Source organism: Pithys albifrons, chromosome 3, assembly GCF_047495875.1.
Source record: "Pithys albifrons albifrons isolate INPA30051 chromosome 3, PitAlb_v1, whole genome shotgun sequence".
Lineage (NCBI taxonomy): Eukaryota > Metazoa > Chordata > Aves > Passeriformes > Thamnophilidae > Pithys > Pithys albifrons.
The window spans coordinates 5,180,795-5,252,883 of NC_092460.1; the positions used below are offsets into that span (position 1 = coordinate 5,180,795).

The following is a 72,089-nucleotide window of genomic DNA, read 5'->3' on the forward strand; positions in this document are numbered from 1 at the left end:
ACAATACTTCCATAAGATGCCCACACTCCTGTTTCCCTTATATCAGTATACACTGTTATATAGCAGCAATTATTCAGCTTTTTTCCATCATATCATAACAAATCTTTCTCCATTTCTGCTATAATGCTCAAGAGGCTTTCAAATATTTGTCTAGAAAGGTCCCCTGTAGCAGGGATGGATCGTTCCAGGCCAGAGGACACTAGAGACCTGTTTCACCTGCCTCTCCAAATGCATCAAACTGAGACTTTAAAAGGTCAAATCATTCTATGGAACACTATATATCAATGTCTTGAGAATCTCTTGGGTTTAAGATACTTTCCACCCAAATGACAGGTCAATGCAGAACAGCAGGTAGAGATGTCAGGGAGAACATGGCCCATGATTGACAAAACATACCACAGCATGGGAGGATTTTCTGCTTAAGGTCAGGATATACAAAGGCATACATAGCTTGTATGTTACAAACCCTGGGCTTTAATTTTACTGGGACCCCTGGTACAAGAGAAAATGGCCAAGGCATTTCTCTACTGCATTCAGAGACCCTATCCCAACTTGGAAGGGGCTTTCACCCAGGGTCTTACTACCTTTCTCTCCCAGCTCCACAATATCATCATCTCAACTTTGTTTCACACTTGACCTTCATCATCTTCTCCCAGCAGTATCTCCATCATCACTTTGTCTCATGGACACCAAGTAACCTCCCTCCTGTACTCTTGGACAATGAAAGACATTCAGTCTTTCTTTACTGTTCAGTGGAAATAGAGAGCATTCTTGATCTCACTGGTTTGGGCTTTCTCCACAGTATTAGTGACCTCTATGCTAACCTGCCTTTGCAATCCTTTCCAAGTTTTTATTCCATCCTCCAGTCTACACATATTCCTAGACTTTTCACTGACCTACAGTGGCAGTGAGTGGAGAAATGAAATAAAACCCCATACTTCCTCTTGTAGGACACAGAATTATTGAAAAATTATCTGGAGTGTCTACAAGGCAAAGTGATGGCGACTAAAATCCTGTCTTTGTACTGCTCTGAGCCTCTGCAGCATATAGATCATTTGTCAGTGCCAGTTTGAGGTAGTCTCTATAAACAGCCTGTTTTGCATTTGAAGCCCTCACAGGACATGATGGTTCAGCTAAAAAACCATGCATTTTACATGCAATCACCAGGATAATTTGGCTGTATATCGTGTTTCCACAACTTAATATTCTACCTACAGATACATGATCAAGAAGAGATTCCTTAACTTTGACAGGGCACATCACATTATACTCACTTTATTATTGGAAATGATCACCCCAGGGTGCAAAAGGAAGCAAAGACATGGTTCCATCATACTTTTTTTTTTTTTTAATAAACCACATTTACTGCAGTGTTGGGTATTCCAAAGCTACAGAGCGCCACTTGCCAGTGGCCAAGTGGCTACATTTTACCTGGATTGTGCAAGAAAAAAGTAACTACCTAATTTAATGCTGAGCTGTGTAAAATTCACACTGGAAAATTCAGCTTTTAGGCACACAGTTCACATCCTCCAGTAAAAAGTCAACAGTAAGGTAATTAAATATTATAAATGCTGTACCCATGGATGTAACCAAAAACTGTCCTGACTATGGCTACACATCCTTCCTTGGATCCTGGGCAGGATGCAGTACTGGACTCCTGACCTAACATCAAGGAAGCTTCAACAGTTTTGATGCTTGCTAGGACCAACAATGAGCTTTTTCTTCTGTTTTCATGGTTATAACAACCTATTAAACTCTCCTATTCTCCAACTCTGTGAAGACTTGACTGCACTCCCAGTTGAGCAGACCAGAAAAACATTCTCTTGGATCTCAACAAGCACTTGATACAGTACATTTATCTGGGAACTGATTGATATCACATCTATTTTGGCATTACGATTTTTATTTTTAATCCTCCATTTAAATGCCCTGTTTCACACTCTGGAAGGAAAAGGAACATGGGATGGCCCATAGATGTTTAGTAGCTATAAAATAAAGCCTATAAAATGAAAGTGAAATGAATTATCAAACCATAAACTAAAGTTAGGTATTTGAAATGGGCCAGGGCTTTAAAAATTCAATTACAGTTTAAACAGAAACAAGTTTACTCAATATTTTAATAACCTTCTCACATAATGTTTTTTTTTCTTCCTTTGCAAAGCCTGCCATTACTGAGAATGCATGGCAAGCTTGTCTTCCCTCTAACTACTTTAAGATTGATTAGGAAACAGAAATATTGATGCATTTATTCAAAATAATTAAATGAAGCAAAAAATAGCACACAGGAACATGTCTGAGTAGGAAACAGAAGTTGATCAAGATTGAGGAAGGTTGCATTTAATACTCCTGAACTTAAAACATTGGAAACATTAATTGAATGTCAGCAATGGACAATACTCAGAATAGGAAAGTTATATATTGTTTTCTTAACTCCCTGGTGGGATATTTCCTGAGGTTCAGGTTCAGTAACTTCTGTGGGTTTGCATGCCACCAACACTCAGGGTCCCCACAGGGCAGGTTGCACTTCAGTCAGTTAAAAGGTATTAAGGTATGAAACCTGATTTAAAGTCAGGTTTGTGTTTGCTTGGTTTTGTCAAACTAGTAGTGCCATGCTGTGGAGGATACATACATGTGGAGGATACATACATACATGTGGAGGATACAGTGGGCTGCCTTCAGGCAGTGAAGGCTTCTTGCACACCTGGGTGCTGAGCCTAGACTCAGTCCTAGCTCCTGCTGCTTTCAGGGAGAGGTTAAGTGAGAAAAATCCTTAAGGACAAGACTTTAGGAGCTGTTATCTCACACAACAGCAGCTTTCAGTGCTGTGGTCTTAGAGGGGCTTTTTCTCATCCCTTTTACTTTCTTTGAGGGACATCAGGATTTTGACAAATTCTCTAGCAAAAACAGTGAGGGCATGCCAGATGAACTAGAAATTTTTCTCTCTAGTTTATTTTGGAAAGAACCTGTATCTTCATTTTAAACAGTCCTTCTGAAACACACAGTAGCATCAGGTCCAAGTTGCAATCAGAGAGGTCTAGACTGCTCTGTGTGGAACCCAGCTAATTTTATTAGGACCCACTAGTCGCTCCACAGCCTGCCCTGACAAATGCAGCTGAAGAATCAGCACTCCTGACAAATTGAAAGCATTGCAGATGCAACAAGATGGAAATATAGTCAAGTGTTTCTGGGAGAAAGAGAAACTGCAATTGAAAATACATAATTCTAAAAGCTGCTTCTAAGAGAAATGTAACAAAGATCTTAAAATATGTTTCCCCCCCGTGGTTGCAATTATTTCCAAAGTACCCTGCTTAAAATAGGTTTTCAAAGCATGCAAGACTAATCTTTGCAATTTGGAGAGGTAAGTAGGCACTTACCATGGAATTCACAATTAGCTAAAGATGGTTGAAGAACCTCAGTCATGTTGGCACAGAAGATTTAAAAAAAAAAGAAAGAAAAAATGTTTTTTCTTGCAAGAATGACATATGATGGGAGAGTAGAGGAAGATAATTGTCATAACAAAGGGAATATGTTATTATTTATTGGCCACACTTAAGCAATGGGATCCTGGATTATAGGATCTGGTGACACATGCTGCTTGAAATTTTGTAAATATTGTTTAAAAAGTAAGATAACTCAGTTATTCTGCATCTACTTCAAAACCAACACTTTCAAAATTCAGTTCTGGGAAGCAGATCCACCTTTTTTTTTTTTGACCCATATGAAAAGATTAAACATCTGAGCACCCTAAAATCTTGTTCTCTTTAGGCTTCACCCTACCTACTAACATTAGAACTATATTGCTGGTAATTATGGCAAGACAATTTTTAAGCCAACTAAGAACCTTAACTTTGTAGTGCCTGCAGAGTATGAGGCAGTCCAAGCTGTCCCTGCCCCATGCTGCTGTCGTACCCACCCAGCCCTTGTGCTGTCCCCAGCAGGGACCACTCAGCCCTGTGGCAGTGGAGGTGAGGATGGATTTCACCCTCCTGAGCTGGGAAGGGTCACAACACTCAGCTCCCCACTAGCTCAGACCTTTTCTTTGTCAAAGTGACAGCTGTAAATAGACTTTTAGCATCTAATTTCTACATCCTTCAGTATCTTAATTTATATTTACCCAAAAAACCTGACACATTTATCTGATTTGTTGCTATTAATTTCCTGGTTGCCTTTCTATTTTGCTCCCCCTCTCACAGATTCACTGGGTTATGAACTGCAGTAATAACATTACCAAATCAATTTTTCCTTTTTGAAAAGCTTTTGATATTTTATTATCACTCCAATAGTACTGGGTTGCTGATTAGCCCCCTTCTTCATTACCCTACCCAGCTCTAAAAGTGCATGCAAACAGAAAGGGGGGGGAGGTGGGAAAAAAAAATCCCTCAGCAATAAGTTGGCTGATTCTGGCAGCAAGACAAATCTGGCACCACACAGCAGGCAGGCAGAGAGTGCACTGCTCATCCTTTCGGTTTGTCGGTGTATGGGAATGCTGGACATCCACACACAGCGAGGGATCCGGCCGAAGGCGCTCCTCAGTGACTGAGCCCTGCTGCTCCCCCTCGGCTGGAAGGTACAGGTAAAAATAGAGAAATGTTTTACCTAAACTGGAGTCAGTGAAATATAAAGCAGGCAGGAGAAGCCTGGACAGCCTAATCTTATTCCTATCAGGCAGTGGAAGTAAACCACAGTGCACAGGCTGAGTGTACACAATGCCCTCAGGTACTGTATTGTTTGTGTTTGTTCTCGTTACAGCAAAGAGATTGTTGCAAAGGCAGTAAAGATTTTTTCGGGGTACATTTTGTTCAAGTTGCCTTTATAAATATTTATTATTATTTACATAATTATACCTTTCTGACAGCAGGCTTTACAGCAACTTTGAACCACAATAAACAGGCAGTCTGGGTGCCTCCTTTTTATCCAGAATATATCTATTCTATGTTCCATGTTTATCTATTACCACCATGTTATGAGCTTATAATTCATTTCATAATGTAATTTATAGTTACATTACAAAAGCATCCCTCTACAGACAGCAACTATGTAATATTGATAAAGCATTTAAGAGGAGGACATAAATTTAAAGGCTCAGGTATTATATAGTATCAATAATCTGCAGGGAAAAAAAAAGTGTCTGTGTAACTAAGCACAATTTATTATGTCAGGAGCCTAAACAGAGAACATCTTTCTCTGTCAAACTTTCCTTAAAAGAACTTGACATCCCAAAATTCTTTTCTCTCCCACAGATGTCAGAAGACAAGACAGACAAGGTAAAAATCAAACCAGCACAAAGTTTTGAACATGAGAAGCAAAATATTTCTTGGCTGAAGAAAGGTAAGTTAAGTTTCATTGAGTTATTAGTTACTGGTTTGTGTTCAGAGATATTTCTCATTTATGAATTTATTTTTGAAAGAAAAATGCACAAAAACACCTTATGGGTTTAAATATGAGCAGAAATTTCTACCATACAACCTCCATAGTTTGACTTCTACGTAACTTGGACATACTATTCCTTACGCTACTGAAAGGCCTAAATTCCCAAATTTTAAAGTAACCTGAACAATCATTTTTATGATAGTCTTGTATTCCTGGGAAATTTTTATTTGACCTGAACCATAAGCCAGCAAAGAGCATGTATCATCATCATCCAAATTCAGATGAAAAATTTTTAATTTCTTAAACTATTACTGAATTGGATTCATATTAATTTGGTTTTCTCAAAAACAAGTAAAGAGTCTTTGGATTTGGCTGTGCGTTATTGTAGAATAAAGTAGCATCAGTTGTCAGCGGTTTGTATAAACAGAAATATAGACTCAAAAGTGGAAAAGTCATAAAGGACATGTATGGGGATCTTTCCAGTTTTAAAAGTTGAAAAATAACAGGTATTAAGTAAATAATCTGCAACAAATACTGGTATTTCAAATACTACCTTTATTTGTTAAGCTATTTTAGAAGAAAAAGACAAAATTGTAAAGATGTTCTTACTGTATATCCCTGTGCATATACAGATGGAAGATTCTTAGGACATTTTCTTGATGAAAAAATTAATTTGCCAAGTTAGTACATAGCTTATTATGTGCTTATGTATGTTTGTTGGTTATAGCTGAATCACTTTATTGTATTTCATACAGACAAGCAGAATTTGAATTACATAGAATCCCAAAGCAGACACTCAAGATGAACGAGATAGAAATTAAACATCCATGATCAGGAGCGAATTACAGATCTTAATGAGAACAGTTACATTCTAATCCTAACAACAAGTGACCTCATATTATATAATGCTATGGGTGAAAGGCTCATTTTTAGTCACTGTTATGTCATATGTAGAATGTGTATCACTATTTTAAGCTCATGTAGTTAATTGTACATTAGATCTAGCGGCAAGAGTGTTTGCAGTAAGGTGGGCCTGAATTAATGTCCCTGTCTTGCAGCATTTCTGCAGAATGAAAGTCTTTCACTCAAGCAGATCTGACTGACCAGCATGCAGATTTAGTTGGCTGGACACCCAAAATCCTCTGCTTGCAAAGGGTCATGTAACTTGAGTGAAAACTCTGGAGAAGCTTTGTAGTTTGAGCATCAGAGGAGATACAGCTGAGTAAGATCAGAGTCTGAGCCTACAAGATAGTAGTTAGCTTGCAAACAGCAAACACATGGCTGAATTGAGTATTTATTCCATCACATGAGAGAACACAAGAGATTGGCAACTTTACAAAGGGGTATAGAAGTCTAGAGTTTTTGACTGGCCCATGTCTCTGAGCAGGTGCTCTCAGAGTCCCATATCCTCTGGTCCAGACCTCCTCCAGGAGTCATCCCTCACACCTGCACATTCCTGAGTTCATTTCACTGACTGGTGCTAATTCACAGTGTTTTATTTTGCCATTTCCTAAGGACACCATCCAACGTTTCTACATCATTAGTAACATTTTGATTGTTCTGTACTTAGAGGATCTAAAATCTTTCAGAAAGTGCCAAGTGTAGACTATTGGCACTGCTTTCCACAGTGCCACAGAGAGAATAGAGCCTTGAAAGTTTTGTACAGCAGCTGAATCAATAAATAACTGAATGTCTCTCACACAAAAAGCAAATTTTCCTGAAGAATATGGAGATCATTTTATCTAGTATTGAAGTTTGCTTTTAAAAAATTTTGTTGTTGTTTTTGCTTTAAGCACTTCTGTGGTATGCATTGGTTTTTTAGAATATGGTGAAACAAATTGTCTGGAGCAGAAGCTTAACGTCTATGTTTAAATATTTTAAAAATACCTCATGTATAGATTTCAGGCATTCCAATAAACAACGAATTGTGGAGAACAGACTTGTACTGTTTCCGTCAGGCACAGTAAGAAGACTATATGTTCTTTTAGCATCCAGTGTTAAAGAAAAGTTATTTTTATTCATGGCTTTGTATTGATTATTTGTTCCTTCTAAAAGAAACAATCATGAACCACATAGTATCAGAAATAAACAAACATTATAGACTAGGCTGTGGTTTTATTGTCTTTCCTAGACTTCATTTTTTCCTGATGCTTTGCAAAGTAAAAGCTTATGGGCTGGTAGTACAGTGGGTCAACATCCAAATAAGGTACCTATCACTTTTTTGTTGTCTTTCAACATTAGAAACTGCTTACTCAGGGCAGGAGGGGATTTTAATCTGGCTGCCAGTTATTTAGCTTCTACTTTTTCTTGCAAGAAGATAATTTGCTTCTGTCTTGAAGCATCTAAAAGCAGAAATCAAAGTCTCATTCTGAGGAAAAACTTCTTCCCCAAAGCAAAACAGAAACTAAACCAGCCTTGTAAAAGTTGTTACATATAGGATTATATTGATGGGAGTTAAAGACAGTGTAGGGAAAGAATAATGTTCTACAACTCAGCACACTCTTGGAGAGAAATAATGTACATAATTATGGCCCTGGTCTGTGTATTTTTAGAAGGACAATGTCACATTTGCCTTCTGCTATTTATTGCTCAGCCTACAAGCCTTTATTTTTTTGTGAAGAATACTCTGCAGCACCTAGCAGATCATAGAATGAAACAATAAACAAAACATACATAGGGGAGCAGACTAGTAAATATCTGTCCTAGGTTTGCTTAGACTTTGAGGAAGTCCTAAAACATCTCTGCACCTCCTCAGGTGCTTAGCACTTAAGTTTACATGTGGATAACATGAGAGACTCTCTGGGTTGAAAGCAAGAACAAGGACAGTGAAATGAACACAGTTATACATATATACACACCAGCAATGTTTTCTGAGAGTACAGAATATTCTTCAGGACTGTTATTTCTAAAGATCACACAACAAATGAGAAACCCTGCATTTGGAGGTTATGCATCAGACCATCACATGCAAATCAATGAGAATCAGCATGAATGAGCACTGAGAAAAGGCAGCTCTGCTTGTCTGATGAGAACCAACACAAGGAAAGCCTGGAACATAGGAGCAATGACTCCTATTTTGTGTAGGATTGGAGGCTGTTACCTCTGCTTGCTTCCTCCCATAGGGAAGAGCTCATTGCTGAAGTTGGGAGGAAGTTTTGGACAGAGATGTAGAGTAGTAGGCACTGGCATGGGGAAAACTTCTGGGCAGAGCAAAACATGAGTTCTTTTGCAAAGAAGGACTTGCAAAGTTATCTGCCATGAAAAACTAGAGCAGGAACCCTCAGTGCATGAGTTATTCCCACTTACTCATGTTTTGCCCAGAAATGAACAAGACAACATAAGTGACAGTGTATTGGATATGAATATGCTTCGATAAGAAAAGAACTACCAATGTAATGTGAAGGTAATAGGAAAGAAATGCCCTCTGCATGGGCTTGTGTCCCCAGCTGCTTCATGCACCCCCAAGACTACACAGGCAGATTGTGACAAGTGGGAAGGGTTTAAAATTACAAGAGGAGAGATTTAGATTAGAAATGAGGAGGAAATTCTTCCCTGGGAGGGTGGTGAGGCCCTGGCACAGGGTGCCCAGAGAAGCTGTGGCTGCCCCATCCCTGGAAGTATCCAAGGACAGGGCATGTCTCTGTCCATGGCAGGTGCCTGGAACTAGATGACCTTAGAGGTCTCTTTCAACCCAAACTGCTCTATGATGCTGTGATAAGATATGCAACAAGCAGATCATCACACCCCAAACAAGAAGCATCTCTGTGGGCTCCTAATCAAGCAGTTATTAGAAGGCCCTGTAAAATCTGGAAGCTACACAAGATATGCCCTTTAGAAGAGTAATACTCAAGAGGGAGCAACACTCCAGGGGCTGACTCAGAGATGGTCCTACTTTGCACAGCACAGCCACAGCCTCTTCCACATGGACCACGGGCTCTTTCCACCATGGCAGTGATTTAGTGCCAGATTAGCAGCCATCTGGAGGAAAAGGAGGGAGGTCAAAGCAGAGCTAAATTCACACCAGCCTCAGCATGTGGCTTTTGGAGTTCCTTACAAACAAATCTCTGGGTATCACTTGATGATTACAGCCATATGGATATGTGAGGGCAGGCAGGAGCTTATCTACAGACATAAAGCTATAAAAGGTGACACTGATTTTGCACAGGGACCACAGTGGTCTGTTCACTATTTCTTCATCCATTGCAAACACAAGGCAAAGTGTGTGAGGGCCTCACACTGCCCCCCCATGGTTTCATCCAAAACTGGACACGGCAGCCCAGGAACGCAGATCCAAGTCATACAGAAATGAAATTTCATTTCAGGATATTTTCACACAAAGCCCTCCTGTTTTATGCTGCCCAGCTGTGTACACAAATGCCCTCCATATATAACTTCTAGTGAAAAGTTAATGAAATGGCTTCCTTGCTCTCTTGCCAAAAATATAACTGAAATTCTAATCTCAAGACTTTCTCCAAAATAGCCCCTTTCTGCACTAAAATTCTCATAAATCAGAAACATTTTTGTCTAAAATAAGCCTGTTTTCATTGTCTTGCAAATAGTAAAAAGTCTAGCCCCAATTTCTCTAATCCACTTCTCTAGCCAGCAGATTTTCGCTGTAGGGTGAAACTCAGCCCTGTACTGAGGGTCAGTGCAAGGTCAGCACTTAACCCATAAAATAGGGCTTAAGTGGTAAATAGAGCCTCTGTTCAGGATTATATTTCACCCCTTAAAAGGACTACATTTCATATGAAAAGAGAGATTTACTCATATCATATACCTGGCTGTAGTGACATAATTCAAATAATACCTTATTCCAATATTAATCCCATTGGGTGGGATTGGGCCATGTTTCTTAGTGGTACATCCCAGAAATCTAACGGAGGAGCAGACTATTCTTGACTCTCTTAGAGCAAAACCATTTACATGGCAGCACTCAAAAATGCCTTTTCCACAGAACACTTTGTTAACCAGGGGCTTCAGGAGACTTTTAAAAGTAGTGATAAAGTGGAAAGAATATGAGACTGGTTTTGCAGAATGAGAGTTGTCCTGGAGACACTCAGGGAATTTCCGAGGTCTTTCACAACCTTCCAGCTTTATACCTGGTTTGCAGGGGCTGGAATAAGATTACCAGGCTTGTACGTTTGCCGAGACTATTCTCAGCAGAGTGTTTCAAGCTGACTTTCATCCCAGCATTTAGGGAGCTAAATGACATTTTTAGAATTTCTTTCTAAAATCTCAGAAGTCAGTGAACACAATTTTACATACACACTTGGACACTTGTTTCCTGAATCTTGTTGACTTGGGTCCAGAAGTTTTTTTCACTCTCTCCTTTCAGCCTGGATTAAGTCATTGCATTGAAAAGTTTTACAGGACACTGATAGCAAAGAAAGAGTTCTCAGTTTCACGTAACAGAAAATGCCAAATGCTTCTAAGATGAATGCTGTAATCCAAGCAGACTGTTTGCAGATAAGAACACTACACCAAAAGAAAAAAAAAGCACATTTAAAAACTGATGACAAGGATCCCAGGGGGCTCAAATTCCTGGAAGATGCCTTGTCAGCTCCAGGACTATGACCAAATGAATTAATGAAGACAACCCTTCCTTTAAGCAGTAAACCAGCAGATTTAAAGACTCTTCCAATGGAGAGGGAGTATATGAAATCTGCAATGGTCCCAGCTCACCATTTCTAATTAGTGTTATAAACTGAGGGGTCCTTGATCTTTGAGCTGGCAGATCCTTGGAGATGTAAGACTTTGGATGTACAGTAAAGACATCTCTGGGTGATAGGGTTAGGTTTAAAGTCACACTCCTGTGCTGGATACTGATTGTAAAAACATAAGTGAAGGTTTATTTATGTTTGATTGCCTTAAGTAAATTTGTTCTAAAAGGAAAATTCTATTTCATTCAACGGCAAGTGCTGTGGAAGACCTGAAGATATAGTTTCATTCTCTCCTGGAAGTTTTCCAGACCCATTCTATTCTCTGCTGTATTTGGGAAAAATACTCAAAAAATTTACCCTCAGTTGTGTGAGTAGAGCAAAACAAAATAACAATAAGATACTGTTTAGCTGTTGAGTTTCTCAGCAACATACATATCAAAGCAGAATCCACATACCCCACGGCCCCCATAGCACTTCCTGTTTAAGATGGCAAACTAGTGCATGGAAAATCTTATCCTAAGGTTCAGTGTCAAAGCTATGAGTAACTCCAAGCTTCATATTTTATAGTGTCTGTTTGTATAACTGCTCCCTGTCAGGGATATTGTTTGTCTTAAATTTCAGTACAGCTTCACAAGAGTGGGTTGTTTCTCTTCAAGATAAAAGTGAAGCCCAATGTTGCTTTCTTTAGTCAACTTTACATTTCTGAGATCTCAAGAATTAATTATTATTTGTATTCCTTCCCATCTGGAGTAGTAACACAAATGAACTTGGCATTATTAGAAGTTTTCTCTAGAGGGAAACAGTAATACATTTGAATCTGACTACTAGATATTTAAATGCTATAAAAATAGATATTTAAAAGATATTAATGATCATTTAGCTATTTTATACAACTTAATTCCTTGATAGAAATCTCATTGAAACAACAACTATTCAGACCTGATTTATCCTGAGCTTGAAGGCAGGATGATTGTGGATGTGAGCAGTTCAGAGACAGTTTTCAGATTACACACTGGTATGGAGAGCCAGACTGACAGTTGCATAGAAGTGTAGCACAATCCTTATTATTGGAGGGGTTTAGTGGAATATTTAGGCTAAACAAAATTAGAATATTTTAAGAAATAAACCTCTCCTCATCTCATTGAAGATTTACAATTGTTCACTAAAATACAAATGTCTCTCAGTGCACATAACAAAATGCAGTGGATGGGATAAATCCTGGGCATGCTGGTGGTCTCTTGCTTATGAAAGATATTACAGGAAAATTTGGGAGAAAGACAAAAAGTTAAATTAGTTTAAATACTTATTGTTAGCTGAGATTCAAAAGAACTATTTTTCCATCCATTTTGAAATAATAATTTAGAATTACATCCAGTGGAAGGATATTTAGACATTAAGCGTGACCTCTATAAATGACCAATAATAAAATATTGGCCATAAAACCCTTCTCAGAACAGAGTTTAGTGATTAGTTCTGTGACTTCAGACCTGGTCTGAGAGCACATGAATACTCATCCTCCTGTAAAAGATCGTGGCTCAGAGTCCCGAGTAGCTTTGTATGAACAGGGTTCCTAAAGACCATTGCTCCAGAGAGAGGGAAGGACAACGCAGACAAGCAGGTAGGACACCTGCATGAAGGGCAGGAGATGGGCTCTAGTTCCTGTCAGGGAGAGTATTCAATTACCAGCTAAAACATGACAATCTTTGGCAAGTTGTCTAAATACTCTATCATTGGAACTTGACTTCCCATCCCTGGAAGTGTTCAAGTCCGGGTTGGATAGGGCTCTGAGCAACTTGGGCTAGTGGAAGGTGTCTCTGCCCGTGGCAGGAGTTTGGAACTGAGTGATCTTTAAGATCCCTTCCAACTCAAACCATTCTGTGATTCTAATACACTGCTGAGCACAGGCAGAGAGGGATTTGAGACTTTTCCACTCCCCTTCCACCAGCAGGGATCTCACCCTCAGATAGGTAGGAAGGGACTAGAACCTCTCCTCCTGCACAGCCTCAGGAGCAATGATGGTAAAGGAGCCTAATATGCAAGTGGAGCAGCGCTAAGTAAATTCAGCTGCTCTTCCTCTCCAGTCCTAGTGATTTTCCTGCTTCAATTCCTTGTTTCCTCACTTCTCCCATCAGATTATTGCTCCCAGTTATCAGATCCTCTGCATGTGCTGTACAGAAATTGGATCTGTGAGTCTGGTGCCTGCTGGGCAAAAGGGCAGGTACAAAAATTGCATTGTGAAGCCCTCAGTGTCAGCTGAGTTCCTTAATAACTCTTACTACTACTGAGATTCATCTCTTCAAAGAGAATTGCACAAGGCCTCTTTACCACCTAAGTGATATTTAAGTGCTACAGAGATCTTTGTTATCCCCCTAAACTAAATTAATTTTTATTTTATAGGAGTCAAACAGTCTCTTAGGGTCTCTTGATTATATAGTCTCATTCTAATTTCAGTCTTTAATCTGAATAAACACGTTAGAAAAACACAGACACAATTAACTTAATCATAAATTCAGATGGATTGTTTATTATCTGTCTACTTAATGTGCTTATGATTGCAGCAGTTAAACATGATAATGTTTTCTTCTCTCACACATAAATGAATATACACAGCACAGAAATATGCACAGGAAGAAAAACTTGTGCCTGAATACATCAGTAGGCTCTAGAGATAGAGAAATAGATGCATCACTCACTGCTGTGCTCTACAGAAAAACAAACATTGCACGATAGTGTTGAGACATCCGAGAACTGATTACTTACAGATTATGTTCTTCTTACTGAAATATGTCTGTAAACAGTTGCAAAAGAAAGAAGATGCTACTTGCAGCAGAGATGCAGATAGAAGCACTAGAACACCTTGAGTTTAAAAGGAGTGCAGATTTTTAGGTAAATAAGACCACTTGAGCTCTTCAGTAAAATACAGGTCAAATCAGTATCTTCCAGCTGAAGCAAACTCAGACATCCGATTTAGAGAAGAATTTTCTGCTGTGTGATCTTTGTAAAGATAGTTGTCTTACAAAGAAGTCAAACCTTTGTTTTCTCACACACCCATAGCAACAAACACATGTGCCAAAATGCTGTCATGTATCCACAAATACTTGGATGCCAAAATTAAAGTTGGAATGGGATTCTCCCTGTTTCCACAGCATATTGAATATGAATAATTATTTCAAGTATTTGTTCAAGTCAAAGTAGTGATTATTACTCAGATAGACTTTTCTCTACCATTAGACTAATTTTATAATGACCACACAGTATATCATGATAAAGTTATATTTGACTTGAGAATATTCAATTTTTGACTAAATTTTAAACATACTACACTTTTCCCTCCCAAACAAGAGTCACTGAAATGTGTCTACTATGATAGTACATAGGTAAAGGGAGAGAAAGAGGAAGATAAAAGAACAGAAACTCAAAAGTCAATTAAAATCTCTTCAGTTTCACTTTATCAACTATTTCCCTTATCTATAAACACTAAAACAACCAAATAAAATTATTTATAAACTCTTTTTTACTGATTAAAAGAAAAAAGTCGTATGTTACTGGAATTTTACATCTCTGTAATCCATGCTTATATTTCAGGAGTGGGCAAAAGAATTGAAGAGACTGTGAGAGGCAAGGGAAGGAAGCCAAAAGAATCATAGAAAAAAACAATTATGGCACCTGGTAGTCATTCTGGCTGGATGACATGGTGACCAAATTTATTGTCAGCAGATATTTTAAGTGCTTACTATTTAAAAAATTACTACTGCTATTATAAAACAATGCATATTAAAAACCTAGCATGAAGGATTTGAAATATATCCAATTCAGCATCCAGCTAAGCAATGATCTTTTTTCTAGTTTATTTATGATTTAAATAAATAAACAGCCTATGAGCTTCAGTGACATATTCACTACACTCACACTTTTGGTTCCTTACTTTATGACCAGCCCTGTTCCATCTGAAGTGGTAATCACTGGCCAAAGAAATTCCAAACAGCAGTGGAAGCTTCCCAAGCTCTGACATGGAGGAAATCACCAAGAGTTGTTAAAGGATAGTACAATCCCCATGCCTTAATTTTTTTTCATGGAAAAATAAAAAAAAATATAAAACTAAGCAGTGGTTTTTACAGTATGACGCAGCAGTATTACTTGCATTAGGCCAATTTACCACTTATGATAGCAGTAATAGCACTAAAAGCCAATAAAAGCGGTCTGTTCGTTCAGAGATTGGCTTTTATGGCTTATTCTAAATATTATCAAGTGAATCAAAAGCTGTCATTATAGTGTCTAAAAAGCCTTCCTACCTTGTAAGCAAACAGTGTGACTTTGACAAATAATCATTAATATGCCTGTGTGAGACCAGGACTAAAAGAGAAAGTAAAAGGAAAACCCAATATTTAAATTTACATAAATCATTAAGATCATTTCAGTTAAATTTCACACAAAATAAAACAGATTTATATGTAAAATGCCACAGTTTTCCCAAGTTGGTTTATTTTTTCAATCTCTGAATATTTTTATAGAACAAAAACTTGTCAGATAACTGAGCAATGGATGATTGAACTATAATGATGCATCATCATCAGCTTTGGGAAAACAAATGGTGCACATGTCTACATAGTGCCTTTTGGGCCACATCTAACCTACCCTTCCCTTGGCTCCCATCCTGCCTGCTTGGATATGACTTGTGCCTGCTCTCCTGCTCCATAGCCTGATGGACCTTGCAGGTGTGTTACTGAAGGTCACACCTCCCACATCCAGGTATCCCTGCTGGCTCCATAGTGCCCTCACTTGTTTTGGATCCCCTTGGGCAGGCATTACCTGGGCTACCCGGAGATAAGGTGAAAACAGAGCAGGAACTTCAGGGCACCATGAGGGATGGGACATCACGGGTGGGAAGGGTAAGTGTAACACCATATGACAGCAAAGGTACTGGGAAGGTTGGGCATGGATTGTACAAAAGCTATGACTGTGTATTCAAGGCTTTTCTCAACTAGAAAATTTAGACTGTTAAAACATTAACTGGACTAACAGTAAGATCTTAGCTGCACACTCGTTGTGTGCCCCTTCTGCTCAGAAAAAAGATTTTTCAATGCAATGTCAGCAAGAGGATTTGGGAGTCCTAATTATTCTCAGTACCCTACAAGGATTCTGGCCTTAGCTCTGCTGGGCATGGCACTTTCTCAGCCCTCCTTCAGCCCCCAGGCAAGCCCCAGAGACTCTGCAGCCGAGCTGGTAGACACCCAGGCTTGGCACTAAAGGCTCTACATGCCTGGCACAAGCTAAGCATCCTGGTCCAGGCAAAGCCTCCTGACAAGCGGCCTTGACTAGAAGCCTTGGCCAGTTGGCTCAAGCATTCCTCCTCCCACAGCTAGTGCTGTGCCTCCAGGAGTCTTTTTGCCCATTCTATTTACAGTTTCGGGGGGTCCCCTGGAATGGCAAGCCAGTGTGCCCGCAGCTGAGGGTGTTATGTGATACCTTGTACAGCTGCAGAGTGCAGGGACTAGCAGGAACATGTGCTGCTCCACTGCCAGGGGAATTATCCCCCCAACACAGCCCTTTAAGGGCCATGTATGTTTTGCAGGCAATTTATGTGAGCAGAAACCCAACAGACCTCCTGCTCCAAGCTTCCAATTTCTTTGGCCGTTTTCTTTCCCCCATAAAGAACTTTCCAGAAACACTACATTAACAGTGAGGTAGAAAGACCCCAGGTAAAAACTGATACACCAGGTTTTGCCCAAGGTACCCTAAGGCAGGCTAGGAAACCCGCTAGGATTTACAACATGCTTGTGTTTATCCAAGAAATGGTGCTGTCAATTCTCCAAGCCTACACCAAGTCGAGCCGCTTCACTTAAAATACTTCCACTGAATTATGACTTTATTTCAACCTGAGGTGGGAAAGAGTAGATGACAGCTGTTCATCAGCTTTGAATAATAGAATAGTTTGGGATGGAACGGACCTTAAAAAGTCCATGTTGTTCCAACCCTTTGCCATGGACAGGGACATCTGCTACTAGACCAGTTGTTCAAAGATCCATCCAACCTTATGAGGATAAAAGGACTTTGATCCAGTTGAATCTTCTTTTTCAGGCCGACTCCAGCAACTTCTAAGCTCCTACCCAGACACAGAACATGAGCTAAACATCTGTTTTTCTGTGCCCAGGCATAGCTGGTTCAACAGATGATCAACCATCAAGACCTAGAGAAGAGAAGCTGCTCATTGAAATTAGTAATGTCAGTGTTCCTCTTCCATTCTCACATATTTTGCAATGCTGAGTTCAACTTCCAGAATTTCTATAAAATGGTAGGAAAATATGTTGCTCAAATATTTGAGTGGTTCTATCTGTTAGATTTTCAGGTCATGGGCCTGAAATGCATATATTCATCACATACAGTTTTCCTGTATTATTTTTCCCCAAGGGTTCAATCCTCCATACTTTAGCCCCACTTTCATCTCTGTCACACAAAAGTTATTTTTTATTGCTGAAGAAAATCAGAGCACAGGACTTGACCAGTTGCTGTGCAACCTGAAACAACCTGCATAAATGCTGACAAAAAGCAATCAGATATCGTTCTTTAGACCAAAATTTCAAGATATGCTTGAAGTTAGGCTTGTTCTTAGGCCTGTTGCTGAAACTACTTCTGATAGAAGAAAAGATGAAGAATGTCCTGGCTTCCATTAGAGGCCACATATTGGCTATAGTGTTGTCCTGTTTCTAAATGCTGATGTAGCCAAGAAACTGGATCCTTCCTTCCACTTGAGACCACCTGGAGAAATACATTTCACCCCCCTCTCTGACTTTTCCCAAGAGCCCAAAACTTGGCTTTAATATAATACATATTTTCCATTTTCCCCCCTCTAATGAGATGCATTGATATTTTCACCTGCATGTGCTGTATTTTGTTAATGGGAAATGTTTCAAACACAGTGTGGTAATGGGATATGGGATTATATATTTATTAATCTCAAGAGTACTGTGTAGACCATACCAGTAAGTTACAAGCAAACTGGCAGCACAGAGTTTGAGTTCTGGCAGGAGATCTCCTCCAAGTCTGCCTGTTAGGCTGCATTTGACTGTGCTTTAAAATTTTATGCTGAGCTATAGTTGCTTGGGTCAACTGCACTGCAAACATACTGCACTGAGCACTCTGCTCTGGGTCAGTTGTATCAAAACCATCGTGACCTGGTGGCCAAGGAGATGCACTTTGAGCAGCTGACCACTATGGTTTGTTGTATAATATAGAAAACCTTGTTGGATCCAGATATAAGCCAAAAAACTGTTAGTCATCGACAGAAAAAAAAAAAGCTCTTTCTACTCATAGGGATTGCAGTTAGTAATGTCTAAATCTATCACTATGTGAATTTACACCAGCAAGCTACAGTCAAATACACCCTCACCTTCTCTCCTGCCACAGTAGATCAGCCTAGACCTTCCCATGTGGTGGCTTTTACTGAAATGAAAGGCATTTTTTTTGCACAACTGAAAGACTGTCACTTGTAGATGAAAAAGCCTGCTTTACCCCCCCGAGGGAAAGTTGGAGAAAGCTTCATGGATTTGCCCTTTGTAATATTCAGGTTTGTCAGCAGCAAGAGGAGGGAATAAAAACTAATGGAAAGAGACATTTCTTCTTGGATCAAAGCTGAATTCTTCCAAGAACGCATTCCCAGACTGCACTCAGGAAAAATAGTTGTGAGGTCAAATGATTCACCATGTCCAGCTCTGCTCAGGCACTGTATTTTTCCTTATCTGGGTAAAAAAAATCGAACAGATTTTTACTTTTCATTTGAGGGTCTCAGATCTTTTTCAGCCATTAACCACTAATGCAGCCTATTCACTCCATGAAGGTGATTAATAGGAGTGGAGGTGAAGCAATTACTTGGAAGTGTGATTGCTTTAGGTATATGTAATACTTAGATATTCTAAATATCCAACTTTATGTGCAGTTGAGACCCTTGACCGCAGTTGCCAGTGCCCAGCACTTCTTAATGAAGATGAGCTCTGCAGTTTCCAATAAATAAATAAATAATTTTAACACCCAAAATTAATAGCTGTAGATGAGGTAAAAATCACAAAGGACTGACATTGCTTTTAATGAGAGAAGTGAGCCCTTAATAAAAATACTAGCACTGAATTGTTAGAATCTGGCTTTCTGTAATTCTCAGTCTCACTTTCTGGTATTTTACCACTCAAAAAAACCCCACCAAAAACAACAAAAAACCCAAAGCAAAACAAACCAACAACCAAAACAAAAAAAATCCAAACAAACAAAAATACCCCCAAAACCAAAAAACCAACACACCAGCCTGTCTAAAGTGTTTCAATTGATTTTATAAGCTCCAAACTGGAGCCCTAGAATTGGTTTTAAAACTAAACTTTCCCTCCAGAACATAAACATTTGAGACAGCAGATAACAGCCTTGTACATGTTTTAAGAGGTCTCTTTCCAGGATTGCTCACTGCAGCCTCCTTTTTCCATCACTGTCCACTGGGACACAGGTTGTGTGAAAAATTAGAAAGATACAGTAGTCATCATTATCCAGGTATAACACTGGTATAGTTTACATGTATCTTGGCTTTGAATGTATGTAAATTTACCCTAAACTTATTTAGGCAGTGATTTTAAACTGCTTTCTTCATCTACATTGTCCGTAATGTACATCATAAAACCCTTATTTTTCTATGGTGAAGACTACCTAAACTACAGCTAGATAAAGAGTCTATTTGCTTTGTCTAAACAGTGCAAACTCTCCCATATTCAATGACTACTGGAATTATTATGTGATCTTTTCAGTTTCTAATGCATATTAATTTGTAATATACAAAACCATTCAATAAATAATTGTGCAGACTGAATAAAAAAGCAATTTAAACTTTTCTCCCCCCCTAACTGGAGACACTTTTTACAAATAGTTCTTTTAAGTAGTCTTAATAGTATCTCTCTTTAATATTGCCATTAAAATTCACCAGAGTTCAAGAGCAGAGCAAATTTACATCTGTTAAAATAATGGAATTGACACTGATATTACATCATTGCTATTTTAAATAATGATTCTTCATAATTCCAACCTACTTGCTTTAAGTTGCAAATAAAGAGCTTGTTTCTACTTCCAAAGTCGATGGCCAAACCCCCTTTGGCTTTGATGGAGCAACACCTGGATTTAGACACAGAGTCTCTGGTGATGTGTGTTGGGGTTTGACTGCATTCACTAATGCAGCAAAGCATAAATCTCTCTGAAAGAAAAGTTACTGAGGATGGTTCTGTGAGCTCCAGACAGAGAAGATAATTTTACTGAGCTAGCCTGTTCCCCAAAATCACAAAACTCTACAGAGTACCCTGAATTCCAAGGTAGTTACAGTTCTTCTGCTTATTTTCACAAGAAAGAAACATTTTATATAGGTATTTCTTCCCATTTTAGTGTAATTTTGTGGTTTTCCCTTCTTAATGTTTTGGGAGAGATTGTTTGAAAAGAAGCATAATGACAACCCTCACCAATTCACCTTCTCTTGGGAGAAGATTAGAACTTTCACTTAAATTACGTAAGTGTTCTATGAACAATTCAAACTGAACCTAAATGAATTAAAAATATACACCATGCACAGCTGGAAAGCCACCTAGAAGGTGAATCAACATGGTCTTCTCCCTCATGACAGCAGAATATGAAACAAGGTTTTTTAAGAAATATAGAGGATAAAGGTTATAACTATTTAAAACTGGAGAAAAATATGCTTGTCATTATCCGTTTGGCACTCAAATGAACACAACTTTGTACCTGACTGCTTCTAGGTTGCTTATTGTGCTCTTCAGAAAAAATAAATGTGCATCCACACTGCAGCTTATCATCTGTAAAGTCACCACAATTCAGCTATGACAGACTCAGGTTTTCAGGGACGGAAAGGCCTCAGCAGTATCTGCACTGAACATTTAGTTTGACAGATTCCTGGCCGTGGCAGAAACACCAGTCACTACTGTAACTTTGTGCTAATGCACTACTGAAAAATGCTGAACATTTACTGGACAATAACCACCAGCTGAGTCTTAACCATAATTTTGCACTGCAGTTACAGGCCTGTTACATGTTATCTGGGAACCAGAGGACTTTATTAGCACTGTCATAAAAGCTAAAGCTGAATCAACCCCTTGTTCTAACATCACTGACACTGCCTATTATAAATAAAAATTCCATTGAGCCTTGGCATACTTAGATCCTAACTGAAATGGCAATTGGCTTGGGTGTCCTTAAGGGTAATTTGATTTAAAAGAAAACCACACAAGAAATCAAAATGTGACCCTTTACTGTGGAGAAAAGCAGCGCCACCAAGACCAGGAGGAAATAGATTATTCCAGAAATATCAAGTTTTGAAGAACCTGCAGTTCTGACTGCTTTACTTCACTTGGTATTACTTATCCCATTATATAAATTTCCACTTTCACGGTGGAACACCTGCCCTTATGTTTATTTGGGAAAGGAATGAAATGTATTTTGAATGGTAGGGAAATACTTTCCAAGCAAGGATGATTAAGCAATGCTCTGCCTCAGGAAGTGTTTCAGGCACTGTCAGTTGATGATGTTTAAGAAATGAGAGGGAAAACACCCAAGGGTTTAAGCCCACAGAGATTTTTACATCATGCAAACTGGAACTAGCTGAACAAGGAGGCCCTTTGCACATGCATTGCCTGTAATTCCTTTTGGCACCATTCCTTGGCTTTAAAATACACCATCTTCCCCCATGCCAAGGAGTCTAATACAACATGATGTCTGGTGCAACCCAATCTCCTGGACAGTCCTTCATTGCACAGTAAACCAGTGGAGTGCAAATTAAATAAGTTACAAATATATCTTTTCTAAGAAGTTTTTTGTGGTTTTCCAAACATACTAGTAGGAGGAAACAACATACACCTGACATGGAGGACCAGTTGTTGTCACAACTGTTCATCACTGGGGAAGAAGGAATATTCAAATATGTCTATCCTTATCTAATTTAGCATGTATTATGGAGACTATTTTTATATTATAAATGTGCAGTCTAGATTCTTCATTCCATGACTATTCTTTTCTCTTCCAATGCTAAAAACCTGCTTATCTGAAGACTTTGCATAGCTACAAAAATTTTCATTGGAAGAAATATGTTCTCATGTCATCTATTTTTGGTTCTTCATGCCGTGACAACAGAGGCTGGCCCGGTGTTTCTATATATGAATATTTCCCAGGTAGCTGAAGAGCTGTCGCAGATTGCCTGGCACCTGCTCGAGGATGAGGTGAACAGAAAGTATTTTTATTTCATCAAGAACATTTTGGCCAAGCCATATTTGTAAGAGATAAAAACTGAGGAAAGTGTAAACTGATGGGGAATGTAATCTTTTAATATTTTGGGAGCATGAGATGGTGAAATCAGAGTTATGAACTAGAACATGTTTAAGATGGGGTGGAACAAACACAGCAGGTGCTTGGGGGAAATATCCTTTTCAGGATAAGTATTTTCAAGATCTGATAGTTACATTTGGTTAGTTCTAACCATCTTTTAACAAAATAACTTCTGAAAAGGGAATGAAAAAATACATGTAACAGGAATGTCAATAGAAATGTATTGTAAGTACAATACACCACCACCAAGCCTGTGGCTGCTGAGTTAGGGGAAAACCCTGATGTTCTTAGAAGCATTGCCTTTTGCTTTCTAATATAATTTTGGAAGATCTGATTTTTTTTTATTAGAGGAGCTATTAAGAGAAACTAATTATGATTTTCTTTTTAAGGGCCTGGATTTTCTCTTACATGTATCATTTTAACTCAGGAGTAAGGCCATTCAAGCAAATGAGATGAGGTTGGTGTGAGTGAGTTTAAATGATCAGACAAAGGCCTCAAGATATTTATGGATGGAATGAGTAATTCCTGTTCTGGTTGGATGATTTTATCAGTGGAAAATTAGTCTATCATCATGCAGGGCCTGAGCCTCCTTTCTCTTACATCAGCACACATCAGGAAATATTGTATGGAGTCCACCAGTATATAATAAGTAGTCTAAAACGAATAAGATGAAGGAACTGAGCCCACAGCCCTGGCCCTACATGCTGGTTGTGTGTTGACTGTAAGGCTGCCCCATTTAAATCCACAGATCATCTGGTCTTCCTTCCTTAGTCTGTTTTTCTAAAGTAACGTACATGAAAATTTAGTAAGACCCATTTCTCACTTAAAATATGAAGCAACTGTGGTCAAAGAACACATTCTTTTTATGGTATCACATCCAAAAAAATGACTTTTTTTCCATCAGTCTCCAGTGACATATCTACAGAGCTGGTAAGGAGGCATTAAATGGATAACGTAAATCTGAGTACTCAAACTCCCTCCACACCAAATGCAGATCTGTGAGAAATCTTCAACAATCCAAATCTTGGAGTATTTTGCAATGATTTCTGCATCAAAGTAAAACAACTGTGCCAGAACTGACAGAATTATTGAGATTTTAGGCACACACCAGGTTTGGTGGTGCTAGAACAACATGTGATCCATCCATCTTATTTCTAAGAATAGGCAATACCAGCCACTCCAGAAGCCAGCTCAGGATATGTTGTGGTGGGCTACTGTGATTATCTAGAATAGATTATGAGAGAAAGAAATGGCTGGAATGTCTCCAGCAACCATTGGAGTTCCCAAGAAGGTTTCTTTCCTCATGGCAATAACTTTTAGGCTAATTAGAAGCAGAAAACCAAAACGGCAACTGACAGATTCCCGAGACACCAGGTGTTTACCAGAAAAATCTGTTGCCCAGGCAGACACTGTTCCTGTTCTCAGTGGTTTCCATAAGCTTCTCCCTACCAGACAGGAGGCTGTCTGTCTTCCCAGTGTGTCTGTGCACTTCTCACTTCTGAGAATTGAGGAGGATTAAAATCACCTTCAAAGAGGAGAAAACCAAGTGTGGATGCTTCCTGGATCCATCTCAGCAACTCCAGAAACAGTCTGAGAACCACAATGGTGTTTTTCACCAGGTTCCTCATGATTTGGGCAACAGCAGAGTATCAATGTTTTGCTCTCCTGTCCTTGCCCAGCCAATGGACTGCTACAGACATTGGACAACACTGGATTTAAGTAATTCCCAGTACAGTTTTACTTCCTACCATTACACATTTTCTCAAGATACATAAGCACCAGGCATTACAGGTATCATGGTTTCATACTCACGTTATACTTTGCTAATACCATGCAGTGCTTCTCTGCATTAAATGGTGGGGTTTTGTTTCCCACAAATAAGAGACCTCTGCACCATAACATATCCTATAGACAGCTCTATTCATATCTAAAGCCCAAGGATTTTTTTTATGGGAGGTGAGGGGGAAGAAGATTATGTATTTATTCAGAAATTAAATGAGATTAATAATTTTGAAAGTAATTTACAAATAGCAATCAGCCACTGCAATGAAGGTCAAAAGAAAAAGGACACATTAGCAATTGAATATCTTTCCTCCCTTTAAAGTTTTAATACAGCATACCTGTTAATAATGGAAAATATCCTTCTTCAAGAGTAGCATTTTCAAAAATTGGTAGGATCCTTTTGCTAATTCTAATCTTCTTTTAATAAAATAATTTGTTTAAAAGGATTATAAAAAAGCATGAAAATGGAATGCCAATAGAAATGTACTGCCTATACAATAAATAGTTAATGTATTTTCTAAATGAATGATTTAAAATAGCTATTAAAGTAAAGAGAATGAGCTTATGTTTCTAGTAATGACTTCTCTGCCTCAGAATGAAATCTGTAAATCCCTGATTGCAATTTCACATCCCAAAAGAACAAGCAGTACTGGGACTGATGCTTATTGCCTTTATCATTAATACTAACATACCACATATGTAATTTTTATATTACTAGTTTTACTATTTAGATTTATACTTGTGTATGCTTTATATTTTAAATCTCACACAGCTATTCTGTCACAAAAATAAAGCTCTCCTTCAACAAGACTTTTTTGTATGTACATTCAAACATGTATACACAGACTTTCAGTATAACTGCAATTTTATTCATAAGAGCACATAATGATTCAGGCTGTGATTGTTAATAAAAATGCATTTCTAACCATCAAATTTGAGTCTATTATTCTAAGTTAATTGCATTTGCCCTAAAGAGACTTGCGACTGGCTGTCAGCCTATTTGTGTCAGTTCCATTTTATTCATCAGTCAATCTTGTCTCCTCTTTTTTCACATCCCATATATTGATCAAATAGATTTGTTAGCATGCCTCTGCAGCTTTAAAAAAGTTTTTGTTATTTGTCAGGTTTATTTGATTACTATATTAGTTTGAGTGTTATCTTAATTGTTATTCCAATAGAAAATAAATGCCCTTTGATAGTCCCACAAGATTCCCATTAAATATAATACATATAACAAGTTAGTGGATGAAGTGAATGTGGTAAGAAAATAAACACATTAAGCCTATTTTAAAAGGTGGTATTAATCTGCAGCTATATTGTACTTGATCCAAAAGACAGGAATAGAATGAGTACAGTGTGAAACAACTTTGATAAACATCAGTGCCGTATCATTGCATATTATGCTATGTATAAAATACTTTAAGAAAAATATGTGTGATATAAAATAAACTGAAGTCTTATCTGGAAGAGTGGGGTTTGTGGTTAAGTGTGAAATTGAATGATATTAAATATGGCTTTGGACACTAAAAATTAGGCTAGAGAGGCAGTAAGCAAAAGCAGGTGGAAATGCTATGTTATATGGGGCAAATTTTTGGTAGGGAGACAAAGACCCCCAGCTTTTAGGGAGGTATTTATTGCAATAAAAATAAGCATCTACGCAGGTACTTTCTTAAAAAATTAAAAAAGCATCTTGTACACATTAGTCTTACCTCAGTCTTGTCAAAGAAAAAGGTGATGCAACTAGTTTTCCCATATGAATGTCTCAGAAAACTGTCTCCGATACCTTCATTATCTGCAAGACTACATAACCCTGGCTCCTTGCCTAACCTTGAATCTGGGATCTTCCCAGCTGGTACCTCAACTTACACAGTGCCAGAAATACCCTCCCATTTGAAAAGACATGAGAAGTTCATATGTTTTAAGATAGCTACTCAAGATAGAGAAGTATTGATTTAACAAACATTTTAGGAAACAAAATCTTGTGCTTTACTTGTGTCAAAGTATATTGTCTGATCCCATCACTTTCTGAAACTATGATATGAAATTACCAAATTTCTTGTAAAAACTAAGTTCTTTCATTTTTTTGGCCAGGGTTAGTCTATCTATCATCTAACTTTATTTACTGAATACTTGGGTTTCTGGTCTGCATAATTATCTCTAACCAACTGCAGGGGAATAGGGTGAGAATAAGGACAAAACCAGACTTCCAAAAAGCAATTTTTTCCTGGCTTGGATTCTTCAGTCAAGATGGGATGACCTGCCAGCAGGATAGGCTTGCCTTTCATTGATTTTTCTAGGCATTTAGGCCAAGCTGAACACCTATCACACCTACCAGGTACATGGTTTCATCAACACCACCCTGAGGGGGGACCCATCTCTTTATAGCAGGGGTATTTTTAAGTGCCAATACCTAGCTGTGGATGCTTGAAAAGTCCAACTCCCAAACTGTTTTTCATCTGGAACCTTTTTATCAGTATTTCATACTAAACTAGTATGCTAAAGCATCAGATGCCCTAAAAAAAGCTCAAATTTGCAGTCCTCCTAGAGCAGTTAGCAACACTCCTGTGATTCAGAAGCACACGGTGTGATGATAGTTTCAAGCTAAGCTGTTATGACCAGCTAGTATGGAATATAAACAGGAACAGATGAGAATAATACAGCCTCGACATTTGAGACAACAAAGAAAGAGTGAAATGATTGCTACATAAAAGACATTTCAAAGACCTCCCAGAAAAGCAGGCATAAAAATCCCCAATAAAAAGGCTCAGCAAGAAAACTGTCACACCCCCTAATCCTCAGCAGACTCTAACAAGATGTTCGCATGAGCCAGAGATTGTCTCCTTCCCCAGAAGACAAAAGGCACAGAAATCAATACTGTCTAGCATAGGATTAGGAGGAAAGAGATAGATAAAAAGGATTCCTTAACCCTACAATTAGAAACCCCAACTCTCCAGCCAAAAAGATAATCAGAAACAGACTGCAAACCTGTGTTGCAATAATGGCTGTATCTTTCTTTACCCTTTGAAAACTGATATATTTTCTGAAGATTTTTTTGTAATTTATTGCCACCCTAAGAAAGGTTTTGATGGCCACTTAGCTACAGACAACTGCTGCTACCAAACCACAATTCAGCACACATGGCAATAGTCCTATTTCCCATTCGACCACCTCCAACCAAGCAAAAATTATATTACCAATGTTTGTACCAACCTCCCAGTAAATTGCACAGCTAAAACCAAAAGTATACGTAATGCACTTGTAACAAATGATCAGCTTACTGTGCCCTGAACCAGACACTTACACAGATTCTTCATGCCAAACCTGGCATCAGCATGTGCTCTGATTAAAATGGAAACAACTTAGTTGTTATAACGAACATCTTTAGCTTTATTTGGTATTACTAATGCTTTTAAACAGAAGGCAGGGTACTGGCAAGAGTAGAAAACAGACTTGAAGGGGGAGGAAACCTGCAGGCTGTAAAGAAGCTACAGTCTCCAAAGTCTGACCCTCCTGCTGTAGCTAACTAGTGACCATAAGCTCTGAGAGCTGTAGAAGTTTGCTGCATAGAAATTTAAGACTCTTTCTGAAACTCAACAAGGCAACCACAAGACATGGACAATAACATTTACAAACCCTAATATGTTAATTTTAAGCAATGACTTCAGCATCCAAGTATGTATGCTTAGGAGCTATATGACATCCGATCCCGTCAGATCTCAGAAACTAAGCAGGGTCAGCCCCGGATTAGTACTTGGATGGGAGACCTCCTGGGAAATGCCGGGTGCTGTAGGTTCTAGTCCTGAGGACTTCACTGGCACCGTCCAAGCTCTCTTGGCTGTGGCAGATGAACCTCAGGACTTAAACAGTGGGGCCAGTTCTGCACATGCTGAGCCTCACCTAAAATCCACTGTGCAGGCTGGAAGGGCACACCCACATGGGGACAGCCCTTCCCAAATCTTCGTTCATGAAGCCGAGCCACACACACATACATATGTGTTCACACTTTACAGAGGGTTAAACCATGTAAGAATTAAATAGTACAAGCACCCATTGAGTGACAATCAGAATTTAAGTAGTCACCACATCCAATCCTACCAGCCTTTCCCAGTTTTGCTAGTACCACCAGGAGAGGAAAAGTCAAATCATTTTTGCCCCCACACACACCAAGTGCAGCACATTTGCAAACCCTCTCTCTCTCTCCACGCTCTTGTAATCCTACTGTCTACTGAACCTTAAATTTCCCGCCTTAAATTAACGTTCCTTGGTCTTGTTCTGTGCAAGCTAGACACTACCTCAGAGATGCCTCAGATCCTGTGGCAGATGAAATAATCCCTCTAAGTAAACTACTTGAAGCCACTGAGAAAAAGGTTGACAGAGATGCAACTTGAACCATTATAATTTGTTATGAAAAGAAAAACAGAAGAATCATGGCTTGAAATAAATTCATAGGGGAAAAAAGCACACATTTCTGTTCTCTTTTAGTAAAGCTCAAAGGCAGCATAAAGCTCAGCTTCCACATTCTTGTAGAATTAAAAGGAGAAATGTTATCTACAGATATACAAGTAAACTTTCTAGGTCTCAGTCCAGATGAGAACAGGGAATTCACTGTGTTCCTAAAGACTGCAGCTAGCAGTGCACTAGACAGAGCAACACAGGACATGAATCACCATGGGATGGGAGCAGAGGGTGGTGTGGTCTTCATGGTGGCACAGGCAAATTTATCTCTCCTCAGACACCCAGTTCCCAAGGGACTCCAAGTCTTGCCTGTGGCATAGTGCCAGAGACTCACAAGCCTTCACCTACAAGCACACTTGTCCCCAGGAAACAAGAATTTCACTGCTGTCCTGATGAAAGGCCAGTCATACTTCAATCAAGAACCTGGGAATGCGGTCATACTCCCCTGTCTGTTGACTAAAAATTATTTTCAGATCATATTTTCCTCCTTTTTTTTTTTTTGAGGAAGGTAGGTTCTGGTTGCCACTACTACAAGCACAACCTGTAAATCTCAAGGTACACTAGCATTTCCCACAATTTGTATTCAGATCCAGATTTGCCAAAGAAACTGCAAAACATTGTTTCTTGGAGTGACTCCAGTGTGGCACAAAATCCCACACCCATGGGGATCACAATAACACCCAAGTACTCAGTCATATATAAAAGATCTAGGTCTTCCCCTCCAAGCAGGGGAGAAAGGCATAGACCTACAGACACCATTGAGTTTTCTGCTTTGTCATTGTTATTGATTTTGAGATTCTCAGATACCATGGTGCTGAAAGGCAGTGCAAAACCCTAATACACCAAAAAAAGGGAGCATTGCTATGCTGAAACAGAAAAATAAAGATGGGCAAGTTAAACTTGAACCTTCAACATATCCTAAAACCATAGTTCAGAAAATTAGACTATAGTTATGTTTAATAGCTTAACTTACTGGCTTCAACACCTGCAAGTCCAGATTCTTCACCTGTACCAGCAGTAGGAGAAGGGATGTGATGAAGCATACAGTGATGAGGTCTGTATTCAGATTCATTACCAGACTTTGCCTAGCTGTGATCATTAAGATTTTCACTTTGCCATAGAAAGCAGATACAACACCTGATATGGTAGACTCTGTAGCCAAACATTTCCATCATTTTTAACAGACATTGAGATAGTCCCTCAGAGTTTGAAGCAGGGCCATTTCATTGGTCACGTGTATGAAGACAACTCAGACATGAGCCACCAAAAACCAAATTTTACTCACTCAGAAGCTCGGGGTTGAATGCTGCATCAGAGAGTCAGGATCCTGGAGCAGTCTCTGTTCCCCCAGACAGACCAAATGCTGACAATATAAAAACTTCCTGTGTCCCCTGGGGAAAATACAGAATTACAGACTCATTTAGGTTGGAAAACACCTCAAAGACCACCTCAATGAAAGAGCAGAGGACACCAGATCCTTAAAAGGAAGTGGTGTCTCCCAACTTTTATTAAGAACAGGTTTTTCCAGACTTGTGAACTCATTTAGGGCACTAAGTCTTCAGGCCCAATAGCTTGACTTTATCCTTTTCTCCGCTAACAATACAGTTTGGAGGTGTTTACAAAACACATGTGGGATAACAGAGGCACCTCACCAGCTGAGGAACTTTTCCTGCTTAGTGAAGCCTTCCTTTCCCATTCCCATTTTCTCAAAATGGGCAACCCCTTGGAAACTCAGGTAAGCCCTTCATCTTTCCAGCTCCTTCTCCCCATAGCACATGATCTATGGCACCATATCATGTCAACTACTAAGTGGCACATTCCTTGCAAAAAATTAGCTCAGTAAGTCTAATTCCATTGGGGGATGTAAGCAACACTCTTCCCTTAATACTTATTCTTTATCTGTTTCAGCTTTCAGTCTATCTTTAAAATGACAATGTTATTTGTATTAATATCTCTAAGGGAACATTTTAAGGTTCACTCAAAAAAACAGAGCAAGCACAGAATTGCTGTGCAGCAGTCTAAACCTAGAAGCTTTTGAGTATGAGAGCAAGCTTTTAACCTCACCACCAGTTTCTTGTGAAAACTGAGTAAAAACCCCAACAAAATCAGACTATGAACCACACAAAACCTTTTTGTTTCCATTTCAAGACCTCAGGGGATTACTTTGGTATGAGGGAATCCCCAAACTGTCACCTTTCCAGGACTGCTAATTCTGCATCTTGTGATCCAGAGTCTGGAGTACGCACCATTACACCACGGGACCACCTACTTGGATGGGAGACCTCCTGGGAAATGCCGGGTGCTGTAGGTTCTAGTCCTGAGGACTTCACTGTCACTGTCCAAGGTTGCTCGGCCGTGGCAGATGAACCTCAGGACTTAAATGGTGGGGCCAGTTCTGCGCATGCTGAGCCTCACCTAAAATCCACTGCGCAGGCTGGAAGGGCACACCCACATGGGGACAGCCCTTCCCAAACCTTTGTTCGCAAAGCCGAGCCACACACACGCTTCTGCATCTTACCTGGAGAGCCACTATAATGTTATTGTCACTCTTCCCTCTCTTTATCTGAAGGAGCAAGGTCCATTGCTCCCTTCTTCTCAGCTGAGGAAATTTTTTTGAGTGAGGACTCTCATACCAATTCATACTATCTGAAAGCTTTCAAAAGGTGCAATATGCCAATTTATCTGCTTTCTACCCGGCCTCTGCAGAAGTGGGTAATGCTCACCTGCTCCAATTACTTCTGATAATGGCATTTGGGGAGCACCAGCTGAAGCCAACTTGCGAGAGCTCTCAGATTTTGGCAGTGGACCTCAGCCGTCCTCACCATGATCATTAATTGGGGTGTTGCTGAGTAAGAGGTTAAGTACATCAGGCTGGGCAGCACCCATAGGCTGGGATCTTCCGGTAATGATGGGCAGGTTGTGATAGAGACCATGTCATCTAAAGAAGTTTAGAAAGTCCTATGGTTCTATTAGGACTTTCCCTAAGGGGCCACCCAAGGCCCTGTTGTCAAGCAAAAAGCCTGCATCCAATAGTTCAGTATCTGAAAGGGACCTACAAGAGAGCTGGAGAGGCGCTTGTGACAAGGGCATATAGTGATGGGGCAAGACGGGAATGGCTTTAAACTGAAACAGAGTTGATTTTTATTGGATTTTAGAAAGAAATTCTTTACTATGAAGGTGGTGAGGCACAAGAACAAGCTGCCTAGAGAAGCTGTGGCTGCCCCATCCCTGGAAGTGCTCAAGGCCAGGTGGGATGGGGCTCTGAGAAACCTGGTCTAGTGGAAGGTTGTCCCTACCCATGGCAGGGGGGTTGCAACAACAGGATCTTTAAGGTCCCTTCCAATTTAAACCTTTCTTTTGTTCTGTGATTCTACTTTTACTAAAAACACATATGATCCAAACTTTCTCTGCTAGTTAGAGGCCACTGCTGGGGCTTTGGTAGGCAAGGTCAAGACAACGTTAATCTTCTCTGATAAAGCATGTGGAGGTAAATCATCCTGTGCAACTCAGAAGTCATTGAGATGGTGCTTTTGGCATTTCCCCCTCCCTCCTCTGCTTTTGTTCTGTCAGTCTGAAGAGAACAGCTCGTGTGATGTAATTTAGAATGGAGCTTTTTTAAAGCTTTCACTCAGGAGAAGCTTCAGGAGCTCTGGGGGTATAGCTTAGCTCTAAGAAATAGAAAGAAAGCAAGTTTGCATTGACAGCTTGATCCCAGAGAGAGGTGGCTGCCTGCTTGTCTAACAGGTCCTCTGGGTCTGGATGAGACAGAGACAGAGGAGCAGTCATATTAAGTGAATGTGCGCTGCCAATGTTAAAGGAACAATTACCATTATTCTGCATAGTTCACTGTTTGCTACTGCTATTTCCTTCAATAAAACCTCTTTTCACTTGCCAATTGGAGCTTGTCATGTAACAATATTTCTTATGCACAATACACATACTAAAATGCCCCTGTGTTTTTAATACATTTACAGTTGTTAACAATAGTGGTACAGTGACAGAAAAAACCCCGTACTTGCTTTGAATACCGAACGGACTGAAAAAAGAACAAACCAGAGGCCCTGTTCTGAAGGATTAATGTGGGCTAGATTTTGCCTAATCTGTGTTAGAGCAGTGACACCTCTTCCATTTCTATGATACCTACTTCTTCCTCTCAGGACCTGGACTGTGACCTCCTTGCTTGGAAGGGATTGTACACCCGAGCCTTGTGCAAAACCTTCAGTGATGGTTTTGATGTGAGGGAGTTTAGAACAGAGCACTGGACTCTCACTCACCCCTTTGCTTGGACTGCCCCAGGAAGGAAGGACAAGGGCTGTCAGTCCTGTTGCCTTGGTAATTCCAGTCTGCTGAAAGTTCCCCAACAACCCTTTGATCCTTGTGCATGGTTCACAGACAGGTGGGGGTGTGCTGCCCTGCTGTCTACTAACACCTGAAACCTCAGGTGTCCACTGCTCCCATCACACTGTAACAAAACTCTTTGGGAGCACAGTTCCCGGCAAAGCAGGACAAATAGTGTCTCCCTGGGGAGACACTGGCATTTCTTTGGAGCTGTGGAGCTCTACAGCCTTCCTCCAAAAGCTTGTACAATGAAGACATTGTGCTAGGACTATGCTTGCCAACGTCACAAGGCCAGGTGGAAACAACCGCAGTGAAGGTGCCACAGTGAGAAGAAATTACGTGTTTGCACTTCTGAGCAGGCTGAACCTAATATTTCATGCACCCAAAGGAACAAGCAGCTGTTCAGAAACCTTTGTAGCACAGTCGTGAAGGAAACTTTCCTCTGCTGTAAGATTCATGTTTTCTAAGAACACTATTTTCTTCTGAACAAGTTAATATACATAGGAAAAGACATCTTGAGTGTTCCTTACTCTCCTACACTATCCAGGAATAGTGATAGACTGCGAGTTTAAACACATTCTTCCACTGCACAGTAAGAGAAGTGTGTTTAATGCTGTGAGCAGAACAGTTACCATGTTTGCCTTTGCCAGAGCCGGCAAGACTACACAGTTTTAAGAGTACTTATTACATACATAAGTAACAGTGGATGTCATCTGTCTACCCCCAGAATAGATGTTCTGCATCTTCAGTGCAGGGGGGAAAAATGATTTGAGAAAAGATGAACAGCATAACACATCTTCAGCTTCAGATAGTGCTAATTGCTTTGTCTATGACTTTTCCTGAGGAAAAGAGCAAAGAAACCCAGAGAAGGCTACCATATCGGAGACTGTTTTGGAGCCTGGTTTGTTTTGCTCCCTGGAATTCTTTTCATTGACACCTGGTGATGCTGGATCAAGCCCTTAGGAAGATAAATAATGATTTTTCAGTGCAGTCCAGCACAGGCTGTTCTCCAGCACATGAGGAGGTGTTCAGTTTGCAAAGGAAGATTAATAAAGTTTGTGTAGCGGATAAGTCCATCTCCCAGTCGTGTTCCAGCATGGCACGCCGACGAGAGAGAAACAAACAGAAGCATTTGCAAAGATCTAGAAGTCTTAAGACTCACAAAGATTGCCATTCACCACTGGGTTCAAATCAAAGAAAAGCTTTTATAACTTATTAGAAGATATGGGGCTTGTAGTCATACATTATCATGTGCCAGTTTACCATGAGTAGAGCTATGAGGACTATCTGTGAGAAATGCTGCATCTTCTGTGAGTTGCAGCTCTATTTCACAGTGTTTAAAGTGTTTGGATGTGTTTTAAGAATGTATTTGGGTTTGATGATGTCAATATGCATGGTTTTGATGGTGTTTCCCCCCACCAAATCAAAATGCTGACAGTCTTGAAGCTCCTTTGGCATTAATGCTGTGCAGGGATATCTTTGTGTCCATAACCATGTGTAATACCTGCTTTGGGAATAAACTCTTGGCACATAACTTCAGTGTCATATAGAAAGTGGTAAAGACCTTGGGGCATGAAAGGAAGACACTGTGCTATCTTTTCATTGGAAAGTTCACAAATTCTGCCTAGAGATCCTACTGATATTTTCACTTTTCAATAGATAGTGCTTACCAAAAATAAAACCGAGCATTTTAAGTGCTTTCTAAATGTAATGAAACAGAGTTTTATATGTAAAAAAAATTTTTTTTTGTAATAAACTCAACATTTTCTGTTTACATTACCTATCAATTTTCCAGACTTCACAGTGAACAATTACACAAGGATGTCCATGAATGCGACCTACTTTTAGTTACTGTGCCAGTATTAAATAAAATCCTGTTCACTTCTGGCTACTCTGCTCTGGTTAGGATTTTGTTTTTGAAACTTGATCATGTTGGCAGACAGTCTTAACCTCATTGTGTGGTGAGTCATTAACCATGAGAGGAAGGAAGGAAGAGTGAATTAATTCAGCAGTGCTGTCTAGGCAGGGCAATAATAATAATAACAATAACAATGATAACAATGTTTGTTTTTTCTTTACTTTGAAAACAAGATCAATTCAGATAAGACAATACATCAAAACCTCCAGTTTCACATTCTGCAGTGAGGAATAAAGAGAATTTCAGAGGTTTGAATTAACCCTGCAAAACAAGCACCTGTCCATGAGCTCTGGGATGGACTTCCCCCTGCCCCCAGTGCAGGGTGTCCTTGCAGCCCCATCAGCAGGGTGGCCTCAGGGCTTTATGTGGTGCTGTGCATCCTAAATCCCTGCAGCCCAGGGAGGGTACAGGAACCGACATGACCCCATGGTGTCTGGGGTGACCTACTGACATTAATAAAAACAAACAGATTGCTAAGCCCTCCAACTTGGCAAGGGAAGAACAGGGCTGTGTGTCTTCAGTTCAAGTTCAGTTTGAGACTTACTTGCTCTGAGTTTTTTTAATTATTCCTTTTAGCAAAATATCAGCAGAGTGAAGAAAGGAACAAATGAATATGGAAAGCAGACTTTAGTTTCCTTTAAAAAACCTTTTAGGGCTGTTTTTATGGTAGAGCCACCACCCCACCTACAAGATCCTCTGCATCCATGAAAGTGTTCAAGGCCAGGTTGGAAGGGGCTTGGAGCAATCTGTTCTAGTGAAAGGTGTTCCTGCCTGTGGTGGGTGGTTAGAACTAGATGGTCTTTCAGGTCCCTTCCTACCCAAACCACCCTATGATTCCATAAGTTCAAAAAATCCAATCTGGGGCTTAAAGAATACTTCAGGAACAGCCATTCCTTCTCAGAGACTTCCAGAGACTAGGATCTCTTTCAAGAGCTGCTGGAATAAGAATAGGGTGCCAGGATGTTCTGATCATAAAATTCAAAACAGGGAAAACTAAAAAACCCATGAGCTAACAGCAAACAGCTCGTGAAATACCAACAGATCCTGCTGCTCTCTGGACTAACCCAAGTTCCTGTAATGGATTTATTTCATGATAGGCATTTCATACAGTCACAACAGTGAGGGCAGAAATACAGACCTAAAGAAAAGCATGATAGGGAGAGAGAGAGAATTTGGGAGGTCCAATCTAGAAACAAGGCCTGGGGCCTTTGTCGTGGCTCTCCCAGAGGATGCACAGCTGTATCCTGCACCTTGGCCCACAGGTTTCAGGGATTGCTTTGCCTGTTGACCAGCTGAGGTTATGTTTCTGTTGCAGTTAACATTCAATACAAAAGCTGTGAAGTTCCTGTGATTTAATTTTGTCATTATCACCCGAGGGCTCCGGAGAACTTAATGCCAGGCTCTGACAGGGAGCCATGGAGGGTGCAGGCAGCTGTGAGCCATCCAGTGAGAATGCTGTGAAACCCGTTGTGAATGTTTCTATTCTGTTCATTTAGGGTGTGAATTACGTCCAGTATTTAATGTGGATGATGATGTCTGATGCAACAGGGACTTTTGACTTAGCACAAAAACCCTTTTCATAAAGTGTTTGGTCCCCCTTCTTGCAAAGTTCTTACAACTCCAAGTTGTAAGCGAAGAGCATAAAATTCACACTGATCTCTTCAATTCCTTTTTAAGCATCCTTAAATCCAGCGCTTTTTTTCCTGTTATACATTGTACTTTTTATAGTTAAAAGTAATTTTAAAGCAAAAAAGAACATAAACAATATACACTGACTCTTGACACTCCATTGCTTTTTTAAACTAGAATAATAAAAATTTGCAAATGAACAAAAGAGTGGGAGGAAGATATCTGATTTACAATGTTTTTGAGATAAAGAACACTATAAAAAAAGATCAATGTGAATAATAAAGCATTGTTAACTGAGTCATGACATTTCTATTCTCAGTGAAGATTTGAACAGTAGAGCTCTGCAAATGAGCACCTTGTGCCATTTTCAAAGTGGGAGGAAGACATATAATTATAATTTTTAAAGTGAAGAGAATTTAAAAAAAAATCTCTGTGAAAAAGTTTATTGAAAAACATATCGACATATCAATATGACATAAATTACTTTAATTTTTATTAAACTAGGAGGGGGGAAAACCTGTTTTTGAAGACTGGCTGCAGAAGGCATTCCTTGAAAAGAATTTTCTTTATTAAAAACTCTTTTGCTAAGATGAAACAGCACTGAATGTCAGCACTACCGTATATTTATTCTGTAACTCTTCCAACAGCTGAGATCTATAAAAGAAACATATTTTCAAAACAGTTTTAACCTCCATTGTCTTGATCATTCGTATTAACATTTTTCATGTCACCTATTGAAATCCCTTAAAGGAACCTTTTATTCAGTCAAAATTAATGAAGCCGTTTTCTTACACAGCGCCCAAAAACGAAAAAGGACATAATGTTGTGCGTTTTATTTGACATACGTTTTCTGCCATTTCACTTAGTTGTGTGATGAGAGCAATACTTCATATTTATGCTATCAAATCTGCAGAGAAAAGTGATTTTGAGAGAGAAGAAAACTAACTCTGCTCTTGCTGTGTGTGCAATTTAAATCCACAGCAAAAATACAGCATTGGTCAGATTACTCCAATTGAGTCATTTAGTGCTTTGGCATTCCTGAAGTTAGGGCCCAGCTGTGAAATCATAGTTGGGGCCAAACATTGCTGTTAGGTGAGTGCACATGGCTCCCATTTTCTTCAAAGGGAATGACACACATGGCCAGTATTTAACTTTCACCTCTTCCATTCTTCAGCTAGCAAAGCCAGAACCAACTGAGTATATGCAGGCAATTTAACAGATTTAAGAATATAATCAAGATTTTCCAGGACTTAATAGTGATTTGGGATATATAATTCAATACACCTCAAAACGCAGATGCTCAGCATACTCTGAAAATCAGGCCATCTCAAATGCCTTACTTTAAGCAGGTAAAATCATAAATTACTCTGACTATTTTGGTCATTGGATCCTAACAAACTGGGTGTAGGATAGCTTTTCAAAGTCATAAGCTCCAATTTCTGGCTTGGTTGGGATGCCTGGGAGATTTATGACATCTCAACCTATTTTGTGTCCTGTTTGCACACATTTCAAGCCTGCCATTACCATTATGGGACTTGAACATAGTGCAGGTGCTCTTCTGCAGCAACTGACCCCTTGAGAAAATCAAAGCCCTGGCTCTGCAGGTCCCCTGGGATGGATGGACTGGGCTGTTGGGATGGCCGACAAGACTTTTCAGCTTAAGTGCCACAGAGAAAGAAAAGAATTCATCCTAAAAATCTAGCTGCCCCATGCTGTATGCAGATCTTCATTTCAACTCAAGGTCAAGTGGAAAACTTTCCTACCATCCTTGCTGACTCTCCTCTTCACTTTCCTCCAACTCCATCTGTTCCTCACCCATCTCCTTCGTTCCACACTCGCCTCCCTCTTCTTCCTGTGTCCATCTGTTCCCTCCTTCCTCGACACAAGTTGGGGAAGGGAAGTAAATTCAGTCATTCACTGAACAGATTTCAAGATGAACCCCCTCCCTTTCCAGTTCTAACTTCATTCATCATGGTAAAAATTATAATGAATAGAAATGTTGAAGGTGAAAATTTATTAGGGATTGTGTTGCTTTCTTATATGAAAAGCAGTTAAAGCTGCTTATAAACATTGGCTTCATTCATTTTTTCTTAATATATGGTATAATTAGCAAGAAATATTAGTGGAAGTGCTTGCTATGCAGTCCATCAACACATGCCTGTCAGAGCTTAGGATCTGGGCCAAAAGTTTTTGCCAGTCCTGTGATAGATTTATAATAAGCCTATAGAAGGCTTTACAGTTAGCTGGGTCACTAATTCATGAAGTTAAAATGTATGCAATGAGGTCAAAAATTCACTATTGATAAAATACCTCCTCCTGGGATTGCACCATTAGCTTTGTTACTGCAACAGCAAAATAAAGTAAACCCAAAGCTCCTGTGAATTACCAGTCCATCATCGTAAATCAGAAGCGAAGCACTTGCACAAGTTCATGATGTCATATGAAGCCCAAGATGTATTTATAGCCTTGTGTACTATTTCCTGTTTCCTTACGGCAAAAATAAACAGTCTAAATCCCCTGTATCCTTATGCCTGAGCTCAGCAAATGTAATGGCACAAAGCTATGAAAGCACCTGTGATATATTGGTCTAGAGCAGCTCACTTCTGGTCAGCTGTGGCGCCCACTCTCCCTCTGGCCTCTCCCACGTGGATGAGAGCAGTTCCCGTGGAGTTTGCTCCATCTGCTCCACTCACCGTAGGGATGGTCCCACACCCCCTCCTACTTTCCCTCCCTGACACTTGGAGAGAGAAGAAAAGAAGGTTTAGGCGTTTAAGCCCCAGGCTTGGAGTGAATGGCCTGGCAAGTGCAGCTGAAGTGGAGGAGCTCAGCACCACAGGGACCTGGGGCATCTTGTCCACCAAGACTGCTTAGTACTGGAGATTGGAGCAAAGGCTGAAATTTCCTCTCTCTTCATTTGCTGATGATTGTGAAATCTCATCTACTGTTTCTGTGGTGTTTGGACATAGATGATGCCCTACATTTCATTGCATGCCTCACAGCACTCAGATTTTCTGTTTCTGCCTGAACTGCTGTGTTTGACAGTGATTCTTCTTCACTTCTTCTCAGATGAAACTTTCTCTCTTAGCAATTTGTTTTATTTTTGGCTTCCTTTCCAGAAATGAGACAGAGGATAACAGTAACAGGGTACCATCCCATGTAGCCTCCCCATGCAAAGAAGTTCACTTGCTTCTGTTTGACCTCAAAGCTATAACTCCTGAAGTCAATGACTGTCACTAGGTGGCTGAGGATGACAGCTGTGCCAAAACACATTTATTCACATTTATCTCTCTGCAATTTTTTTTTCTCCCACCAAGACAGCCGCACCAGCTCCCTGCCTCTCCTGGCACTCCCTGGGGTGACACCAAGCAGTGAGGACCATCCAGGTAAGCCACTGGCCCTGTGCATGTGTCACATTGTGCAGAGGTACCCCTGGCATCCCCTCACATTGCTGCTGGAAGACAGTTATACCCCTTAAAATAGCAAGAAAAAGTATTTTGTTTTTCTTTTCACTTTTATTTTTTAAAAAATGCCTTTTGAAACATGAGGTTTTGGTTTCATTTTGCTATGAGTCTTTTCAAACCGAGTGAGTACATATCAAGACGTTATATTTACAAGTCATTATCCATAAGGTCTCGTGTAGCTTTGCCTGCCCCATATCAGGACTGAAGCTCTTTCGGTGATGAGCATGTGGTATATTAAACAGTCAGGTAGTGACAGCAGTGCATGGGATAACAAGTGGCAAGGAGAGCAGCCAGGCATTCCTTTGGTTCTCTTGCTGCACTGATACACTAAGATGCCTCACAGCGAAATTAAAAAGTTACATATCCTAAACTGCTAGGGTTTTCCACACAGTTTAACACTGACCCTTGAGACTCTGCCACAGGGCGAAGGGTCACTGCCAGGGTGGGCTGGGAACAAATGCCACTGGTGGGTACAGCCACAGGCTCCTTTGTCCTTTTCTTGTAAGAGGTGGGTGAGCCCTACCATGGTGATAGATCTGTTCCTTTCAGTGGCATCTCCCCCTAACCGGTTGCTCCAAGAGCTATTTGGACTAGCCAGAAGTTACAGTCTACATCCAGCAGAACAGAGCACTTCTTACTCCCTCATCTCTTATCAAAAAGAGACTCAGAATTGATATATACCTCATATAAAATCTAATTTCGAAAGCATGCTGGGAAACTCCAGCCTCCTGTTCTCCAGGACTGCAAGATGCTGGTTTGTGTCTAAAGGCAATGAAGAGAAATAGAGGTCAGGGGACCTACTCCAAATGCCAGTCTTGGTATCACTGCTCCTCCCTATTAACCAGAGCAATGTGAGATTGACATCAGTGGAAAGTGATTACTTTGTGCTTCCATGAATTTAGACACTGCAGTCAGCCATCTGAATTGCCCAACCACATACACACACACACACAAAAAAAAAAAAGAAATTCCATGTGAGTATTGAGACTATCTTTAATACAAACATGGGTGAACAATCCCAGTCTTCTACTGCAACAGCCAAGGCGACTCCCAGCTTCCCCATATGAGGAATAAAGTTGCTACTTCACGATACTATTTAAAAATGGCACATTGTGGGGGTGTACCTTTAGCTGCCTCTTCCTAACAGTCTAACACTGAATAGTCTGAGATTTCTTCATCATGATGCATTTATTTTGCCCTTTAAATTCACTTCAGTGCATGATTTCTACATGTTAAAACCACAGAAATTTATGCACATCTGATGATGAACACAGACTCTTAAAAGAAGCAGCAGTTGGACCCTCTGCCCATCTCTCATTGTAATTTAATTTTTTATGGTCTCAATTAACTGTTGTCATAAATAATATCAGTTGTATATATTTTTAAAGTTTATATGGCTCCACTTGTTTGTTTCAAACTCTCCACCTACTACTCTTCCATCCAGCAACAAACTATAATAGGGGGGAAAAAAAGGCTAACCACCTTTTTTTTATGCTGGTCTAGCATAATCTTTATTTCTTCAGACACTTTGTGCAAACATTAAATTGATAAAAGACATAATGTAGATGGACCCACAGCTGAACTGAAGATAATTGCATAAAAATGAAATGGAGACCTATAATTGTACACTGCTTTAGCCTCTCCCGCAGTGTTTTCTGGAAGCAAGGATCTCACTTGTCATAGCAAGTTGCTTGTTACGCTGATTGCATGAAGACTTGATCTAGCTGTACAAGACAAGTATAACATTACTGAAAGGGAGCTTTTCAAACTAAGAGTCTGACACTAAAATGTACTGTATTTTCCAAGATGTAGTATGCTTTAACAAACAGAAGAGTCCTTGAGTGACAGCTTTTGTTACCCTTTTGTTTGATGGTGCTGTATTGAAAAATTCAGGTTATGTCTATGCCTTTCTATTTCTGGTTTTGATTTCTCTTCAACAGCACTTCAAGAATAAAAATTGACTCGAAGCATGAATAGTAGAAGTCGGTGGATAAAGTAAATGTTAGTCTGGCATTTACTGATTACTTCTGTCTGACTTTTTTTTCAGTCTCTCTTGTTGAATTCTTAAATGCATTCCATGGTCCATTGTATTGTTGCAGAACTGGGGAAGTCAACAGATATATTGTGAAGTAAAACATATCTAATTTAGATTTATGGGCCAATTATAGAAAGTTGAAAATGATTGTCATTCTTGCCTAAGCCTTTCAATCTGATCTGTGTGTACTCAATGGCTCAGCCTGTGTGTAGCTGAGTCTGGACAGGCAGAATTCATTTGTAAGACTGGCACGTGATTAATAGGTGAGGCATGTGTCTTTTGGACTCCCAAATCAATTATCATCCAATAAATCCAATGCAAAAGCAGGACATTACTTCCTCCAGAGCTCTGCTGCTTCAATTAGCATGACTTTTCCTGGAGATGGTTTGTTATTGAATGAAAGTATAGGAAAACTTGTGGTATGTCATTGATTTATAAACACTGGAAAGCAGCGGTTACTGTACATGTAAGTACATCCAGAATGCATAAGTTTTCACATTTTGGACTGAAAAGGCTGGCCAAGAAGTCAGAGAGGAAAAAGGAGAGCTATATTTACTTACTCTGGGGGGAAACCATCAACAAATCATCATAGATGGGCAAAACTAGACATGCACAGCCTGGGATGCTGGTTTCCTATGACCAAGGGTACAACCTGCAAGGGAGAACTTGCTGTGCTTTGTGCTGTTGCGTCACACACAGTGGAGCCACTGCCTCTCTGCCCTTCCCAAGTCTCACCTGTGGCTTTCCTTCATCATCATGCTCACAAAACCTGACAGCCATAGGTTTCTGAGACTGCTGTCTTATTCTCTCCTTTCCTCTACTTCTCTCCATCCCATCATTCTCTCCCTGCCTGAGGCCAACTTGTAAACTCTCCAGGACGGGGAAATTCCACATTTCCTTCATAGTAGACTTTGTCATTATTACCAGTTCAAACTCAAGTCAATGTATCTGCCAACACACAATTGCAAAACAGTGATTTGAATTTAAAATGAAAATGAAAATGATAGCTTAGTATTTCTGCATATCCTCTCCTAAGGTCTTACTCTACTAACCTCTACCTTTCTACATATTTCATTGACATGAAACCTGACAAAGAGAGGAAATTTAAATTAATTGTTCACTCATTCTATGTGTAAATAGAATTACAGAAGTCATAGAAGAATGAGCTTGGAAGGGACTTTTAGAAGTCACCTTATCTGCTTGTGCCACAAACCAGGATTAATTGTGCAGTAAGAGCAGGTTGTTGGGATCCATGCCCAGCTGAGCTCTACACACTTCCCCATCCTTGCTGGGGACTACTCTGGTGCTTTACACCTCCCATGGTGAGGAACTTGTTCCCTATGCAATTCCAATCATCCTTGCTGCAACTTGTTGGCAGTGACCTCTTGTCCCTTTGCCTCTGTGCCCTGCTGGGAGGGGATGGGTTATGGCTTCTCCATTACCCTGGCTATGAAGTGGAACACAGAATCCAGCACCATTCTTTTCCTTCACCAGGCAACCAAGACCAGGTCCCTCAATTTCTGCTCATACAGAAGTTCGTCCAGCCCCTTCACCACTCACCACAGCTCCAGACACCACTTAGACATCAAATCCTTGCTTGTCCCCACTTCAAGCCTTGTGGTCCCAGTGGTTTTTCACTTTGTAATTCATCCATCCTATCCCCATTCCCTCCTTTTAGCTGAAAGGATACTGGGGAACAACTGTAGTCTCATCAAGGTTTCACTCTCTGCCAGCCTTTCCTTGGCTTTTCTTTCTGTCAGAGATCAAAGATACCTGGAAAACAAGATATATGCAGGGTCTCTCTTCAGGGTCCTTGCAGTCAAGTGCATGTTAACCACTTCAGAGCACTTCCTGCTCCTCTCAGAAAGTAGTACTTGCAAAACTGAGTTGTTTGTAAAGATTGATTTTCTGTATGTAGCTCAAGAGCAAGCATATCACAAGATTTAAGTAAGATAAAAAGTGAGGCTGTGCTTGATGTGAGGTGCAGGAGTTAATCAGCTGTAGATAAGAACTGATGAGGTTTTATCATCCCCGCCACAGAGAGAATGACTGTGTTTCTTGGCCTCTTGATCACTTCAGAGAGTGAGTGAAACTATATATCAACCCATGTTTATCTGTGCCTGAGAAGTTCTTCAAGAATAAATTGAACTCAGAAATCTTCTTAACCTTTCCCCTAGTTGGGGCTTAAAATTAAGCTCTCCCTCTGGTTTTTGAGCTGCCTCTCTGGCACGCTGACAGCATGTGAAGTATCCCATCTCCTAGCTGACTTCCAGGCCAACAACACAAGTGGGGATGAAGTTATGAAATAAGGAATCTGGATGTTAAACAGAGACCATCTGGCTTTCTTTGCTACAAGATTATGAGCCATGGTGAGCTGGCACATCTGCATCAAGGTACCACTTACATGCGCATTGTTGGCTGTAAATTTAGGGAAATAGAGTTGCTGTTGAAAAATAATAAGATAAGTGTCGTTCCTTCTTTTATATCACAAATTGAAGTTAGGATAACTTGCTCAAAATAGATGTCAGCTGAGGCAGTAGTTCTGTTCTCTCTCAAAACCTGATCCCACCCAGTGGAAACAAATTATTACTTAGCCTGTAAATCCACTGAGTTTAAGAGAAAACCTTAGATGGCAAGTTCACAAATACCTGTGCTATGAATAAACCTCTGTAAAGAGACTGAAATCACTAGGTAAGAAGGGTTAGGCCTTGGAAGTAAACAACTGTGGGCTTGGAAATTTGGCATATGTTATTCTTTTAGATCTCTGTCTTGGTATCACAGTCGACTTTTTTCCCTAATCCCACCAGACGACCAGCTTACAAATGAAAAACACACAGATGAAAAGCCTATGAAAGGTATTGTTATGAGTTCTGTCGCAGAATTCAGCATCACAGACTCTTCATCAAAGGGCACCAAAAATGAGAAGAAATTGTCAGATGCGAGCAGATCATCCATTGCCTCCCTGGAGAAATGCAGAGAATTCACTTACATTGAAGATGACGCATCAGTACATCAGAGAGACAGTGACGGTATGTTTTATAAAACAGATCACATTTGAGCTGATTTCTAAATAATGCCCATTGCAAAAGAACTATGTGTATCCAACTTGAAATTACATGTTGAACAGGAGGTTCAAGAACATCGCCAAAAGCAATGTTAAGTTGCCCTGCAGACATTTGTGTGATAGATGAGATTCTCTAGAAGATGATCTTAAATTGTCAGTGATATTAAAGTCATACAAGAGGAGCTTAGAGCTTATTGTGCCACAGAACATTTGTACTTCAGTAATGAGTGTTTGCACAGAGGTACCAGTGTCAGTATCAAATAAATGCTATCCCTGATTATTCCAGTGGATGTGAAAAAAAAGCTCTGTGAAGTATTTCAGAATTTTCTTAAGTGTGCCTTTTGCAATAATGGATTAGTGTGTTATATCCAATGGAGCTGGGATCTATTTTCTATAGCATTTAACAAACTCCTAAATACAGACCAGCACAATAAAGTGCCATGCTCTCCAGGAATCATTAACATCTCTATATTATCACTGATCCTGTATAAAAGGGATGTATCTGATAAATTTATTACAATATACATAATTTCAATGAAGTATCTAAGTATGTGTTTTGTTTAGGGGACTTGTCCTCTAGTCCAGACACTCCCTATTTTCTGAGTTTGCTGACTATCTCAACCATTACTGGCACACAGGTGTATACCATGTGATGCAAATAACATATTTCATACTCCTTAAGGAAACTAAAAGTGAAGGAAATTAGCAACAAAAAAATCACAATCTGTGCTCAATTAATAATGTTAAGGGCTGGACAGAAGCCAAGAAAACCAAAGGAAGCCAGATTTGTCGTTGTCACTGCATACTCAGCTCACTCTACTCTGACAACTTACTGCTTATCCTACACACATGAGGCCAAATCCTGTTTTCTGGTGCATGAAGAATCTCTGAAGGCAGAGGAATAGATGAGGAAATTGATGATTATTTTGTTCCCTGCACTCAGGGAGGAGCTTATAAGTCTCAGAAAGGGTGACCAGCGTGGCTTCAGTGAGCTTTGGACCAGGGTTGTTCAGAGTATCATCTGTGTGAGCAGAAGCCACTAAACAAGAGCAGGAAAATTCAGAGATGAGGCAGGCTAGCAATATTATTAAAAATTCTTCTTTTGTGTTAATTAATCTACTAATGTAGAGAATGAGAGCTGAGGTCATTGTTCTCACTGAGACAAACACAGTGATGCTGTTTGGCAAACAGCAGGGAAAACAGAGGGGAAAACAGGAGATTGCATCTTCTTTTATGCAGTTTGTGGCTAATTTATTTTCAAATATATAAATGAATGCATAGGAATGGATGTTTAATTGCTAATATCTATTATTTATATACATTACCCCACTTAAAACAGGACCAAAAAGCCTCACACATGCAGATTTTTCAAAATGTGTTACATCCATTATCACAGTTCATGGTGTGTGCTCTGATGGGAATTTAAAAGCATCTTTACTGCACATCACAGAGCCTGTGCTGAAACATTACTTTATTATTAAAATCTTGTGCTTTTTGTGTGCTCTCTTTTCTGGATGAAGCCCTAAGAATCATATCTATTCTCTCCATATTACATAAGCACCATTATTGTTAACACATTTAGGGGAAAAAACCTGTTATTAGAAAACAGATCTTTGGAGATGGAAAAAAATATTGAAAAATCCTTAATTAATATATAATTTTGAATTCTGTCTCTCACATCTATATATAGGGAGGAAATTTCATAAACATAAGACATCTAAAAAGAATAGTCTTAATTACACCAAGGACTGCTGAATAAAATTATTACATTTTCTACAGTGTAAATTTCATAAAATTAAATGCAGCGATGTCACCTTATTAAATGTTTCAATTTTATAATTATTTCAGTTCATTTAGTTAGAAAAAAAATATAAGCATGAATTTACTAAGTATCACTGAAATCTAGTCATTCTGATTTAACAGAACTGACTTAGAAGTTAGTTGTGCTTGTCTGAACATAAATAGGTCTTGATATATTTAAATAAGTATCAAAATTGATTATAACACTCGTGATGAAACATCACTTAGAAAGAAGTTTAATCATATGTTATTTATTCTTGCTATCTGCTTTAACTGCTTTTTTTTAAATAAAGAAGCTGGAATTTTTAAATTTTGTTTTTCATCAAGAAAGCTTTCTTAAAAAAAAAAAAAAAGAGCATAATTCCGGAAACTTCCTGGCAGTGAACTTAATGTTATGTGAGATAGAAAATGCCACAACAGAACCAATGCAGTTGAATGAGTTCACAGTTAGTCATCCTAGGGCAAGAAATGTGGTTATAACCATATGCTTTCTTGAAAGAACCAATGAAAAGACATTCATATTGTTGAAGGCATTTTTCCTTTCCAAAAACAAGAAGGGGGGGAAAAAAAAAAGGAAGAGAAAGGTCTGGGTCTTTGCGCTCCAACTGGATTCACACAGTAGGAATCTCACACCTGCTGCACCCGAGCAGCCTCCCCAGATGCTGGAGGCTGAGTGTGGGGAGGCAATTAGTGGATTTTTGGAGGGAACAAACATAACACAAAGTTTTAGTCATGGTGATCAAGTTTTCAGGAATATTCACTGGCTACAAACACACATCCTAGATGACCTATTTTCCAAACTTCTTGTCTCCTCTGAAAAATTGACATTTGGGAATGAAAAGGTGAGACCCCCATTTTGGTGGACAGGTAGAGAGACCCTGGGCTGAGGCTTGATGTGCACACTGCCCTTTGTGAATGCTCTTCTCCAGACCTACTCTCCCTCCCTGTCATTGGCTAGACACTAAATATTTTTAGTGCAAACCCTTGTGAAATTTCACATGAGCTGGTGTTGTGGTTTAATCCCAGGCAGCAACTCAGCCCATCAATCACTGCCCCTCTGTAGAATGGGGGAGTCAGAAGAGTACAAGTGAGAGAACTCATGATACAGCTTAATGGGACAGAAAAGGAAGAAAATAATAATAATGATAAAAGAATCAGAATATACACAACAGGTGATACACATTGCAATTGCTCACCACTCTCTGACTGATGCACAGCCAGTTCCTGAGCAACAACTCCTGTTCAGTTTCTCCCTGTTTTATGCACTGAGCATGATGCCATATGGTCTGGAATATCCCTCTGGCCACTTGGGGTCAGCTGTCCTAGCTGTCCCTCCCAGCTTCTTGTGCCTCTCCAGCCTCCTTGCTGCCTGGGCATGAGAAGTTGAAGAGTCCTTGACTTAGTATAAACTCTGCTTAGCAACAACTAAAAAATCAGTGTGTTTTATCAACATTATTCTCATCCTAAATCCAAAACACCGCACTGTACCAGCTAAAATTAGCTCTATTCCAGCTGAAACCAGGAGAGTTGATCAGGCAGAACATGCAGCAACACAAACCAGCATTTCCAAACTCCTGCAAGGCTGCAAAGGTCCCTCAGAGCATCCACGCTGACTGAAACCCTTTAAGAGTATAGAATCATGGACTCTTTAGGTTGAGAAATTTCTTTAAGATCATTGAGTCTAACCACAAAGTTGGTCCAGAGTACTTGCCCCTCTGAACTTCGCTGCCACAGAATATTTCCATTCAATTTATTTTCATGCAGCTGTTGTTTTTCCAGAACAAACAACATAAAAAACAAAGGTTTCATTGGCCTCTATGGAAGTGGTTATCATCAATGTATTTTTAGCCCACCCTTTGTGCTGCTTTCCATCTCATTTCTATGTAGTCACACTAACCTAAACCTGAGTTTAGCACGCCCTTGTTCTCATGTCTCCCTGCTTTTCCTCTCTCTTAGATGAATGTGCAACACTTATCCTGGCCTGCTTATTCTGCCAGTTTTGGGACTTTCTTATAATGCTGCCTGATACCTGTGAACATTGGCTGACCGATACCTGTTGTCCATCCAATAGATATTACCAGACCTCTGATGAAGACCTTGGAAACAACGACTGCAACTGTGACTGTGACATTGATTGCAGCCTTTTTGAGTCCTGCCATGAGACTGGGGAATGCCTGGAACTTGCCATGGAGATTTCTGAGGTCTGCTATCGTTAATAGGAAAATATTTGACAAAATTCTTCAATATTACCTGAAAGTGAACTGGCAGATTACAAAGAAGATTTTTTTTAAAAGATATTAATAATACCCAGAGATTTTGCCAATGAGGACTATGTGCATCTTGCTGCTCCCTCCCTGGAGGTCTGTATATCGGTACTATTCTGGTTGTGTGATTTCACAAACTGCTGAAACCAATAAAGGACAAAAAAGGGTCTTCCCTTTTGCATATATGACAACAGAATTCCTAGGTGCCAAGTGTGTTCAGTGCTTTACCCACTGTCAATCCAAGGCTTTTATAGACCTGTAATTCCTTTAAATGCAGATTTTCCCATTCATAAATACAGGACAAATTAGAACATTAATTTAGGCCTGATATATATATTAGTTCATCTTCCTAATGGATTCATACCTAAACATGTACTACACATTGTTGATTATTATTAATAATTTATTATATAGCATCATTTTATAATTAAAAATTTATTTATTCAATCTCTTAAAACACACTTATACACTCAGTTCAGGTAGAAAAGAAAGTTAAATGAATTAGAAACCATGCTACTGGTAATTACAGCAAATGTTGCTAAAATCTCCAGTGAATTTTGTGGAGGAAGCATTTTCACAGGGTAGTGCCATTCGACAGTGTATTAATGTGCGTGCCTATGGTTATGTAATAACAGGTTATGCCTATTGTTCATTAGTTATAAGAAAGGGCTCCTTAAGTGTAATTAGCCTAAATGGGAATTGACTGCATGCTTCCAGAGGAGAATTACTCCGTGGACAGGCAGTAACTCCTTTCCTTGATTTTCATTTGTGAGATTTCTGCAAGCAGCAGAATATTGTCACCTATTTTAGTGCAAACAGGCATCTCCACCTGTGCACAAAAGATTACAAAATGACAGTATCTATCCTGGCTATGCTTTCAAAGTCCCTCTACCTCTTTTCTGATGGCAAGTCTGATTAATAAAAAGGAAATACATATTGCATATTACACATATGACAACAAAAGCATGTAAATTCAGCTGCCTGAGGGTGCAGAACACAGGTATTAAGCACAGAGGAAAATACAGAGTTGCTTGCTCATATTAGACATTTATAGATTAACACTAAAGACAGTGTTTACTTTGTATAGGCACTAAAACTTCTTCCCCAAGCCCTGCTGATCTCAGTGCAGAAGTGACTGGGGAATCCCAAACAGGGATCCTGGGCAAGATCCTGGGATATTCAGCATGACTGAAATCATCAAAGCCTCTTGTTTATTAAATACTTAATGGGGAAAAAAAAATCATGTGAATCTCTTTCCATTCACGCCACATCTGGAAAATTTAGGTTTTCAAAAAAATCAGAAGTAAGAAGTAGAACTACTAACAGTCTTTGCATAAATGTCTTACAAAACTTAGTGACCAGAAGAAAACAATGCATGGAGCAGCCCAGCACACCTCATTTCTGTGCACCTTCCAGGACATTGGTGGGGAACAGAAGAATTTTGTTTATTTTAATTGCGACATCATTTTGTGAGTTGCAGCCTCCTAAATGAACACTATCCTTAGTCCTTCACTGTCACACTGGTGTCAGCCTGCTGGCTGGATCTGGATCCAGACCCAAAAGCACTACCCACCACCACCCAGAAGGCGCTGGTTTGGGACACCCAATCCAGTATGGACAATGTTGAGTTTTAATTACTCAGATTTATGATCTTAAATCTTCCAACTAAACTCACAACTAAATTCTCAGCGCAATGCATCAAGCCACAGAGGCTTGGATCATTCTATCCTTTCTACCACAGGTCCTTGACAAAGTGGTGTGTGGGTATGAATGAATAAAAACACTGACCCAAGACGCTTAAGAGTTAGAAAAAGGGACAACTTGTCCCACACACCAGTTCTTAGAGAAGTACCAGCTGAGATGCACATTGGCAGTCCTTGATCTTGATGTCACTGTCCAAAAAGGGAGATTTCATGCACAATGGCTGAAACAAGTCCAAGAGAGGAAACCAGAGAGTGGCATACCCCAAAATGTTATCAGTGAGGGACCCAGAGATGGGGAGCTTGTCTTGCAAGCCAGGATCTCTTGTTTCAGTTCTGAGCCTGCAAGGTAATTTTCATTGACCATACTGGGGTCAACCATGGCAAGTGAGGTCTCCATTCAGCTGTGGGGCTGAATTGAGGACTATTGCCATGTGGAGGATTTTTCCAACTCTGTCCTAGGAATGATTATTCAGAAGATTTTTTTTTCATGTTATAATCCATAGGTTGGGATACTGAGGTCATGTTTACTATAGAGCAGGGATAAGGTCAAGACAGAATTACAATGGTCATGGCCATAGCCATGGCTAGACAGGATGTCCCAACAATATGAATGGAATCACACTGTGGGATATATTGAGGGCTGCTGTTGTAGTGGATGGTGGTGTTTTAAATAATGCAGCAATATATCTTTGCTTACAGTGTACAATGGCACATTGCTCAGTTTCCTGCTTTAGGAAGTAGATTTTTAGAGACCTTCTGTATGAGCAATGAAACCTTGAAAAACATGCTATGTCATACAATGCAGCAGAACAGCAGCTTATGATGTCTTTCTTTTCTGACAAAAAAATTGTTATTTGCAACATTGTTTTTTCATGACACATAGAAACCCTTTAATATATTGACACTAGGGAAAGTCAGACAGAATTTTCCATTAACTATTCCAGAAACTGGGTTTCCTCTTTGAAAAGCCATCCTATTCCCACACTAAACTGACTTCCTAGGGCAGAAAAATACCCATTTATCAGATCTGAACATGGGTAGACATTCCAATGAAACATTAACATTTGGAACAATTCAAGACGGTCTCTGTATTTTCTGTTTACTGGGAAGGAAGGTCTGAGTGCCTGAGTAGGAGGCGTTTGGGTGGATGGCTGTTTGGAACATGTTGGGCTCAGCTGTGCTCCCAGGAGATGTCAGTGTGTGAAACCAGCTCCTCAGAACAACAAATAGAAGTTACCATTTTGCAAGCGGGAACATCTCTCCGACACGACGCCTCTCCTCAGCACCAGGAATGCGCTGACAGATTGGCTGGGGGAAGAGAGAGACAGAGATAATAATGAAGAGCTGTATTGCTACCTACTACAGGAAGGGCCCATGGGATGCTCTCTAAGGATCTCCTCCTGGAAATGACCCAACAGTCTCACCCTTGAGGCAAAAATGTCTTTTCACCTCCTTTCGCTGTGTTCTCAGAACACAACACAGATTAAGATGTAAACTTTAGGAAAAATAAATTTGCTAAATATGGGAAAAGCCTCAGGGTGCTTCCAAAAAGTTGAAGATGAGTTATCTCTAAGAAAATTAAATTTCTCTGACTGACCATGAGCCCTTCCATAATGTCATTCTGGTGCCTTACTCTCCATACACACTAAATGGGGGGCTAACAAAAATTATCCTCTGTAGGGATGGAGCATATTATATTACCTCATTTAACCTATTCTGCTTCCTAAAGCATTTTGACCATCCATACTCTCTCAAGCTATCATCATCTAGAACAATCAACATCTTGCAAATGTCAAGACAGTGCACAACTCTGCCTTAACCCCAGTGCTGCTTAGGGATTCAAGCTGAGTGATACAGCTGAGCTCTAGAAGACTTTGGTTCTCAGGAAGAAAGCAAAACAGGAACAACTGATATGTTTGCAATTGTATTTCTCCTACTATGCTTGTACAGTATCAAAAATGTTCAATAGTGTTGGACTAAGAGTGAATGTGTCTATTAAATTTTCCTTTTAATTACATGAAATGGGTAGTTCCATTGCTTTCATCTTCATCTATTTGGGTTCTCTTAAATGCAAGGTAAGTATCCTATTATGCAAGAAAATTAGTTTACCAAGCAGACTTGGATTTCCAGGCACTGCTCCATTATAATTCACTGTAACTGACTATTAATCATGATTAATAATCTATCATTCCTGTGGCTTAATTTTTTTTTAAAGGAGGAAATTGCTGGGAAACTACACTTTGTCTTAGCATACTTCATATAATTGCACAATGGAACAATTCTATGGAATTCATTATTCTGCTGGTAATGATCTAGATTTCCTTAACATTGCACACGAATGGGAATCATTACCATCTGATGGATGTTCCATGGCCTGTGCAAAATGAGTTGGTGGGTGCAAGCCAATTCATAATGGATGTGTGCCCATATCACAAAAAACACCTTCATAATTGGTACCCTTAGGAAAAACACCAAGGTCTGAGTGTAAACAAAGCACTTGCTGTCCCAAGAGCTCACTCTTCTGTGGTCAGAGCTGAAGCACAATAGAAAGAGCAATGCTGAACTGCATCTGTTGCCTGTGTAAAGGGCTTCACTCTCCTGAGGTAGCAGTTGGCATCTTGGATCCTCTGTATAAATAAGGAGAAAATTCACTCTACAGGCCCACACTCATGCCTCTTCCTCCCACGCTCATTAAAGTCATCGTGGAGGCTGTGCAAGTGTAAAATGGAACAGAGATGGTCGCTGTTATAGCTCAAATTTGTCTTCTTTCTAAATGTATCCAGAAGAAGATATAGTGTCATTAAAGGATAAGTGTCTGCTCACCAATCCTCATTAGAAATCTGAGAAATCTACAAATCAGAAAATGCTGAAAGCCACTGACTTACCATCTCCTAGTGCTTTCCAATAATCCACTGCTCCCCTTGTATGGAAGAGGGACCAGGGACTCCCAACAGACCAGTTCATAGGTCATTAGACTATCCTGCTTATAAAATGAAAGAGAAAAATGAATATATCTCATGAACATTCTGTGATGGCTTTCCTGAGCAAAGCAGCTGAAGTAATAAAGGAATATTGGAAAAGTCTGATTCATTGTTAGAGAATTTTACAAATCAAACAGTCATTCACATGCTCATACCACACTATATTGAAATGACCATGGTACAAAGAGAGGAAAAAAAACCCCACCTTATACAAGTACAGGAGAAAATCACCATCAATATCATTAAAATGCAGACTCAATTTATATTGCCAGTTTTGCCATGATTTCTATAAAGTAAAAAATAATGCCAGAGAGCAGTGAAGAAAATATTATTAAATCAACTGTATAAAAAGCATGAATGATTCCATTAGCAAGCACAGCCGAGAAAAGACAGGATTTAAATCAAATCTAAATATGATAAGACTATACAGGCAAAGTGACATGTCCATTTTAGAAAACATATAGAGAAAAACAAAAGCAGAATTTTGGTTTTATTCTGTAAAACACATACCATCTTAATAGCATTTAAAAACCTGATGGAAGCATCCTGTCAGCTCCTCAGTTTTATACTGTACTTCTTTTAGGTAAGTCACAAATGTGCTGACAATTTAGAGGAACACACTTTGTACACCTCTGTTGCTGGATATTTGCATCATTCATCTCCTCAGAGAGTCAGTGTGCTGTATCACTTGCAGTCATCACAAATTCTTCTACTGAAACAGCAAAGCTGCCCACAGAACCACAATTCCACCTCCTTAAAACCTTTGGGGTGTTGTAACGTGTCTTTGCAGGGAGAGTGAAGCAGAACGTACCGAAGGTTGGTGGTAAATGGGACAGTCAATCATTTAAAATAAAAGGATCAGGTTTTCTAATCTGTTCTCTTTTGGAACAGGAGAACTCAGCCTCCACTTCATGAGCCTTTTCATCAAAACTATCGCCAGAAAAATCTTGCTACAAAAAGCATTTTTTGGATAGTATCATGTCTAACTAGGTCTACTGTATATAAATATATACAGAGAGCGAGATAAAGGATTAAGAAGCAAAAAGAGATTAGGTAGCTTTGGGTAATGTAACTTACAGCAGTTGTTCCCAGCTCATCATCTCTGATTGCTCCATGGGACAGTTTTCCCCTGTCAGGGTACTTTTTGTGATTTCTGCTGCACCAGAGGCAAATGAGCCATGGTATGAAAGCAGGGAGAGCTTTTGCCCTGGGTCCTGGAGCTTTCTGCTTCCTCACACACTGCCCACTCCTATCCTCGTTTACATCCAGGTGGTCTCTCTGATAGACATTTCATTTCTAAGGGATTTCACCATAGTTCAAAATCAGGGGTGGTGAACACACATCAGTATTCATCTTCTCAAAGTTATAATCAAATATTAATCCATTTTAAACCCTCTCTCTTTTTTTTTAACTATGCATTTAAATTTTTCCTGTAATCTATGACCTCTACACACCATAAAGTCATCACTGAGAGGGAAAGCTGGAAAAATCCAGCTACCTTTCCAAATGGAACTCAGAATATATATTTTTAGCTACATTAAGCCAACTGCATGCAGCTCTGCACACTTATGTAATTCCAACATAAAAATAATCCATAATATTCCAAAGGAACAAATCCAATTCTTAGTCATATAAATTTTCATATAATTCCATCAAAACCTATTCCAAAAATGTCTCAGTCTCTCTGAGTGCTAAAGTTGGAACAAAAGAGCGAGTCCTTTAAAATGCCTTTGGAGCTTCCAGGGATGTTAAATCTAATTGCCCTTAGCATAGCACGGATCCACAAAGGTTTTAAGCCATGGAAAATGTATTTTACCTTTATACAAGTTATACTGTGCAAAGTTTATCGTGGCATGGTAAAGTCAGATCTAACACTTCATGCAAGTTTCAGACAGAAATAAATTACCCTTTGATACTTCACTTTGACTAATCAGGACAGAAAAAAGTGCTCCTCATTGCAGACATACAATATTATATTTAATAATATGACACAGCATGGTATGAGATGATAAAATGTCCATTTGTGTACTTGGGTCTATATGCCTACGTAGAAATCCATATTTAGATTCACAGATATTTATAGCAATGTCTCTATGTTCCAAGAAACAAGAAAGGATGGAGAGAAGGCAAAGATTAATTGCAATAGAAACCTTCCTAAGACAAAGCCAGAACCAACATTCTTTGTTATTACCCTTAGAAACTGTGTAATTATCTCAGCTAAGCCTGAGGAGAAATTTTCCAGTGAATTGGTTGTTCATGACAGAGGGATCACTTGCTAAAGCAGATCATGCAACGTCATGTACAAGGTAGCATTGGAAACTGCTCATTTCCCTGGAGGGCTTTTGAAGTCCAGAGAAATAGGAATGACCCAGAGCCTTGCCTGGAAGCCTGGGAAGTCCTGGAGATGCAGGTCAAACCTCTATTCCATTTCATTAAAATATAAAATGAGAACTAGAACAGAAACCTTCCATTTTTCCCAGAGAGAGTTTTCTTTGCCAATCCTTGTACATAAGGTTTTTAATTTTCTAAAATCTGTGTGAATCAGTATTTTTCCTCAAACTTCAGAATCTATGGTGGCAATAAAACCCCCTTATGTGCAACATCTCTGTCAAAACCAGTGTTTCATAGGCATGGGAAGTAACATGTCTGACACAGATTGCTCCTAATATTAAAGACAAAAGAGGGAGAACTACAACACTGTACAGCCTGCCACAGGAAAAGAGAACAAAGGGACCAAGAACAGATTTTTTCCCTCTGAAAACTTTATTTCTGTGGATTTCAGCTAGAAATCTGATCTGCAGCAAGGGGGGCCAAGGGACAAACCATGTTTATAACACAGCCAAGGATGATGTTCCCTCGGCTCAGTCCCCCAACACACTCAACACTCCTAAGCTACATCTGCTCTATAAAGACCCAAGAAAACTTAAGCAGCCTTAAAAAAAGAAATTTAAAAATTTGCAATGGCATGTCTTCTTAACCAACATCATGGAAAAGTCATGCTGCTCTGCATATAGCCTTCAGGATTGTGTCTGTAACACTTGAAATCCTGCCCAAGTCTGGCTCCGCTCGCACTAACAGGTACTCTGTGTGCTTCTGCATCTTTTCCTACAAGCAAATGTTGCAACTTTCCTATTGCGACAGCTGTAAGAGGCATTCACTTTACTCTGTTTTTCCTTAACACTCCCGATTCCTTTTATATCTAGTTGGGAATACACTCAAGCGCTAATGGCACTTGTTCAGCCATCCAGAGAAGGCGCAGCATCGCCTTTCTAGCTATTTGTATTTCTTCATTTTGGCAATCTGAACTTTGCCAAGATCCAAATGCCTGATATTTAACTTAGATTGATCTCTCTTAAGGTCAGAAGGCACCAGTAAAATTACCTGGTAACACAAGATCAGCATCTACTTGGAGAAAGGAGGCTTTAAATCAGTCATTCCTCCCTCTTACTCCTGTAAGCAAGAGGATTCCAGGTGCCAGATAATTGAGTCACCACTGACAGATGAGACGGGTGATAGACCCGCATCCTTATACTATCACTGCTAGTTTGGTAACCTCAAGGGATATGGCTCATACTGCATGATAATGATCTACAGCTGCTGGTGTTTGCTAATTGGTCAGCACAGGCTCTCCTCTGTTTCTGATGGAAAAGTCTCTAGGAGCTGAAGAGAAACACAGGTTTAAAGTTCCAAAGACACCATTTCATGGAAAATGACCGGCTCTGTGGTTTCAGACCATGAACACTTTCAGATTTCAGCCCTAGAGGATGATTCAAGGCGTAGGGAACAGCATCAGTGCAACCCCACACAACAGCAAATAGTCCACACTGCCTTGACAGCTACTTTCAAATCTTTGAATCCATGAGGAAAAAAAGTCTTCAGCAGCTCAAGAAGAAATTACATTAACAAACCCTGTGGAAGCCATTGGTAAGGCAAAGCAAGGAGAGCTGCAGGGGAGCTCAGGGAGTATGGTGACAGCCAAAAAATTCGGAAACTCCTTCAGCAAACAGGAGAGAGACATGCCACCACCCAGGCAGGTCTGACATCAGGGTTTTGAACAGGAGCCTCTGAAAGTTTTTTTTATAAGGCTCCTTTTTGTAAAGCAGGGCACAGCAAATACTCCTTTTAAGGCTTCCATGGAGTAGAACCAGAAATATCCAGCCTTGCAAATATCCTCCCCAGCCAAGCGCAGAGCCGAGACATGCAAAATGAGCGCCCGTCAGCTCTGTGCCAGCGCAACAGAAGGCAGAAGTGCTTCAAGGAACTTGTGACAGGTTCTCTGGATGCACCAATTCGAGACGGGCCAATCCCTGCTTGAAATGTGCAAACTCTCACACTCCTTGGCATGACCGCACAGCCAAAATGCACATTTTTTAAAGGATTCAAAGAAAACACGACCAAAGGGACAGGAACGCAGAAGAATTTGGCAATGGGGAGCAGATGCTTTCTGGGGAGGAGACAGGACATAGTTTGAAAAAGGTTTGAGGGAAACTTTATATATAGAAGTTGAAGGAAGTTGCTGAAATCTGTTTTATGGCAGAGTATCTGACTTACAGAGAGGACTGTACCCTAAACAGTCACACCTAGAAAAGCAACTCTGTGGATATTCACTCAGGGGAGTGAGGCAACTTAAATGGTATAAATATCGGTGCTCTGGTTTACCTACAGCAGCTGCTGCCATCCATCATAAGCCAGGTTATCCAGATTTTGACATCACTGCTCTTTAACAATCCCTCTGGAACCCCAAAGATGATGTAACAGGAATGCCTACAGCCAGCTGGTGTGTGGGGCTGGAGTGGGAAAGTTTGAGAGTGGGGATCCAAATGCATGTAAGGCACAAACAAAAAGTGCAGAGACTCAAGATGAACTCCAAAGTTGCTGTCAAGGAAGAGAACCATGACCATCAGTCATGAGGAGGGAGGAGGTACAGTCCAGGCTTGTTCCTGGCTAGTGGGATACATCTTTTTGTTGAACTTTATCTGAGAACTGTAATGGTGCCAAGCACAAAATGGAAAGAAAAAGAAGGACGGGGTGACTTGTAAGGGGTGTAGTTTCCTACCCAAAAGAGAGAGAAATGTCAGGTTTGAAGGGAAATGACACAAGATAGAGTAGAAAGTCCTGCAAGGGAAGGAAGAAAAAGAGCATCACTATTCTCCTTTATAGCACTAGAAAGGGCTTGCATCCACAGACAAGTATAGAATACTTTATTCCAAATGGATCTCAATTACAGCTTGAGCTGAGCCTTTGCATCCTTCTATTAAAAAAAATAAGACACTTGTGGTTCTCTGGGTTTCAGCCCTTTTCATAGTGGCGTTAATTTTATTTTTCAGGCTGAACAAGATCACTCCTCATTCACATTTTAGGGCCTCCTCATAAAATTAGCCGGGGAAAGCAAGACAATTAGACTGAAAAATTTTGAACTTGCCTTGGCTTTGAGACACTGCAAAAAAACCTTGTTTCCTTGGAAATATTCCTCCTTTGACTAAACTAAACCTGCTCTATTTCCACTCAATGTCACAAGGCTGCACCTCCTTCCAGCGGGACCAGAGAATTTCCTTCCTATAAAGTTGGTTTTAAAGACCAGCTGCACTCCCAAGGCTCCAGCACAGCCTGCAGCCTCCAGCACACCCCATGCCAGAAACCAGCCTCTCTACGGACTCACAAAGACTGGAAAATATCTTGTGCAGAGCAGGGAAAAAAAGCTAAAAAATGCCAAGAAGCTTTGCCAAACACTTTCTGCTTCCTCACACCTATAACAAATGCTTTGCAGTCTTTTACAGGGGACGTCAGACCCTCACAGGTCAGCCTAAACCTATCTTTTGCAAAGGAGACCTGATTTTGAGTTGGATAGCTATGCCTTACCCTCAAGTCCTGCCAGCTGAGATCCTCAGCCTGAAGTGAGGGTTCCTGCTAATGACTGCCAGAGAGGACATGGTTCTTCACATCCACAGGTGACATAGAGGATGGACAAACATCCTGAAGGCACAGGACGGATGATTTCTGCCATCCCACAACCAAAGGATTTTCACTTCCCAAGTGCCTGCCCTCATTCCTCACATCACTTCCCTCACTTTGTGCAGGCACCAGCACAGAATCTGCCCCAATAACAAGATTCAAAACCATCACTTCTGACATGGGGCTGACTTTTGTCAAAACCTATCACTACAACTCTGTTTCCCCACTGTTTTGAACTTTCTTACATACAACATTGAAGCTTCAGATTTGTCAAAACATGCAAAGGTGCTGCCAGAGGCTGAGCAACTCATTTTAGTCCCTTTACAAAGCCATTTTAAGGAAAGAAACAACATGTCAGGGCAATGCCAACAACTGACTGTACCAACAAGGAGAGATTTGACATACCTTTCTCTGCTGCAGTGACTGTTATAATAAAAGACAGCAGTGCATTAGTGAAAGATTTATGCTCGTATTTCAACAATGGAAAACATGAGCTTTGCTGTATTCTCATTCACACTGAGACAGGCAGCAAGGGCATGTCATGTAACACTATTTCCAGGAATGATGTTACAATTGAAGAAATGCTGATTTGCTGGTGCAGTAAGACAATTCCTGGAAGCAGGACAGACTCCTGTATTATTATCATTGCAGAGGGAAAATTTGACTGTACAGCCTCTTATCCCAAGCTGTTTAGGAGGGACGACTCTCCTGCTCCCGGAGGAAAGGTGAGCCAGGAATCCTGGGAGAGCTGCCGCTCCGCCATGGCCCCCTCTGCATGACAGCAGCCTCCCTGGCACCATCAGAGCCCTCCATGCCAGCAAGCACAAGTGCCAGCTAATTGAATTTGCTAATGATACATCCTCTCGAAACCCTTCGCGCCGATCCCACCATTTTGCACTTGCAATTAAATTACAAGCACCAAAAAAAAAAAAGAAAAAAGAAAAAAATGCCATGTGGTGTCATTTGACATTTAGATGTCAAAGTAACTGATTGACAGGGGAAAAAAATCAACAGCAAGAGGCCCATTCCTGCCAAAGCCAGTGGGGAGGTTGCCAGCGGCATTGGGAAGAGCAGGATTGGGGCTCTCACAGGCCAACAGGATAAGGTGAAGTGGTGGGTGCGTGGACAAGCAAACCCTGTGCCAGGTTATCCTGTGCCTGAGAGATGCAGGGGTTAGCAATCAGCCACCCTTGTGCACATCCTTCTCCAACCCCTGGATTCCAGCACAGGGCTTTGGGACCCTTGGATGGAGGAAGCCCCGACACCTTCATGGGAAGGTTGTTCTGTTGAGAGCCTGAGAAAAAGGGGTTCTCCCACCTTGTCAGACCTTTTGACCTCTTGGTGTTTTTTAATGCTTCTGTTCAGGATAAAAGAAAGAAGGATAGTAAAAACAACTATTTCTCTGCTGGGGGAAAAAAGCACAGTTAAACAAATCACTAATTTTGATAATTTTGAAATCTTTTCTTCAATTTTTTACCTTACAGATTTCTTACTATCTTTAGCCTAAAAAATTAAAGTAATGACAATTTTAAAGCAAAATGAAAAATTTAAAAATCAAAATGTGGACAGGTTCTATATTATAAAAAAGCTTTTTTCACCTCAAACCTTTTCAGACCGAAGAGATTCACCACAATATGCCCCATCCTGCAAAAAGCCTGAGCAATGTTAAATACAATACTTTTCCAATGGGATTAAAGGTCCAAACCCGGTTTCCTGGTGAACTGAAGAAGGAAGAGCTGCCTGAGGGTCACTGAGGTGGGAAGGGAACTGCATCCTCACTCCCATAGCCTCCATCAGCATCTGCACATGGCCCAGGAGTGCAAAGGCGCATCTGGGTTGGGAAAGGGAAAAGATAAAATAAAAAAGACGGAATTGTATGTGCATCCGTTCTCTTTCACAGATCTCACAAAGCCGTTGGGTAAGCAAATGAGATTTTGTGTCACCCACTGCAGACAGCTCAGACCCACCCACACGGTGCTCAGCTGCTGGAGGGGTGCAAGTTCCTATAAGAGAAGAAAATACAAAATTAATAACACAAATTTCAAGCTCCCTCTCCCTCAAGCTCTCTTACACGCTGTCTATAGCAGGCACAGCACATCAGAGAGCTTTCCTGCCTGCCCCATCTCCCACAGACCCCATGTGCCATGGGTTTTATTGGGTTCCAGCTCAGCCCCCCACAGACTAGCACTGGACAGGCAGCAGGCACTGGCATTTGTGTGTTTTAATGGAATGGACAACGTATGAACATGGAGTTAAAAATCAAGCTTTGGGCCTTTTTTCCTTCTTTAGATGCAGGTGGGGCTATAAAACCCTGTTAGCATGAGTCAGAGAGCCAGACTTGGCAAAGCTTGGCTTGCCACTTTAAAAACAGAGCACTAATTAAATCAAGTAACAACAAGGGGGAAAAAAAAATCTCTTTTTTTCCAATAACTAATCCAGCCTGAAATGAATTAAAAATATTTTACCTGGACGCTATTCATGTACAGACTAAAGAAAAAAACATGCCTGAAAAAAAAATTCTTGGCAAAAACCTAATGCAAATTACTCTAGCATGAAAGTGCAGACTCTTTTTCAAGCAGTTTAGATAGATTTAATCATGAGGCTGAAAGACTTCTCCTCTAAGGAGAGGCAAGATGAATAGTCCTTGCTTGGGTGTTCTTTGTAGAGGAGAGAGGATGGGACTGTCAGAGTTACTCTGAGTATCCCATTAATAGGGAAAAATGTATCCTTTTTCTTTCAGTATACAGTTTACATCCTGTTATCCCTGTAAGTTTGTTTGTTAAGGTAATGTTATGGCAGAAGTTTAGAATTTGGGTTGGTCCTATGTCCCTTGCATAGAAGTCAGCCCTTGTTGGGAGACACTGCTCTTCCCCAGCGTTGTCCCTGGCACAGAGATGCTGAGCTGGTCCTTGCAGCAGATTGTATAGGTACAATCAACCTGGAAGATTTTAATAGCTATTGCAATCATTTCTTTCCCCAAGTATTCCAGATTCATGCAAAAAATTCTGGAAAATAAGATCCATTCAAGCCTACATCAATGCAGAAAAACATTCGTACTTCCAGCGCTCCACAGTTCCTTGGCACTGTCTTTAGAGATTTTCTTCCAGAATTGTTATTTCTTTTTCCTAATGGCATGTTGTTTATTTTAAAAAAAATTCAGAAATGTCAGTACCAATGAGACACAAAAATTAGTGTGAAAAACACTCAGTAAAAGTACTGGGATGTGACAGGAAGTAATCTATTTTTAAAAAGCAGCTAATTCCTCCTGAGCACACCATACTTGCAGAATTAGTTAGCAGCAGTCAGGCTTCAGACAGGAGTCAGGAGACAAAGTTGTACCGTTGTCCAGGACATCCAATCAGCTCGTCAAAGGATGCACTTGGCTATAAAATTACTTAGGGCGAAACGCTGCCCAAATCCAGCTCAGTGTATGTGACAGTCATGCCATTAACTCCAACAGAAACCCGCTCGCTGGAATAAAGCAAGAGAGACTTGCTGGGGCATTTTTATCCATGCAGTGAGCAGTAATAGATACAAAGTGCACAGCCTGAAGTTTTTCACTCTAGAAATTTAGTTTAGTTGGGAGCTATTTAGAGAAGCATCTGCAGCTGCACATTTGCTGATGCTCAGGGTAGCCTGGACCAGGCAGCGCATCCCCAGGCACAATCCCAGGTGCTGCAGAGTCATTCTGGCCCCTCTCCCCATCGTTATCTTCCGCAGCCCATGGTCTGTGTGCAGGCTTATACCTGCACCCAAACCTGCTAGGAACTTTAGGGTCAAGTTTGGCTTCCAAATAAAGTGATGTCAGGTGAGCTGAGCTGGGTGGGTGGAGGTCACACTCTGTGCCATGCTGGGAGCTGCTTCACCCTTGAATCCTGAGCATCAATCCCATTAATGGCCATTAAAATTCTCAGCTGGTTGGAAGGAAAATAGGCATGGGTTGTTATGCAGGGGAGTTCAGGGGAGGGAGGAGGCACCATTCCTGATCTGCTGAGGGGTGCTTTCATGGGTCAAACCCGGTTTGGATACAGCTCACAGAATCATGGGACCCACAACCATGCCAGTTCCTCTCACTGTCCCAAGCTCTTCACGTGAATGTGGCTCCACGATATTTCTGCAATGAAAAGAAAACTCAAGGACCATACCTGAAATTACACAGGAAAAGAGTGTCACTTCAGACTTTCCAAGTCCTATCCTTGAATCTTTTCACCGAAGGCATCTTTGGGTTTTTTTCCAAGCACTCATTTAAATTACATTTAATAAGATAGGCACGTCACATTTTGTTTATAGAAGTTTACTGTTCAAGTCAGTGGGGAAAATAAAAATCTATCGCCTGTGGATTTTAAACAATAAGAACACAGATTTCTTTTATTAGTACTTCATTTCAGTGCAGACAGAAACATCTCTGACTATCACTGTTGTTTACTGTTAAAGGCACAGCTTCTACTGCCTTTCCACACATAGAATATTCCCATGGCAATCAATGGAAGTTTATCATAAAGAGCAAAATACACTCCATCATGTTGTCTCTCTATATAGTAAATGCTAATTTCTTGCCAACTATAAACTTGAAAATTTGCAAGTACATTGCAACACAAACCTATTCTCAGTGTGTAATTTAGATTTTCAGGATGTGTACATTCCCAGTGGAGAGTCATTTGTGTGTGTGTGTGAGTACATGTATAGAAGAAATGAAATGTTAATGAGTTCTCCATCTCTGTTTCTTTACTTGTTAGCTTTTCCTACTAGTTTTCTTCTGCCCTTCAGAGTGCTAATTGTGCCTGTAAAAGTCCAGGAAATTTGTGTCATAAATAGTTTCTGCCTATTATAGCCAATGAAACACATACTGAGACAAATATATGGGACCGAATCACAAGTTATTTCACTGAAGTCAGTGGGGTTACTCTGCATTTTGATTTCAATTTGGCAAAGCATGTGGTCTAAAGTTGGTCTTGGAGACAGGAATAAAATTAAGCACATGCATACATACTTGTCTGGGGCTTTTTTTTTAATTTATTCCATACAGAGAGCAGAATTTAGCTAAATATATTGAATATAGTTTCCTTCTGATTTTCATCACTATAGATAATAGCTTGTATTAGGAAAAGTGTGTCATAAATATCTCACATTTTCCAGAGAACAGGCAACTAGGAAATACTGATGCTGCACTTGAATCAGTAGTAGTGCTGATTTCGATGGCCAGGTCATTGCCATCTGACCGTTAATCTTTTTGGTATGTTGGAAAATAATCTGCTTTTCTGTGTTAAGTGATTAATTTTGTATTGAGGAATCAAAAAGAAAAATCTTTTGGATTCCCAAGAGTTCAGAAGTACCACTGTTTCTTTGCCTTTTCCTGTTCCCCAGTATTTAGGGTGTACCACTCTCTTTGGAGGGTCTATTTGACTCTTAAAACCAAGTTGCTTTTTTTTTCAATGTGGTACAAAACTGTGTGCATGTGTGTTTTTAAACAAGGGCACCTGCATTAAGAAATGTCTATCCTCATTAGATCCATTTTCTCAATTAAATTCAAGTTTCTATGTCCAAAAGGCATAAATCTGGGTATCGATTTAGTCATAAAATAATGAAACTCCCAGCAGTCTTCTAAACCCATTTTACTTGGATGAGTGTATAAGCTTTTAAAATATCAAGTTATTCCAGTATTTAATACACATAACTGCTTCCAGAGGTCTGAAGGCAATAAGGCATATCTTCCCCACTCCATTTGAAGCACTGCAGTGAGAACTAGCCAGTCCCTCACTACTGGTTTTAAGACTTTTGACAATTTTACTCAGTGTGAGTTTGATACTTTCTCAACAGGGGCTATATCCCCTGAAGCCAAAATCAATAACCTATCAAATCAAAGCTCTATAAAATACCAATGGGCTCTCGGTGGTTTGCTCCCATAAATACAGTTCAGCTTAACTCTACACTTTCAAAACAGGCTGTTTCTACATTTATTGGTCTCTTCCAACAAGTTAACTGTATCAGCAATGGATAATTACAAAAATCTCTTTTTAGGCAACAAATAATGATCTGTTCCTTTTAAAGGAAAGAATAAAAACCAATTCCACTTACTTGTATTCAGGGAATAACTCTGAATCTGGTTTGTTGTTTTTTTTTATTTTTTCCCAGAACTTTGCTGCCCCAGTGCATCCTTTCCCTTGTTCAGAAGACATACACAGCTGAGCAAGTATAACCTCTGTGTGATGATAGCAGGAGTCTGGTAAAGCATTTAATTTTCTTGTACTACTGTTTTGGGTTAAACTGGATTTCATAGTGCACAAATCAATGTTGGTAAACAAGATTTAGGGTACATTGGCCTCTTACTCAGCCCCGTCTAAGCTCATGGCGGTTTGAAAATATAAAAAGAATAGCAAATTGAATAATTTTTTTAAAAAACACCTGTTTGTTTTATTTGTATCTTTTCCACTCCCAAAACACATGTTGAAGTTGATGCTTGATAAAGCAAAATCTCAGAGAGATGAGCATTTTACGAACAAAGAAATCTTCTTTCCTACAGCAAAGTGAAGTGCAACAGAGCAAGTAACTTACCTTGCTAAATCAAAACAAATTCCCATAAAATGTTTTTTCTCAGCTGACAGAGTTTAGGAAACAAACCTGCCCTGCATAATACAGCAAACACTTTTCTACTAACTAGGAGCAACATTTCAAATCCAGTGTTGCTGGGAGGTGTTCGCTCTGTTGATGCAAGTTGTGGTGCCTCGCTTTGCCTTGCCTTTCACACCACAAGCTCAGTTCACTGCCAGGTTATTCCAGGATCTGCACTGCTACACAACTGGGGCAAAGCACCTGCACTGGTAAGTTTTAAATTATTTCAAAAGAATTGAACTGTCAAGTTTCATTGAACATTCACACACCAAAAAATGAAGCAATGTGGTGATGAATTAACCTCAAAATGCAAGTATTTTGATTATTAATGAGTAAGAAACACAATCACTCCTAGCAGTTCCTTATATACCACCTTGAGTCCTTAGCAGCAGGACTAGCTTCTAAGTATAGTCTTGAGGTCAGCATGAGAAAAAATGTAAAGTGTGGCCACATTTCAAATGTGGTTGTACATCATAAATCAAAATTAATGCCTACAACTTTCATTCAAATTAGTGTCTTTTGGCTCTGCCTCTCCTCTCCCTGATTAATGCTTTTCACATAAATATAGCAAGGTAGTTCTTTGGGTTTTTTTCTCTCTGAATAGTTCCCTTACAACAAACATCACAAGAACTTATTTATGTGTTGATCTCTGGTGTCCTCCAAAAGAGTGTTCCCTAATACAGTATTATTCCAAATGAGTTTTTATATTCTTCACTCTGTACTGCAAAATTATTAAACATATTTTCTTTAGTGGTAATTTGAAAAAAAGTTAGAGTGATGGTTCAGACTCAATAATATCATTGGGAATTATCTTCTTCTACTATTAATTCCATGTCTGCAGCTAGCAAGGACAATGGCCAGATTTGGAGGGCTGAACAGCTGCCGAGCAGGACCACAACCTTTGTTTCATACCCTCTCTTGTTTTGACCCCTGCTTTCTGGTCACTGGAGAGATGATTGACTAAGTGCACAGGGAAGTCCATTTTTAGTCCAGTGGACTGGAGCACGGCATGACAAACTGTGATGTCTGAGTTTTGTGTTACACCATCTGGCCTGCCATTTCCAGAGCCTCACATCAGAGTCCTGATGATGTATGTTTAAGCTTGGCACTATCATTTATCTCCTATCTTGTGTTTAAACAGATGCAAGCTGAATATAACAGAAAAGGAGACCTTGATGCAGGAGTCACTGCAGAAAGTGATGCTCTTGAGCTGTCTACAGACTCCGAGATTAAGTGTAAAATCTGACAGGGAGGATATGTATTAAAAATATGTGTTGACAGAATGATTTAACTAATATTTTAAAGGCAAAACATCAACTGAATTTCTGTATCATTTATAATGTTAGTGAACAAGGTACTACAAAGCAGGCTATCTCCTTCTGTCACCATCATCTTATTCACAACTTTATTTTACAGATCAAGAATGTTTTAATAAAAGGAAGCTCTGTGTCCTGGTTTTCAGCTGCTGTACATCAACCCAGCCACAGTGATAGCACCAGGGTAGCCACATTAATGAAGTGATGCTGATTTACATCAGTTGAGGACCTACTTCCTAATTCTGATACATGTTATTGTACACAGAGACAACTTGCTGCATCGCCAAGAATAAAAGATCTTGGTGACTGAAATGAACCCTTTAAATGCCATGGGTGGGAATGTATGAGTGCGTGGTCTGAACCAGACATGTTCCTCATCCCAGGAAAAGGAGAGGAAAGGAGAGGGATCTGCACTGTGCCATGAGGCCATGTGGTGTTTTGGGTGTAGGGTTCCTTCTGCCCCAATCATGGCCAGCTATTTTTTAACCCTTCATCCCATTTAAAACCACAGAATCATAGAATGGCTTGGACCGAAAGGAAACTTGGAGATCATCAAATTCAAACTCCCCTGTCATGGGCAGGGACACCTTCCACTAGCCCAGGTAGCTCAAAGCCCCATCCAGTCTGGCCTTGGACACTTCCAGAGATGGGGCAGTCAGAGCTTCTCTGGGCAATCTGTGCCAGGGCCTCACCACAAACTTGTCGCCTACTGGACCTAACTTATATGAATCAGCAAATCCAATGGAGGAATGACATTTCACACCAGCTCTGGATTCAGCCCGTGAAGCCTACATGAAGTTCAACAAAGAGTAGAAAGATATGAAACATTAATTGAGGGGTGGAAGCCTAATTTCACTGGTAGTAAAGGGAATTATAAGCAACTGCATAGTATCTTGGACAGCAGTGTCTCAATATCTGAAAGAGAAAATATTCCAGGGCAAACACACTAGTTGAAGCAAGTAAGTTACCACCCTGAGGGAGAAACTGGAGGTTGGAAGAGGAAGAAGATGTCATGAAGTGAATAAAAGAAGTAGACAACTGAGATGTAAACAGTTTGGAAAGACTGAACTGTACAAAACCTAGATATCCCTCTTATCCCCTCAACACTGCTGTAAGCGACAACAGCACTTCCATGCTGTCCATGGCACATCCCAGCTCTGAAACTGGACTAGGAGCCAGGGGTGCCAGGAGAATGAGGCAGCAGCCCCTGAGTGACACACACCCTGCAGCAGCTCCTGAGCAGACAATTTTCAACCCTTATTAAAACGTTAGCACTTTATTTTGTGAATGGAGCAGTACTTTCATTGCATGCACAATTAGCCTTTTCATATTAGCAACTTCCTAGCAACTCTGTTTCTTAAAATAGAGACTACAGTGCAAGCTTTTATCTTATATAATCCCTTAGAAAAAGATAGCTCAGACACCTTTTGGGGGTTTTAAACATCAAACCTTCAGCTTGAGACCTGTCTTTATCAAAGGAACTAGCAGCTCTATCTAGGGTTTATGTTCTTTAGAGGAATTCCAAATTGCCTGTTTTTTATAGACTACCTACATAACAACCTCCTACAGTATTTAAATTTTTGTAATTTTCTACTCCTAATGTGATCTTCACATTTAAATGCACACAGATTATTTTACATTTATCTATTTAATATCATAGTTATGCCTTTCTTTAAATGCCTGTTATTCAACAACTTATTAATAGCGAGCTGTGTTTTTTTTAACAGAAGCCATTTAAATTTAGTTAGTTTATGGTGATTTCTTGTATCTTTTCAGCCAGGAGAAAAGCCTTAATAGCCTAGAAGACTATATTTATAAAACATATTTGTCTATTTAACCTCAGATGTATCATCATTATGAGAGGACTATCCTGACTTTTCTCTTCACAGATATTTCATGGCTATGAATTAATAAATGTGTCTCCTCTGAAACAGACTTGCTCATATCACCAATCTTTAAAAAGTGTTTTGGCATTAGAAAAAAAGTTGTCCCTCACAGAGTGTTTAATCTTCCCAAGAAGCAGTCCAAAGAGAAAGGTCACAGCAGAGCAGTACTTACCTTGGCTGTTGTGCTGCCATGGGGTCCCAATGCGGCAGTCCCTCAGCCCTCACGTGCCAGATGTGGCCCACAGCACCCTGATGTCTGGGCTATGCACATGGAGTGACCGGGCTGGATGCTGCTCAAAGAAACATCAGCTTGTTAGTGAAGGATATCTACCATCTCCAAGGAAGGAAAAGATAAGTGAGGAGAAGCCAAATGTGGGGTCATTTAACATCATACTCACCTCTGCATCCTTCTTACTCATGTGAACCGCATTTTCATGCACAGGTGGGCAATGGTCCAGAGTAAAGCCTTGGAGTGGGCTGTATGTGACAAGTATAAATGCTCACAGGGTTTTGAGGATGCCCTTGGCCACTGCTCTGCATGGGGCCTCTGGAGACATGTGGCAGTGAAATGTGCGTCTTCCTGACAGGCTCTGGCATGCAAGGAGAGGGAGAGAGGAGGGCTGAGAGAGAAACAGAATCAGCTGAAGTTGTGTTTGTAATGACCTGCTCAGGATCATCAGTGGCAGACAGACAATGATGTCATTGATTTCACCTGCATTGTTGACTCCAGAGCATTGCCCAAGTAGGAGGAAGGTGACCCACTCACTTCTGATGGGTGCCTGTATATCACTCCTCTGACACAAGTTGAGCAGGAGAAAATGAAGGGTACCCCAAGGATGGGGACAGCCCAGCTCCCTACATTCCCACCAGTCTCTAAACACCAAGTGGTATCTGAGAAAGGCTTGGCTGTAGAGGTGGCCCTGAGTGCAGGGAGGGCCTTGAACCCAGAGCACTTCCCCACCTCTTGGGGTCATGCTCCTCCCTGCAGGACCTCAGCCACTCATAGGTTATGCTGCTCCTGGCTCCTCCCTTGCTATGGGCACCTAACTATGAAACTTCAAGGAGTCTTTTCCTTCTTTTCATTTATCCAGGGAGTGTGCCTCACAAGGGCTAATTTATATTTGAGCAGCAGTGTGTATGAAGGTCTATGCAAGGCAGTTCAGCCACCAGAAAAGTTAATATGTGCTTTGCATTTGCAGTCTCTAATCACAGGAGGGAAGGAGTGGAGGTACAGCCAAGCCTGCCTCTGCACGAGCCACTTTGCCTATTCGATAGCTAATTAAACATGTCTCCTGTATATAAAATATATCATCTCCAGATAACAGCATACTGTTAAATTCTTCATCTCATTAAAAGCTTGCATTAATGCTTTTCCAACATAAATTTTAACTGTGGACAGGTACTATTTGAGGAGCCTGACAATAGGACTGACCTAGATTAGGCTGACAGTGCCAAAAGATATATCACCTCTAGCTGTCTGGGGGAGAAGAAGGATGAGGAACATATTCTCCATTATTGCCTAATGCTGATGTGCCAGCATTATCTCCAGAAATCCGGTGTTGCTTCTCCTTCTGCTCTCTTGGTATGGTTGGTGACTATACCATGCCAAGGGACAATTTTGTCTGCTTGCTGTCTCTTATTTTCCATCTTATAACTCAGCTGCAGGGAGATTTAATGGGGCATTGGGTAATGATTTTAAAGCCATTGATAAGTACCCCTATAGTTTACAAAATTATGGAAGAAGTCAGGTATTTCCAGGTGGTTGGGTTTATGCACTGAGTTCTTGCAGGCATTTAGGTCAGGGCTGTCATCTGTAGAGCAGCAGAAAGAAGCCTGATTGTACCAACACTCAAGCCTTCAAAAATTAAATCTTCTCTAAGATTGCTCAGACTCTTGCTTGCAAGAAGCAGTGATGGCAGGTGTAGAGACCACAGAGAGTTTCACCACATAGGGAACATTTTGTTCTTTTTGTATATGTGCACAGAGCTGAGCAGAGATCTTTTCAAGGCATCCTTGTTCAAAAAGGAGACAGCAAGTGGGTGCATAAAAAAACCTTGACTGTCACACAACTTCTAATGCAAAAAACAAGAAGACTGCTGAAGAGCAGCAATATTTCTCACATGCATTACTGAATATTCAAAAGATATGAAAATAGCTTTAAGAGTCTAAGAAAATAGAAATTCCAAATATTAATAGGAACTCTGCCATTGATTTTAGCACAGAGCTTGCACTGACATTGTGAGATTGCTCTGTCTTAGACACTTGATTGACACAGTGATGGCTCATTCAAAGTGTATGCAAAGTCAGTGCAACTGTATTAGGCTTTTCTCTTGAGTTAGGGTTTTTTTAACTTTTAGCACTGACATCCCAAGGGCCATTGTATTGACAGAATAATACTTCTTTTGCAATGCTGCTGTATGAGAGACTTTCCATTTTGGGGAGGGGGAAGGGTGGACTCTACTGCTGTCCTCCTGGATGAAGAGCTCAGCATACAGTGAATGAGGTGCAACAACA

The 72,089-nt window shown here is 40.1% G+C and overlaps 1 protein-coding gene across 4 annotated transcripts; it reads left to right on the forward strand.

Annotated features, from left to right (window-relative positions):
- The first annotated feature begins 4,436 nt into the window (after positions 1-4,436).
- Positions 4,437-49,445, forward strand: MDFIC2 (MyoD family inhibitor domain containing 2). 4 transcript variants are annotated; one of them, XM_071549673.1, is made up of 5 exons: positions 4,437-4,573; positions 5,241-5,328; positions 39,819-39,887; positions 44,808-45,029; positions 48,821-49,445. In XM_071549673.1, exons 2-5 carry the CDS (start codon positions 5,241-5,243, stop codon positions 49,078-49,080), a joined length of 639 nt encoding a protein of 212 aa, XP_071405774.1. In that variant the 5' UTR covers positions 4,437-4,573; the 3' UTR covers positions 49,081-49,445. The 4 variants fall into 4 exon arrangements, with proteins under 4 accessions (XP_071405774.1, XP_071405775.1, XP_071405776.1 ...); XM_071549674.1 differs by having other exon boundaries at positions 4,437-4,567; XM_071549675.1 differs by lacking the exon at positions 39,819-39,887.
- The last annotated feature ends 22,644 nt before the right edge of the window (positions 49,446-72,089 follow it).

What these genes read in the sequence shown, in the direction of transcription:
- MDFIC2 (XM_071549672.1), top strand. Translation starts at nt 39,728, where the DNA reads ATGACTGTCACTAGGTGGCTGAGGATGACAGCTGTGCCAAAACACATT. An exon ending in AAGCAGTGAGGACCATCCAG is followed by an intron (nt 39,888 to 44,807) that starts GTAAGCCACTGG and finishes TAATCCCACCAG; the next exon opens with ACGACCAGCTTACAAATGAA. An exon ending in ACATCAGAGAGACAGTGACG is followed by an intron (nt 45,030 to 48,820) that starts GTATGTTTTATA and finishes CCTCTCTCTTAG; the next exon opens with ATGAATGTGCAACACTTATC.